Genomic DNA, 72,089 nt, shown 5'->3' with positions numbered 1-72,089 from the left:
TAACATATAATTTATATCTAATATCTAACATATATGTTCATATATAGGTGAAACATTAAACACTTACTAGTTCTATTAATTCAACTAAATAAACTAGTTCTATTAATTCAACTAAGCATTTACTAAAAATAAACTAGTTCTATTAATTTCTTACTAAAATAAAGTAGGTAGTTCTATATAGTAATATTTTGATTAGATCATCAAATCTCATATACCTAAATTTTCTTACTAAAAATAAACTTGTTCTATTAATTTTCATACTAAAAATAAACTAGTTATATTCATTCAACTAGTTCAAATCTCATATATATACCTAATTAATATCTTGCTATACTAATTCAACTAGTTCAACTTGTTCTAACATTCTAACATTATTATCAACTAATTTATCTAAATTAATCTAAACAACAGAAAATAGAATAAGTAAAAACAATGTGTGTGTATGTGTGTGTGTGTGGTGTGTGTGTGTGTCTCTCTGTGTGTGTGCGGTGTGTGTGTGTGTACGACCGGGGGGCGGCGGCGTACGGGCGGCGGCGAGCGACGATGGGGGGACGGGCACGGTGGGCGAGAGGTGGCTGCGACATACAAGCGCGGCGGGGGCGACGGCGGTGACGGCGACGACGGGTGGCGGGGCCGACAGCGACGACGGGCGGCGGGGGCGGCGAGGGCGGCGCGTGATGGGGCGACGGGCGCGGCGAGAAGTTTGGATCAAGAAGAACTACTGGTGGGCGAAACTGATTTTTTCGTAGGTTCCATATATATAGGAGGGGTCTTTAGTGCCGGTTGGAGCCACCAACCGGTACTAAAGGCCTATTTTCGCTAGGCCAAGGGGCGGGAAACGGCCCCTTTAGTACCGGTTCGTGCCACGAACCGCTACTAAAGACCCCCCTTTAGTACCGGTTGGAGCCACCAACCGGTACTAAAGGTTGTGCGCTGCCACCGGCGGTGCACAATGTTTAGTCCCACCTTGCCGAGCCAAGGGCAGCCGCACAGGTTTATAAACCCAGTCGCGGCTGCTCCTTCGAGCTTCTCTATATAGCAGGCTTCTGGGCCTAATTAACTAGGGCGCGCTGCCCTGTGAGCCTGCTGGCCCTTCTGAGCCTGCATTTGCACACCCTAGGTCTGGCAGGCCCACTGGGCAGGGCGCTAACAAATTTTTTATATAGTTTTTTCTTTTCTACATTATTTATTTTCTTCTATTTATTTTTGAGTAGTTTTTTATATAGTTTTTTCTTTTCTGCATTATTTATTTTCTTCTATTTATTTTTTGAGTAATTTTTTGTATAGTTGTGTTATTTTCTGCATTATTTCTTTTCTTCTATTTATTATCTTCTGGAAATTGAATGCTGCATACTGAACACAAAAGAAGTCCGGAGTTCAAATAAGTTTGAAAAACATTGAAGTGGCCGTGTAACAGATGAGTTCTTGTCCGAAACCCTGATACTCCGAAAGAGTTTGTCCAGTTTGTACACGAAGTGTGTCCAGTTCTTGCCGTGACCCTCTCTACTGTTTCGCGCATGCTATGCGGGTGATATGATGATACCATGCCAAGTTTCAATATTTTCAGGATTCATTTTCTAGTGATTTTAATTTCACGGTCATTTAGCTCTCTAAACAATTAGGTAAATGACCGAAAAACAACAAATGACGTCAGAACATGTTGGAAATTGATGACGTCGCTTTGAATGCTGCATACTGAAAACAAAAGAAGTCCGGAGTTCAAATAAGTTTAAAAAACATTGAAGTGGCCGTGTAACAGATGAGTTCTCACCCGAAACCCTGATACTCCGAAAGAGTTTGTCCAATTTGTACACGAAGTGCGTCCAATTTTTGCAGTGACCCTCTCTACTCTTTCGCGCATGCTATGCGGGTGATATGATGATACCATGCCAAGTTTCAATATTTTCAGGATTCATTTTGTAGTGATTTTCAATTTCACGGTCATTTAGCTCTCTAAACAATTAGGTAAATGACCGAAAAACAACAAATGATGTCAAAACATGTTGGAAATTGATGACATCGCTTTGAATGCTGCATACTGAACACAAAAGAAGTCTGGAGTTCAAATAAGTTATTAAAAATAAAAAAGAGGTGCAATGCTGGTTAATTTGCTTTAAGCCATTCGGAATAGCGTAGACTGCACTGCACATAGCTCAGTGCAATCTATGCTATTCCGCAAGGCTTGAAGCTAATCAACATGCAGGTGAGCATTGCAACTCTTCATCATTGTCTGTGCACTCACGGCTTATAAACCGCTCATATTCCCTCTCTCTTGGCGAGGTGGGACTAAAAATCAGCTTACAGAGAAACTCTAGTACCGGTTCATGGCATGAACCGGTACTAAAGGTCTTCGTGGGGCCCCAGCCTGACCATAGCCTGACACAACCTCATTAGTACCGGTTCGTGGCATGAACCGGTACTAAAGGTTGCCCACGAACTGGTACTAATGATGCCCGCCCGCCTAGCCGTTGGAACCAGCACTAATGGTCACATTAGTGCCGGCTCAAATTCAAACCGGCACTAATGTGCTTCACATTTGACCCTTTTTCTACTAGTGCCCCTGCAGGGATTTGATCTTTCGAAAGTCGTGCCCACGGTTATTGGAAGATGGGAATTTGTTAATGTCCGGTTGTAGAAAACCTGAAACTTATCTTAATTCAAATGCATGAACCACGTGTGTAACCGTGATGGTCTCTTCTCGGCGGAGTCCGGGAAGTGAACACGGTGTTGGAGTTATGCTTGACGTAGGTTGTTCTATGATCACTTCTTGATCATAGTTTCTCGACCGTGCTTTGACTCTTCTTCTCGCTCTCATTTGCGTTTGTTAGCCACCATATATGCTAGTCGCTTGCTGCAGCTCCACCTCATACCTTTTCCCTTCCTATAAGCTTAAATAGTCTTGACCGCGAGGGTGTGAGATTGTTGAGTCCCCGTGACTCACAGATACTTCCAAAACCAGCTTGCAGGTGCCGATGATGCCGTGCAGGTGACGCAACCGAACTCAAGGAGGAGCTCGATGAAGATCGTGTTCGTTATGTTGCTTCGTTTCCAGTTGATCAGTAGTGGAGCCCAGTTGGGACGATCGGGGATCTGTGTAGCATTTGGGGTAGTCTTCTTTATTTTGGTTCCGTAGTCGGACCTTGTGTGTATCTGGATGATGTAATGCTTTATTCATGTATTTGTGTGACGTGGCGAGTGTAAGCCAACTATGGATCTCTTTCCCTTTATGTATCACATGGGTTGTTGTGAAGATTACCTCACTTGCGACATTGCTTTCAATGCGGTTATGCCTCTAAGTCGTGCTTCGACACGTGGGAGATATAGCCGCATCGAGGGCGTTACAAAACCGTTATGTGATGAAGTCGGAGCATGATTTATTTATTGATTGTCTTCCTTATGAGTGGCGGTCGGGGACGAGCGATGGTCATTTCCTACCAATCTATCCCCCTAGGAGCATGCGTGTAATACTTTGCTTTGATAACTTGTAGATTTTTGCAATAAGTATGTGAATTCTTTATGACTAATGTTGAGTCCATGGATTATACGCACTCTCACCCTTCCACCATTGCTAGCCTCTCTATTATCGCGCAACTTTCACCGGTACCATAAACCCACCATATACCTTCCTCAAAACAGCCACCATACCTACCTATTATGGCATTTCCATAGCCATTCCGAGATATATTGCCATGCAAATTTCCATCGTTCCGTTATTATGACACGCTTCATCATTGTCATATTGCTTGCATGATCATGTAGTTGACATTGTATTTGTGGCAAAGCCACCGTTCATAATTTTCAGAAATGTCACTCATGCATCATTGCACATCCCGGTACACCGCCGGAGGCATTCACATAGAGTCATATTTTGTTCTAAGTATCGAGTTGTAATTTTTGAGTTGTAAGTAAATAAAGTGTGATGATCATCATTATTAGAGCATTGTCCCAGTGAGGAAAGGATGATGGAGACTATGATTCCCCCACAAGTTGGGATGAGACTCCGGAGGAAAAAAAGAAAAAAAAAGAGAAGAGGCCAAAAATAAAAAAAGGGATCTTCATGATAGAGAGTCTCGTATGATATCACTTTCATATACTAGTGGGAATTTTTCATTATAGAACTTGGCTTGTATATTCCAATGATGGGCTTCCTCAAATTGCCCTAGGTCTTCATGAGCAAGCAAGTTGGATGCACACCCACTTAGTTTCTTTTGTTGAGCTTTCATATACTTATAGCTCTAGTGCATCCATTGCATGGCAATCCCTACTCACTCACATCGATATCTATTGATGGGCATCTCCATAGCCCGTTGATACAGCTAGTTGATGTGAGACTATCTTCTCCTTTTGAGAACATCAAACGTATGAAACAATTGCTTGGCTTGTCATCGGGGTTGTGCATGATTTAAATATTTTGTGTGGTGAAGATAGAGCATAGAGCATAGCCAGACTATATGATTTTGTAGGGATAACTTTCTTTGGCCATGTTATTTTGAGAAGACATGATTGCTTAGTTAGTATGCTTGAAGTATTATTATTTTTATGTCAATATTAAACTTTTGTCTTGAATCTTATGGATCTGAACATTCATGCCACAATAAAGAAAAATTACATTGAGAAATATGTTAGAAAGCATTCCACATCAAAAATTCTTCTTTTATCATTTACCTACTCGAGAACGAGCAGGAATTAAGCTTGGGTATGCTTGATACGTCTCCAACGTATCTATAATTTTTGATTGCTCCATGCTATTATATTATCTATTTTGGATGTCAATGGGATTTGTTTTACACTTTTATATCATTTTTGGGACTAACCTACTAATCGGAGGCCCAACCCAAATTGCTTTTTTTTTGCCTATTTTAGGGTTTCGAAGAAAAGGAATATCAAATAGAGTCCAAATGGAATGAAACCTTCGGGAACGTGATTTTCTCAACGAACGTGATCCAGGAGACTTGGAGTGGGCGTCAAGAAACAACGGAGGAAGACACGAGGCAGGGGGCTCACCTACCCCCTTGTGCGCGCCCTCCACCCTTGTGGGCCCTTAGTTGCTCCACCGACGTACTTCTTCCTCCTATATATATCCACGTACCCCCCCAAACATCCAGGAGCACCACAAAAACCTAATCCCACCACCGCAACCTTCTGTACCCGAGAGATCCCATCTTGGGTTCCTTTTTTGGAGCTCCATCGGAGGGGGCATCGATCACGGAGGGCCTCTACTTCGACTCCATGGACTCTCCGATGATGTGTGAGTAGTTTAGTTCAAACCCTCGGGTCCATAGTTATTAGCTAGATGGTTTCTTCTCTCTCTTTGGATCTCAATACAAAGTTCTCCTCGATCTTCTTGGAGATCTATTCGATGTAATCTTCTTTTGCGGTGTGTTTGTCGAGATCCGATGAATTATGGGTTTATGATCCAGATTATCTATGAACAATATTTGATTCTCCACTTAATTCTTTTATCTATGATTGGTTTATCTTTGCAAGTCTCTTTGAATTATCAGTTTGGTTTGGCCTACTAGATTGATCTTTCTTGCAATGGGAGAAGTGCTTAGCTTTGGGTTCAATCTTGCGGTGCTCGATCCCAGTGACAGAAAGGGAACCGACACGTATTGTATTGTTGCCATCGAGGATAAAAAGATGGGGTTTATATCATATTGCATGAGTTTATCCCTCTACATCATGTCATCTTCCTTAAAGAATTACTCTGTTCTTATGAACTAAATACTCTAGATGCATGCTAGATAGCGGTCGATGTGTGGAGTAATAGTAGTAGATGCATAATCGTTTTGGTCTACTTGTCTCGGACGTGATGCCTATATACATGATCATACCTAGATATTCTCATAACTATGCTCAATTCTATCAATTGCTCGACAGTAATTCGTTCACCCACCGTAATACTTATGCTCTTGAGAGAAGCCACTAGCGAAACCTATGGCCCCTGGGTCTAGCTTCTATCATATTAATCTTCCAGTACTTAGTTATTTCTATTTGCCGTTTATTTTACTTTGCATCTTTATTTATCTTTATCATAAAATACCAAAAATATTATCTTATCATATCTATCACATCTCACTCTCGTAAGTGACCGTGAAGGGATTGACAACCCCTTTATCGCGTTGGTTGCCTTATTTGTTTGTGTAGGTGCGTGGGACTTGAGCGTGATCTCCTACTGGATTGATACCTTGGTTCTCAAAAACTGAGGGAAATACTTACGCTACTTTACTGCATCACCCTTTCCTCTTCAAGGGAAAACCAACGCAGTGCTCAAGATGTAGCACCTGTGAAGGTCTCCGCTCGTGACACTCTCACGTAATAATGAGTGGGGCTGTACATGCCCCGGAGTCTCAAGAGTGCCACCCTCGGGCTTCGGGGGCTCCCTCCCACTTCCTAGTGGCATCACTTAGCTCTACGCTAGTGAGAAGACTAGACTAGGTGCCGGACGTGGCTTTTCATTTGCTTTCCATAGTTGGCTTGCCCCTCTTTAATGAAAATTTGCTTTCTGGTGTTCCTTGCCGGCTTGGTTCCATCGCCTTTTGCCTCCGTTTCTGCCCCCGGTTCCTTGTTTTGACCCATGCTCTCGCTCGCATGCCTCGCGAGAGGGCTAGACAGGTTCCCTCGTGAGCATTTTTCCTGTTCTTCGTGAGGCACCCTCACTCGAGCTCGCAAGCTGGCGCACCTCTCTCAATCCGTGCCCCTCGGGTACCGCGATGCAAAGCGTTGGGTCGTGGCCGGCTGCACCTGCAACCAGGGCTCAGAAGAATAAGAGTTTCCTAACGAATTTTTGCAGTTCCTAGACGCCTCCCGAGCCAAGGAGGCCTCGCCAGGCACCGGGAAATGCACGCCTCACGACGCGGAAACTACTTCGAGCGCGCCAAGCTAAGTTATTTCTACGCGCCTACATAAAACGCGGATGCTGCAATGTGACATAGGAACGATAAACATAGCATAGCAACTTGGAAATCATGGTTCGTTGCACGCCCCTGCGGGGCCCATACTTGTCTCTCTCTTAATGCAGGAAGAAAAGGAAGAACGAAATAAAAGTGGTGCGTGCCCCTGGAGCAGTTCACGAGGATGGGCCCATAGCGCTCTCCTGGGCTCAGCTAGACCCCTCCTCGCGCTTCACTGGAGCGTGGAGACGAGACAACTCGCTGCCACCCTCGAAACAGGCGCGGCGGCATAGCGGCTGGTCATAGCCGCCGCTGCTGGAGCCGTCGTCGGAAGAAGAGCTGCCATAGCTGGACGAGCCATGGCCGGCGCCAAGGACAAGCCCTCCTTCACCCTCGTCGTGGCTGTCGCCGAGCTGAGCACCTCACCGTCGTCGTTTTCCTCAGGGCAGCACCCGACGCGGCGACCATCTTCCCCGAACACCCTCACATAGAGGGTCGCGTTGCCATCCTACTTGAAGCGGAGGGTGCACCGCCGGCCCAGGCCGCGCGCGCGGGCAAATGTCTGCCAGGCGCGGGGCAGGGCTGCGTTGCCCACAGTGGAGACCTCGAGTATGACCCATGAAGCCTTGCTGCAGCAGCCGTCCGCCTGCAGCCAGAGATTGCCTGGACCCATGGCTGGCAGCTCGCCGGCAAAGAAGCGCGGAAGTTGAAGCCAAGTGTCAGCCGGGTTCTATGACCACACGGTGAACTCCGATATCACCTCCGCCGAGTGAAAGCACGGCCGGGGAGGCCGCGCGACCATGGCGCTCCTCCCTTCATCAACGGGGCTGCCACGACCTGGGCGACTCCCACCGCATGAAGAGGCACCGCCGCGGCCTCGAGGGGCCACGACAGGGGTCGCGGTGTGCTTGCGGGGACGGCCGTGCCCCCTCTTAGGTGGCGGTGAGCCGGGCCCCTCCTGGCGGGCCTTCCCATTTTCTGTGGCCAAGAACCTCTTTGCAGGCGCCATGGGTGTCACTGCTAGCGATGAAGCAAGGGAGAAGAAGCGAGCGGAGAAGGAAGGGATGAGCGACGGGGGCTCCGCCCCCTCCTCATTTATAGCAGGAGAGGGACAACCGGCGATCCCCACGATCATATGTAATGATGATTTTACTCTGCATGCAGCAGGGACTCGTCAAAGTCGGTCTGCCAAGGCAGCGTGGGGAAGCGGAGTCGCCCACGTCCCATCAATCAGCACGCGTCAACCGAGGCCACAGGCTGTTGGGGCCCGTGGCGCTCCGCACTTGCCCCTTGGCTTCGCCTCGAAGCCTAGTACGAGCGCGCCTTGGGCCCGGGGGCTACTGTTGGAGTCCTGGGAATGGGGGTCCCAAGACTTGTCTGCCTGCGGACCACGACATGGCTCCGCCAGCGGCCCTGTACGGCCCATATTCATCAGCAAACACTCAAGACCCTCGCAAGGCGGACGATGCAAGACCTCCTCTGGGGTGGCCTCACAAGGTGCCTTACGAGGGGTGGAGAGATCAAGGCGAGGGGCACCTCGCGAGGTTCCTGTGACGTAAGCCATGACGACCGGGGCCAGGCGGGCACGAGGCTAGCTCCAGCGTGCACAGTGTCCTCGTTTACTCTTTGGTACTAAAGAGGCAAGCGCAGGCGAGGAGTCCTGAGGCATTGGGCAAAGGTTTCCATATCAGTGCAACTAGACCAAGACCAGTAGGATGAGAGGACGGATGTCACCGTGGAGCCCAGGACGGTGTCACCACCAGAGCCTTTGGCAGGCGAAGACCACCTTTAGTCCGGATAACTTGTACTAATTGTCTCCCTTCAAATTTGGCCATTGTGGCATCCCTTCCCGCCAGCATTTGGGAAGAGGACCAGGGCCTCTATAAATAGGACTAGCCACCACAGTAGGAGGCAACTGATCCGAGGCCATTCAGATCATCCTCATCCGCACAAACTCACCAAGCACAAGAGCACCTCTCCTCAGGAGGTTGTTCTTCCCTTGTAACTGTTCATCCTTAGCCCAAGAGGCAATCCACCACACCACACTAGAGTAGGGTATTACACCACATTGGTGGCCCGAACTAGTATAAATCTTGTGTCCCTTTGTTCTGCGAGTTCGACGCGCTGAGCCTTGAGATCACGGTCAGAGAGAGTGCAAGGGGGAGGAGAGATGTTCGTGCGCACCCCAGTGTTCGAATCTCAAGGGTTTTGCCGGAACCCAAAATCCGACAGACGCAGAGCACTTAGGATAGTGTGAAAGGGGGGAGCTAGCATGGACACAACCTGGCAGCATCGCCATCAGCGGCGCATGAGTCGGGCGCCACGTAGGGAATCGAGCCAGGATCCCTAAGATAAGTCATGTATCCAAGGCAGCCCAGCTTGTGACTTAGGATTTTCGGCTCCTGTAGCCTTGCTCCGGCAATGTCGCCATCCTTTTCTACCTTTAGGGAGCTGCTTGCACGCCAAGGGGGGGCTCTTGAGCATCACGCCTAAGGAGCTCTTACCGGACCTCGGGCCGCTCACCTCCTGGCCTTGACCACGGCACCGTGACCTGGCATACCAGCGATGGCTGAAGCCTACCTTGGGACTGGGACCTATCGGCATAGAGCAGTAAGCTGTTGTGAGGGCGAAAAGGGGGAACAATGCTGGAGCAAGACGTGCAATCATGAATTTCATAGTAGGAATAACATTGCTACAAAAGTACTACAGATTCTTTACACACCCCCACGGGGTTCATCTCGATTCCTCGCAGGGAACAAAAGAAGAAGATTTCCAGGAGCCATATCTACAGGTGTCACCGCCAACGCCATCATCAATAGTGGGCCACGAGGGGTCGGCGGCAACCCCATCTAGATCAGCGACGACGACGGGCTGACGCTGTTGCTGCGATCCGGGCACGATGAGAGCTCGGGGGCACGTAGCTGTCATCGCTCATCTCTGGAGTCTCGTCAGGCTCGGGAGAGTCGCTAGACTCCCAGGAGCCGTCACTGCTGCTGGAGGAGCTGTCAGCAGGTCTAAGGACTGGCCCAGCACCGGCCGTCGCACCGTCCTGGCGGCCCCCTCTAGGGCAACACTCCAGGCGGCGGCCTTCCTCGTCGAAGACCTTGAAGAACAGCGTGGAGGCGCCATCGTACTTGAAATGGATGGTGAGGGCCCCCTCCGTGTGATAGACGCGGGCAACCTCGCCCCATCCACGAGTGATGAAGATCTTGCCCGGGGAAACGGCCTCGACCTCCGCTCCAGTTGTCGGGGTGCTTCACTCGGCGTGTTGCAGCCACAGCTGGAGCGGCCCCCTTGGTGCCATCTCATCGGCAAGGAACTATGGGAACTTGATCCAGGTGCGCGGCGACATCGCCGCCCAAACCACGAGCTCGCGCGAGGAGCCCTCGGTGTGAGTTCGCCGGGCGGCAGCACGTGCCACCACGGCTTGGCTACCGTGGCCGTGCCGCGAGCAATGCGAGGCGCTGCCTCCTCCTCCGAAGCCTTGCACTTGGGCGTACAAGGGCAATGGGTAACCGGGGGAGGCCTCTTGTACCATGGCCTCTTCACCTCCTGCCTCGCGATGATGTCGCGTGGTTGGGAAAACCTCTTCTTCGGCGGAAGATATCCCTGCTCCTCGCAGGGGGCCTTCCCTTTCTCGACGGCGGAAAACCTCCTTATCGGCGCCATGGGTGTCACAGCAAGACGGTGGAGCAAGGAAGAAGAAGAAGCAAGCGAACTGGAGAAAGAGATGAGCGACGGGGGCTCTGACCCCTCCTCATTTATAGCCTAAGGAGGCCAACCGTCGGCCTCCATGATCTAAGGTAATGATGGTTTTCTTCTGCATGCAGCAGGGTCTCATCAAGTCAAAGGGATCTCAAGGCAGCATGGGGAAGCAAAGGCGCCCATGTCCCATTAATCACCACGCGGCGACCAAGGCCGCAGGCGGTTGGGGCCCGTGGCACTCTGCACTTGCCCTTTGGCTTCGCCTCGAAGCCAAGTTCGAGCACGCCTTAGGACCGGGGGCTACTGTCGGCGTCCTAGGAACGGGGGTACCCAGACTTGCCTACCTGCGGCTCACGGCGTGGCTCCGCCAGCGGCCTGGTACGGCCCATCGTCTGCAACAACAACTCAAGACCCTCGCGAGGGGCCAAGCCTCGCGAGGCAGACAACGCCAAGACCTCCCTGGGGGTAGCCTACTAGGCTGTCTCCTGAGGAGCAGAGATATCGATGCAAGGGGCACCTCGCGAGGTCCACATGACGTGAGCCATGACGACCAAGGGCAGGCGGGCGCCAGCGGGCGCAGTGTACCAGTTTCCTCTTTGGTGCTAAAGAGGCAAGCGCAGGCGAGGAGTCCCGAGGCATCAGGCAAAGGTTTCCTTATTGGTGCAACAAGACCAAGGCCAGCAGGATGGCAGGACGAAGGTTACCGCGGAGCCCACAGTAGCGTCACCACCAGAGTCTTTGGCAGGCGAATACCACCTTTTGTCAGGATAGCTTGTACTAGTCGCCCCCCTTCAAACTTGGTCGTTGTTGGATCCCTTCCTGCCTAACATTTGGGAAGAGGACCAGGGCCTCTATAAATAGGGCTAGCCACCACCATAGCCAGGGGAGAGCATTCGGACCATCGGCGCACACACCAGCTCATCAAGCTCAAGAACACCTCCCCTCAGGAGGCAGTTCATCCCTAGCCCTCGAGGAAATCCACCACCACCACACTATAGTAGGGTATTAGACCAGAACGATGGCCCAAACCAGTGTAAACCTCTATGTCATGTGTTCCTTGGGTTCATGGAGCTAGGCCTTGAGATCGTCGTGCGAGCGAGCGAGCTAGAGAGAGAGAGAGAGAGAGAGAGAGAGAGAGAGAGAGAGAGAGAGAGAGAGAGAGTTCTTCATGCGCACCCCGGTGTCCGAACCTTAAGGGTTTGCCGGAACCCAGAATTTGATAAGGGTAATCTACGCATAGGGGTTGATGCATGTTTTTATTATCTTTTCTCCGATAGAAACTTTGGGGTCTCCTTGTAGTTCTTTGTGTGGATTGAATATTATGATCATGATGTTGTTTGATGCATATCATAGAATTTTCTCATGGATACTTGTGGTGACATTAGAGTATCTAGGTGACATTAGAGTTGGTTGATGTGTGTCATATGATGTTATTTTAGTACAAACTCTTGATAGATCGATCAGAAAGAATAGCTTTGTATTATTTTAGTACGAACTCTAGGATAGATTGATCGGAAAGAATAGCTTTGGGGTGGTTCCATACCCTACAAACAATTTCTATCTTTTGTTCTCCACTATAGGAACTCGGGAGTGATTCTTTATTGCACTTTGAGGGATAATCATATGATCCAACTATGTTAGCATTGTTCAGAGATTGCAGTAGTGAAAGTATGCGCCCTGGGCCTCATTTTCAAGCATTGCAATACCGTTTTTGTGCCCGTTTACTATTTGCTGCCTTGCTGTTTTTATTTATTCAGATTATAAAAATATATGTCTACCATCCATATTACACATTTATCACCATCTCTTCGCTGAACTAGTGCACCTATACAATTTGCCATTATATTGGGTGTGTTGGGGACACAAGAGATTTCTTTTATTTGATTGCAGGATCGTTTGAGAGGGGCCATCTTCATCCTACACCTCTCACGGATTGGTAAACCTTAGGTCATCCACTTGAGGGAAAATTGCTACTGTCCTACAAAACTCTGTGCTTGGAGGTCCAACACGTCTCTACAAGAATAAAGTTGCATAGTAGACATAAGTTTTCAACCGAGAGGTCTTGGGTTCGAGTCCCAGGAACTCTCAATTTTGTCCTCCTTGCTTCCTCGCAAAAAAAGAAAGAAACTCAAAGACTTGAGAAGGCGTACAGAATAAGCTAGTGTGCCATTAAAGAGACATTGCTGAGTTATAGAAAAAAGAGAGACGTGCTCCTGTAGCTGGTTTGAATCCAAACCTAGACTACGATTATATATGCTGCAAGTAATGAAACTAACATATCCAATGTTTGCTTCTCCTCTTCTCTACTTACTCGGCCTAGCATCAGAAGCTCTAGCCCCAGCAACCATGTCCGCTGGCTGCTCGTCCACCTGCTCTTCAGCAGGCAACAACCAAATATGTGCCAAGTCGCCACCCGTACCATCGCCTGTGGGTCTCATCACACCCCCGTTGGCACACGCACCGCCACCGGTTGCTCCTCTCAACCCACTGTCGTTGGTGTGGTGCCACTGCTGCAAATCACGCAGAGTTATCTATCGCGTCTCAACCACAATCCTCAACCCTGGCCAAGTCTTCTACAAATGCCCGAATCATGGGGTAATAATATGTTTAAATGTTGTTCCGCTGCTTCTAGTTGTTGATTTTTTAATAGTTTGGTTGACAATCTTCCAATTTGATTCGTGCAGAAAAAGGAAGATTTGTGTGATTTGTATTTCTGGGAAGTTGCTGATGTGGGGGAATGCAACTACGCTGATTATTTGGTTAGCCGAGGAATCCCAATACTAGCAGGTTGGGTGTTGGACAAGTACCTGAAGGAACGGCACAAGAGAAAGATGCAGAGCAAAAGGTTAAAGATGTAGTTCCTCTGATCATGGCCAAGCAACAACTGCTGAACGACCTTGACATCAATGAGGAGATGAAAGAGCTTGTGAAGATAATGGGAAAAATTGATGTGCTCTGTAGGATGATTGTCTCTTTATTTGGAGTGCATGTAATACTCGTGATGTATTCAGTGGCTATGGCAGGAGCACTTTGTTGAAACTAGTAATGAATGAAACATGTTAGCAGGCTGGGCATAGTGTTGTGAACATCTAATGATTTCTATTAATGGAAATTGGGGGTATCCCATTTTGCTCACAAAGAAATAAATAGCAGAGGACCTTTTGCTAATAAATAAATAAATTAGCATAGGCCCTGTCGGGTCAGCTTTGTTCCCATTCGAAGACGTCGAGTAAATTGCAATCCAACAGCAAACTATGTCATCAAATACATGTTTCACGACCAAATATGAGTACAACAAAACAACAATGTCATCATGTTTTAGTCATCATACAATCACCAAACACAAATCTACATACATAATAAGTGATGTTCTTAGAGAAAAATACTAAACAACAAGTTCATCAGGTTTCAGTTGTCATAGCAAACACAATTTCACATATTAGATAAAAAACATCTTCTGACGGGAAAATACAACAAAAGCAATCTAATCATCATCCGCAACAGCAGCATCAACATGTTCGCCATGTGTATCAGTCTGAATCGTAACTCCCTAGTGTCGTCTTGTTCTTCATTCTTAATGTCCTCGAACGTTGGTGTCTTATTAATCAACTCTCGTATGTCCACAAGCCGACAGGAAATCTTTTTTCCAGCGTCATTGACGTGATGGTTCTCAAACATATTAGGAACATCTGTGGAAACTTCTACATCAGGAGCAGTGTAAGCATCATCTTGTTGTGAAACTTCATTACGCAAATTCCTCTGCTCAAACCTTTGCAATACTCTCCAGTTATTGCTACATTCAAATGTGTCTTCCAAGAAAAATATATGTGTTGCTTGATTTTCCAAAATAAAAGGCTCGTAGGTCTGGTACGCCGCCTTGACATTGATGGATTTTAAATAATCATCAGCTCTGGGTTTTGCGATCCTGGAAAACAGGTTATACCAATGACAACACAACAGAACCACACACCGATGAACCTCAAAACTGGAGATACACTGCAAGTGAACAATGTCTGTTATGTTAGCATACCTTTCAGTTGTCTCTTCGTCGTACTTATCCATGCTCATGATGGCACTGTTTTGTGTCTTCCTACCTTCATCGCGTGTAAGGGTGTTGTAGCGCACATCTCCAACAACGCAAGATTCACAATGTCTTACCTGAGTATCAAGACCCATTGCTAGTGCGTAAAGGTCATCATTAACTTCCTGCCCATCCTCCTGCATCTTCTTAACCTATGGTTAGAAAATAGACAAGCTAATGATCTTATGTACTCAATATATTAAAAAAAAGTGACAGTGCAATTCAAAAGCTTACATGGCTCTTGAGCCATTTTGCAAATCTTTCCATAACCAGTTTGTTAATGTTTCTTAGATTTTGCGGCAATAACTCCTTTTTGTAGACGCTCCATAACATAGTGATCGCGTCAAACATCTAAATATATAAGAATGTGCTGCAAGTTTAGTAGATTACGATGTATAAGCTGTAGTACTTAGCACTTACTCGATATAAGGTAGAATCTCAGAATTGTTATTCCACACAAACCAAACCATTTTGTCCAAATCTTTAGGTTTGTCATCTTGTCGACTCTTCCTTGTAACTCAAACAGAACAATCGAAAACATTGAGCCCGTGATTGTCTTCACCCACCTCTTTCCTAAGCTGATTAGTTGTTTCAATGTCAACACTTCTGTAGCGATGTAGGCCTCTCCAATGGAACCCTAGGGTCTAGCTCTGTTCCTAACAGAGCCCTTGAAAGTACCTAGCCGCCTTTCAATAGGGTACATCTAGCCATACTGCACTGGACCTCTAAGTAGTGCCTCATCAGGTAGATGAACAGCCAAATGCACCATCACATCAAAGAAGGCTGGAGGGTATATCTTCTCAAGGTCGCATAGGATAGTTGGTATCTTGTCTCTAAGACTCTCCAGAGCATCTATCATGATATTTCTACTGCAGAGTTCCCTGAAGAATTGTCCCAACTCTGTAACTGCTTTGTATAAGTCAGGGCGGCCCAATCCTCTAAGGATAACATGTAAAACCCTTTGAAGTAGGACGTGACAGTCATGAGTTTTCAACCCGTGTACCTTGTTTCCATCTGCACTGACTCTCCTTACAGCGTTGGAAGCAAATCCATGTGGGAATCTCACACATGACAAGACCTCGCATAATTCTTTCTTTTTACCTTGTCCAAGACATACACATCTGGTGCCATATCCCACGGTTTACCTTCATCTTCCACCTGTAAATCCTTTCTTATACCCAGGTGTGTCAAATCAATCCTAGATTTTAAGGTATCTTTCATCTTGCCTTCAATATTAAGTAGTGTGTAGATAATGATGTCACATATATTTTTATCGATGTGCATCACATCAAGATTATGCCGCAGATCCAAATCTTGCAATACTCCAAGTCCCAAAAAGGGGATCTGCGGGTAAAGAATAATTTCTCTTCTGCCCAGCCACGCTTCCTTTTCCCACCACCATTATCAGGATGGTTTCCTGGTGTAATATGCCCGACCTTCTCTAATTCCACTTGCAACTCATCGCCGGTGATCCTCTTTGGCACATCACGGTTTTCATGCTTTGCATTGAACACATATCTTTGGTATTTTGTAGGACAGCCTTGTCCTTTGCAAGGAAACAGCGGTGTCAATTGTAACAGATCTTGCTAAGTATTGCGTATGACAATGGATTCCTGTCATAGCGAACAAATGCATTGTAACCATGTGTCGTTCGCCCTGACATAGTGCCCAAATCCAGATAATCATGGATGCACCAAATCATAACAGCACGCAAAAATAAATCAGCTGGTGGGCTGCTATATAGGTCTCGAGTGAGAACACCCCTCCATAGTTGTTGAAGTTCCTCCACAAGAGGCTCCATGAATATATCAAAATCCTTTCCAGGACTTTTTGGACCTGGGATGAGCAAGCCCATCATGTAGTTTGATTCTTTGGTGCAGACATTTGGAGGCATGTTGTAAGGGATAACAAGCACTGGCCACATGCTATATGTGGCGCTCTGGTGGCCAAATGGGTTAAATCCATCTGAAGCTAATCCAAGTCTAATGTTTCTTGGGTCAGCAACAAACTTTTTGTGTTTTTGATTGAAGCTTTCCCAGTCAATACCATGAGTCGGATGGCTCATTACATTCTGACCTCTATACTCCTGGTTCCTAGAATGCCATAGTACATCCTCTCTTGTTTCAACATCATGAAACAATCTCTGCAATCTTGGTATAATTGGAAAATGTCTCATAACATTATAGGAATCCTCTTCACAACATCGCCATCTTTCATTAACGATTTGCATTTTCGGCATTCACTTAAGTTGGCATAATTCTTCCGGAATAGAACAAAATTATTCTTACAAAAATGGATCATATCATATCCAATTCCAATTGCAGAAAGGAAATTCTTCATTTTACTATAGGTGTGTGGTAGCTCAAACGCATCTGGGAAAGATTTGTAGAAAGCAGCCAACATCGCATCGAATGATTTGTTGGTCATCCGCTCAGATGTCTTCACCTGAAGAAAGGTCACCATAGCTGAGAACACTAACAACTTATTTCCTGGGGTGACAACCACGTTGCATTGTCCCAACATGCGGGCTCATTGTTTTTATTCTGCAGGTGAAAGTTCACGAAATGCGCGAGCATTTCGTAGCATTGTTTCAATGTTGGTCAAACTCACTGGCTCCGCCACCACTACCACCTCCTCCTCCTCTTCCACCTGAGCATGAGGCAGAACAAGATGGTGATCTGCTGCTTCCACATAGTCAGTAATATTAACGTTCACAGCTTCACCGTGATGAACCCACCTAGTATATGTGACTGACATCCCATACAAGTGTAGATGATCTTGCACAGTTGACTAGGGTCTTTGAAAGTGCGTTATATCGACTAGAGGGGGGTGAATAGGCGATTTTTATGAATTCTTCACTGAGGAATTTCAGGGTGAGGAAATTCCTGAGTGAAGAACTACTTTCAGCGGAATAAGTACTCAGAAGTAAACATTACAGAACATGAACATGGTCTTTATGATGAAATGAAAAACAAGCACAGAGTACAGAAAGCGTAAACATGGGATAACACAGGATGAAGACAAACAGACTGGAGAAATTGAACTAAGGAAGTAGAGAAAGTCTTCAGTCAAAGTCTTCGAACAGATATGAACAAGCTCACAACACAGAAATGAGGAAATGAAAGGGTTGAGGAAATGGAACCAGGTAGCTTGGTGAAGACAATGATTTGGTAGACCAGTTCCAACTGCTGTGACAGTTGTACGTCTGGTTAGAGCGGCTAGGTATTTAAACCTAAGGACACACAGTCTCGTACACCCAGTTCTGAACACGCAGTCCAGAACACTCAGTCCTAACCATATTCCCCTTGAGCTCAAATCACACAAACCTCGCTGAATCACTCGTGGTAAGTCTTTAGGTGACTTCCAAACCTTCACAGACTTGGTCACTCGGCGATCCACAATTTCCTCTTGGATGCTCTAGACCCTGACGCCTAACCGTCTGGAAGATGCACAGTCTTCAAAGGTAACAAGCATCGGATCCATGCAGAATCAATCTCTTCAGTGATGCTCAATCACTTGGGGTTTGTAGGTGTTTGGGTTTGGGTTTTCCTCACTTGATGATGTTCACTCAAAGTCCTCGGAGGATGGGATGCTCTCAAATGACAAGTGTCAGTTTCTCTCGGAGCAGCCAACCAGCTAGTGGTTGTAGGGAGCGGCTATTTATAGCCTAGGGAGCATCCCGACATGATAAGATATAAATGCCCTTCAATGATATGACCGTTAGGTGGGTAGATATTTTGGGACAGTTGGCACATAGCACAGCAACGGTCGGATATTTGAGTATCAAAATTGTAGCGACCCGACCTCAAACGGTCAAGTCTCTGTGCTTCAGTGTAATCCCTGGATCGGTAATGCTGACACACACAGTACTTCGTAGGATTTATAACAGAGTAGCTATCACACACTTAATGCATCGAATGTCTCAAAAGAGAACTTATTACAATAAATATGGCTTAAGGCCATCTAATACGATAATAGCAAAAGGCTTGGAAGATAAAGTGAGTCCATCAACTCCAACGGCATAGCTGAGCTACACGGCAACGACCTAGCGAACCTTACTCCTCGTCTGAAAAGTCTGCAACATGATATGTTGCAGCCCGAAATGGGTCAGCACATGGAGTATGCTGGCAATGTAACACAGTAGAGAAATGAACAGAAATAATGCTAACACTATATGCATATTTTGGCTGGTGGAGGCTGTATGGTTATAAGGTTTTTGCGAAAAGCCAATTTTTCCCTACAACAAAGGAATAAGTTTTATTTTAACTATCATGGTGGTTGAAACATCATTGAGAAGGTTCCTCCAACTCAATCCCAATTAAAGTAGTTCATTAACCCAACAAATTAATTTAGAGTGATGAGATACCATAGGATAATCCAAGTACTAGATACTCAAGATGTCCATATCCGGGGACACGGCTAACCATGATTAGACTATACACTCTGCAGAGGTTTGCGCACTTTTATCCACAAGACTCGATCTCCTCTATTGGATTTCTCGCAGGTGTTTGAGAAACGGATGACCGAGACATAGTCTTTTAGAAGCATTTACTCTTTACTCTGGGTGGACAGTTACACCTACTTTCCCTCTACATCTGCTAGCCCACCACTGAAATAGGTCACACAACTTACTCATACTATGCTAGAGCCCATAACGGCTTGTGGCTGCACACAGAAGTTTCTAGCATGAATAATCTTAAGATCCCTTTGAGCCTGGGTGGCGGACCGTAGGATGATCACACGGGTACTCCGGGATATCCTAGGACAACACTGGATTCTCCAGGTGCCCAAACAAGCAATCCACCCATATGTGTATTAAAGTTGCCACCTTAAGTTGAACCATCAATTAACAATCTCACATCTGTCATGGATACACTCAAACCCAATCCACGTCTACGAGTATAGCATGGCAATATAAGCAACGTAGGGGTAACTCCCGAAGGTTTGATAATAAAACAAGTAATAGGTTCTACCTCATCATCTACTTCCCAAACCCACGAATTAATCACATCCTAATCATGCAGTGTTTGAGGGTTGGAACTAATGCATACAAACTGGGTAATAAAGGGTATGATCAAAGTGTTACTTGCCTTGCTGATGATCCGTGAAACCTAGAGACTCGTAGAAGCACGCTTCGCACTCCGGGTCTTCTATCACACAGAAACAATAGCATACATAAGCAACCAAGCAAAGATGCACGGGTAAAACACGAATAACAAGAACTAACCAGAAAGTTCAACTTAAGAACTCTGGTTTGCAAAAAGAATCAAATCAAACAGAGCAACGAAACACAAACTGTGAAAGAAACAAGATCCAATTACTAATCTGGACTAAAGTCAAATTTTAGAGTACCAAAATCTTGTTCAAGTTGGTTAAACGGAAAGAGGGCTTCGAGACGAAGATCTAGGCGCTTGAATCGCCTGATTCCGATAAACGAGCGAAAAGATAAACTAAAACGAAAATTGGATCAGAAATCACGATCGAAAATAATCATGAAAAATCCGGGAAAAAGAAAAATTGACGAACAGGCTAACGAACGAACATTCGTTGTCTGCGACTAACGGGGGAAAACCAAAAACCGAAACTAGGGTTTACGGAACAAAACCGATCGGTTTTCTAAAAAACCGGTGGCTACCTCGAGTCCAGCGGGCAGCGGCGCCGCTCCGGCGAGTTGGCGGCAGCGACGGTGAGTAGATCCGGCGGCGGGGCAGCGGATTGGGGCGGCGGCGGTTCTAGCGGGGCGGCGGCACGGCAGGGTGGCACGAGCGGTGAGGCGAGGCGGCGGCTGCGCGGCGGCGGCGGCGGCGCTCGGGGCGGCGGGGCTAGGGTTGTGGGAGGCGGGCGGCTGGGCTGGGGTCTCGGGCCCTGGCTTATAAGGGCCGGCCGGGCCAGGAGCCCTAGACGGACATGGCCCGGTTAGGTCGGTGCACTGTTTTTTTTTAAATATTCCGCTGCAGGGAAAAAAAGAAAAGAAATACTAAACGGACTCCAAAAATCCCGAATTGAATTTTCCCCATCCTCTAAAAATATGCCGGACAAGGTGAACATTTATTTGGGCCTAAAATGCAATTTTGAAAAACATGCATTTTTCCTATGCAAATAAAATAGCAATAAAAATTCGAATAAAAACAAAAGTTTGATTTTAATATTTTTCCTCCAATATTTCATTTATTTTGGAGAAGTCATATTAGGTCATCTCATATATTTTAATAAGAAATATTTTCGGGGAGAAAAATAATAAAACAACTGATCCTCGTTTCGATATTTGATAAAATTCAAATATGAAAACCGTGAAATCCCCAACTCTCTCCGAGGGTCCTTGAGTTTCTTAGAATTTTCGAGGATCGCGAAACGAAAAGCAATAAAATATGATATGCATGAATGACCTATGTATAACATTCCAAATTGAAAATAGGTGTGGGTGGTCTTTGCGAAGATCATCTTCTCGTTCCCATGTGGCTTCATCTCGGTATGGTGGCTCCACTGAACTTTGCAAAATTTGATAACCTTGCTGCGAGTAACTCGGCTGGCAAACTCTAAAATCTTGACACGCTTCTCCTCATATGTTAAATCACTATCCAGTTGAATTGCTTCCAGGGGCACTATATCCCTCAGAGGAATCTTGTCCATCTCTGCATGACATTTCTTCAACTAGGAAACATGAAACACATCATGAACTCTTGACAGTCCTTCGGGTAACTCCAACTTGTAGGCAACTTCTCCTATGCGTTCCAAAACACGGAACAGTCCCACAAATCTCGGGGCTAATTTCCCCTTAACTCCAAAATGTTTAACACCTCAAAGAGGTGACACTCGCAGATACGCTCTGTCTCCAATTTCATAGACTACCTCCTTGCGTTTTGAATCTGCATAACTCTTCTATCGGGACTGAGCTACCTTCAGTTTATCTCGAATTAGTTTAACCTTCTCTTCTGATTCCTTAATCAAATCCGGTCCAAACAACTAGCGGTCTCCAACTTCATCCCACATCAACGGTGTTCAACATCTTCTCCCATACAGTGCTTCGAATGGTGCCATCTTCAAACTGGTCTGGTAATTGTTGTTGTATGAGAACTCTGCGTAGGGCAGGTTGTCATTCCAACTAGATCCATAATCTAGCGCACCAGCTCTCAACATGTCCTCCAGAATCTGATTGACTCTCTCGGTCTGTCCATCTGTCTGCGGTGAAAAGCTGTACTAAACTCCAGTCTGGTACCCAAGGTCTGGTGCAGCTGGTGCCAAAACTTTGAGGTAAACTGTGTTCCTCTATCTGATATGATGGTCCTCCGAACTCCATGCAAACATATGATCCTGGTCATGTATATCTTGGCTAACTTCGCACTTGTATACATGGTTTTTACGGGGATAAAGTGAGCCACTTTGGTCAAGCGATCAACTACTACCCATATGGAATCATATCCCGATTTGGTCATGGGCAATCCGGTGATAAAATCCATGCCAAGCTTATCCCACTTCCATTTGGGTATCGGCATAGGCTGTAGCAATCCTGCTGGATTTTGATGTTCTTCCTTCACTCTTTGACATACATCACATACGGCTACATACTCGGCAATATCCTTCTTCATACCAGTCCACCAGAAACGCTCCTTCCAATCCAAATACATCTTAGTGTTTCGGGGTGTATCGAGTATGGCGAGTCATGGCTTCCTGTAGTATCAACTTCCTGATCTCTGCATTATTGGGCACATATATACGGTCCTCAAACCATAAGGTGTCGTGGTCATCCTCACGAAAACCTTTGGCTTTGCCTTCACCTATTTTCTCCTTTATCTCAACGATCTCTTTGTCATCTTTTTGAGCTTCTCGAATCTTTTCCAATAGTGTTGCTTTAACCTCCAATGTTGCCAAAAACCCTTGAGGAATTATTTCCAATCGAGGTTCCCTAAGATCCTCGGCTAACTCCTTTGGCATCCCTCCACTTACGAGGGTATTAACATAACTCTTACAGATCAAAGCGTCTGCTACGACATTGGCCTTTCTTGGATGATAATGCAACTTCATATCATAATCCTTTATAAGCTCCAACCATCTCCTTTGCCTGAGGTTAAGCTCCTTCCATGCGAAGATGTACTTCAAACTCTTGTGATCCGTATATACATCGTAACGGTTTCCGACGAGAAAATGTCTCCAAGTCTTCAACGCATGCACCACGGCAGCCAACTCCAAATCATGCGTGGCATAATTTAACTCATGCAGTTTCAGTTGTCATGAGGCATACGAAACTACTCTTCCGTCCTGCATCAGTACTCCTCCAAGTCCTAGGGGAGAAGCATCACAATGCACTTGGAAGTCCTTGCGTATATCCGGCAGAATCAGCACTGGGGCTATAGTCAAATGTTTCTTCAGCTCCTAGAAACTTGCTTCACATTCTTCAGTCCAATGGAATTTGAAAGTGCGTTATATCGACTAGAGGGGGGTGAATAGGCGATTTTTATGAAATTCTTCACTGAGGAATTTGCTGGTGAGGAAATTCCTTAGCGAAGAACTACTAGCAGCGGAATAAGTACTCAAAAGTAAACACAACAGAATACAAGCATAGTCATCATGATGAAATGAAGACAGGCACAGAGTACAGGAAGCGTAATCACAGGATAACACAAGATGAAGACAAACAGACTGAAGAAATTGAACTGAGGAAATTGAGAAAGTCTTCAGTCAAAGTCTTCAAACACAGATATGAACAAACATACAACACAGTTATGAGGAAATGAAAGAGTTGAGGAAATAGAACCAGTAAGCTCGGTGAAGACAATGATTTGGTAGACCAGTTCCAACTGCTGTCTCAGTTGTACGTCTGGTTGGAGCGGCTGAGTATTTAAACTCGAGGACACATAGTCCCGGACACCCAGTAAAGGACACTTAGTCCAAGACACCCAGTCCTCACCGTATTCTCCTTGAACTAAGGTCACATAGACCTCGTCCAATCACTCGTGGTAAGTCTTCAGGCGACTTCCAAACCTTCACAAACTTGGTCACTCGGTGATCCACAATTCCTCTTGGATGCTCTAGACCATGACGCCTAACCGTCTGGAAGAAGCACAGTCTTCAAAGGTAACAAGCGTCGGATCCACTCAGGATCAATCTCTTCAGTGATGCTCAATCACTTGGGGTTTGTAGGTGTTTGGGTTTTGGGTTTTTGGTTTTTCCTCACTTGATGATTTTCGCTCAAAGTCCTTAGAGGATGGGTTGCTCTCAAATGACAAGTGTCAGTTTCTCTCGGAGCAGCCAACCAGCTAGTGGTTGTAGGGGGCGGCTATTTATAGCCTAGGGAGCAGCCCGACATGATAAGACATAAATGCCCTTCAATGATATGACCGTTAGGTGGATAGATATTTTGGGACAGCTGGCGCATAGCACAGCAACGGTCGGAATTTTGAGTAGCAAAATCCTCAGGGCTATCATGTTCCTCACTATGTAGGCAATCCGCACTGGCGAATTCCTAACTCCTCAGTCAGGACAAATTCCTCAGAGACCAGAAGAACTTCGTCTCTGTCACTGAAGAAATTGACTGAACTGTATGAGATTTCCAATGGCTTCACTCGAAGGGATTGGTAGGTGTAGGATTTTGAGTTGAGCATCACATGGAAATTTTTCCTTAGTATTTCCTCGACCCCCTTTAACAGTACGGTGTTTCCTATGACTCAAGAAAGAGAAAAACAAAACTATGAACACGAAAGTCTTCAAGCTTCATATTTCTCGCATGAATATCAAGTCTTCACGGACACACCAATTTCTTCACTTTCAAAGTCTTCATGAAAGTCTTCAGAAATACCAAAATCTTCAGTCGAAGATATTCATTTTTAGGGGTCGACTTTTCCTGTAAATATCAAACTCCTCATAGACTTATAGACCTGTGTACACTCACACACGCATTAGTCCCTTAACCTATAAGTCTTCAATACACCAAAATCACTAAGGGGCACTAGATGCACTTACAATCTCCCCCTTTTTGGTGATTGATGACAATATAGGTTAAGTTTTCAACGGGGATAAACATATGAAGTTTAATACTGATATTGAGGAATTTGATTACAAGATATAGAAGAACTCCCCCTGAAGATGTGCATAGTGAGGAATTTGCTTTTGAAGCAATGCACACTTGAAGAGTTGAATCATGGAGATCTCCCCCTATATCTTGTAATTCATACACGTATTTAACATATAATATGAAGAATTTGAAATGCATGATGAAATATGGTGCCTGATGAAATTCAGCATGCGTGCAATAATATTAACGAGGAATAAGCATGCAGAATAGTGCATCAAGAGTATCAGAGCACAGTGCATCAAAAGTATCAGAGCACCATCGGGTTTAAGATTACAACTCGATCCAATAAAGTTTCAGAAGAACGACAGTTGTAACTTAGCAAAAAAACGCCCATATAGTAGACCCACTTGAAGACTAACTCATATTTCTCCCCCTTTGTCATCGAATGACCAAAAGGATCGAAAATGAGGACTAACGCCCCTGAAGATAATCATGTTGATGAAGGAGCGCCAGCGTTGTTGGGGTCGTTGGTTGATGTAGGGCCTGCCGCAGTGTCGTCCAAATCTTCATGTTCATCAGTGTCGCGTGATGAAGAAAATGAGCTGGCCACCAGAGAAGGAACTTGGACCTTCTTGAATTTCTTCGGTGGAGGTGCAGACCAGTCAAAATCTTCTTTGAGACCCATGTTCTTCAGATCGTCTTCACCATATAGATGTGACAGGGTTGCCCAGGTGCGACCGAAGACTTGATGGAGGTAGTAGTGGTTTTTCTTCACTTCATTGTGTGTGGCAGTCATGTTGTGAAGAAGTGAACCAAACTGACGCTTATCCCATTTGTGATTTCGATCCACCTTCTGGTGAAGACTAAGAAGAAGTTCACGGTCAGTCATCACGCGCGGAGCAGTGGCTTAAGGAGTGGACTTAGGTGCATTGGCAGAGTCATGTGTGGCAGAGTCATCATTGGTGGAATAAGATGCAGCTTTGCGAAACTGACCATCCAATGGACGAATGCCTTCATCAATTATAGCTGGTGCCTTGCCCTTTCCATCAACTGAGGAATATGTCTGCTTGAGGACTTCAATTGGGGGCAAGTAGCTGAGATGATTCTAGAAATCAGCTTTGTAGTTGAGTGAAGACCTTGTCCTGAGGAATCTCATGATCCAAGGTGCATAAGGCTTCAGCTCAAACGGAGACAGTGCAACATTGGCCATAGTCCTCATGAAGAAATCGTGATAATTGACAGGAATGCCATGAACGATGTTGAATACCAGATTCTTCATGATGCCAACAAATTCCTCATCAGATGAGTCGTGGCCTTTGATAGGACTGATTGTCCTTGTAAGAATATGATAGACAGTTCTGGGCACGTACAACAATTTCTTCACGAGGAATTTGGTTCTTGGTGCTTGACCTGGCTTCAAAGGTTTCATCAGCACCTGCATGTAATGATGTGTGAGCTCAGGTTCACTGTAGATGCAGCGAGCTTCTTCAATGGGAGGACTGAGTGTTAGAGTACGAAGCAATTCAGAGGCTGGTGCAGTGTAGTGAGTGTTTTCAGACATCCAGTCCAGCACCCATGAATTCACATCTTCAGCATCTTCGGTGATGTGCAGCGTTGCATAGAATTGAAGAATCAGTTCTCATTCCAATCGCAGATGTCAGAGCAAAAGTTGAGCAGCCCAGCGTCGTGAAGAACACTGAGGACTGGTGCGAAGCACGGCAGAGATTCCATATCCACGTGAGGAATATGCTCATGGTAGAAAATCTTCTCCTTGTTGAACAACACTGAGGAATAGAAATTGGCTTGACTAGCAGTCCAGAAACGCCTCTTCCTAATGCGAGCAGAGTCATATGGGTTGTAATCTTCGAAGAATACGTGCTCGCCGAAGAAATCATCAGCCTTGAACTTTTGCTTGCTTGAGAATGGATCCTTTGGCTTCGGCAGAGGAGTGTCTGTGAGTTGCATCACGGCCTCAGGAATCTCAATCGCAGGTTCTTCAGACTGAGGAATTTCTAGTTTCTCCTCAGTGGCAGTCTGCGTAGTTGGTTGTTCAACAGCAGCAGTTTCATCAGCGCTAGTGGCTAGAATTTCCTCATGGATAGATGCAGTGGGACGAGTTTCTTCAGAGCCCATGTGAATAGTTTGTGTGGGGGACTGAGGAATTTGCTGTAGAGGAGTGAACATTGGAGAGTTTGGATGCTGACTTTCCTAGAATTCATCACTAATTACGGGTGTGGAGCAGCCAATGTCCACATCATCATCTTCCATTTCTTCAATGCCAGCCTCTTTAGCTGTGAACTGAGGCATAGGAGAGGAGATGATAGGTGTTGAAGGGATCGCATCCACTTCAATTTCTTCATCCAACGGTTCAGACGAAGCAGCAGAATAAGTTGCTTCATCAGATCCGCTGGGGATCACATATTCTTCATCAAAAGGAACAAGGTCCTTTGATGGCCTGGTTGAGATGGGAACAACATCAATCGGATGTGCAAATGAACTTGTCATAGGCTTCATTTTCTTCGGAGCTGAAGAATCTGAAGCAGCTGATGCTTTCCTTTTCTTCACTGCAGCATGCTCTGCAGCCTTGGTCTTCTTCACATCCGATGCAAATGGAAGGATTGGAGTTGAAGTTGGTGCAGGAGCAGCTGAGGAATCTGGTTGATTTTCTTTAGGCACAACTGATGCAGTTGCCCTGAGTTCTTCAGTTTCTTCAGGCACACCACTAGTGGGTGCCCTGGCAATTTCTTCAGCGGCTGGAATGCAGTCATTAGCCCTGGAACTCACATTATCTTCAGCAGCCTGATTGTCATCAGCGGTGCTGGCATTTTCTTCAGTAGGCTGAGCAGATGCTTCAGCCTTAGGAATTTCCTGTTGCGTTGGGGCTACAACATTGGAAGTGAAGTTATCCGCAAGTTTCACAAAACGAACCTTGTCTCCAAGCCAATCAGCGCGATATGCTTCAAAGTCATCACTGAGTTTCTTAATCTCAGTCTGAGTGGTGACAAGTTCTTCAGTTGTCATAGAGACAACGTTTTTCTTCATATAGCGCTCTTTCTTGTACTACGCTTTCTTGATCTGCCTGGCCTTCTCAAATTTCCACTTTTCTTCTTGAATGAAGTGGGTCAGCATGTGACTTTGGCCAGGAGTCAGCTTGAAGTCAGGCAAGGGAGTGTTGGGGTCCTTGTGCCAATCATCAATGTAGTCGAGGATCAGCTTGGGATCTGTCACAGCCCTAGAGTTTGATTGCACTTAGTTTCATAAGCATTCATGTCATCATGTTTAATTTAATAAATTTGAAATGGGGATTGATAAACCCTAGCACAAATGCAATTCAAATAGGTTCAACCAAAATATTTTCAATGACCTCAAAATATCCTTTTAAAAATGTTCATGATTTATGGAAAAAGGTGAAAGCCTCTACCAGAGATGATGCATATTTTTCCAGGACATTTTGGTCATTGAATTAAATCATTATGGTATTTGAGTTGGACTTTAAAAGTTACCATTAAATATTGGTTGCTCCAAATATTCTGAAATTTATTGTGTGGTTTGAAAATAATTCAAATATTCCTCACAAAAATTTACAGAATTAACCAAAGTGTTTTCGTTGGTATTTTATTTGCAAACATAAAGTAGAAAAATAGAAAACATAATAAAATTAGAAAGGACAGAGAGAGAGAAGCCCAGCCACTTACCTGGAGCTGGCCCAGTTGGCCCAGCCCACCAACCCCTGCCAGTCGTCTCCTAGCTTCTGCCAGGAGGACGACGCCGTGTCAACGCGCGCGCAACCGAGCTCCACCTCCTGCTTCCACCTCCTGCTCCCCCTTCGCCCTGTCCTCGCGATGCCACGGAGATGCCAGAGACCCCTGTCCTCTCTCTCCCTCGCCCGCAACCTCTTCCTCCCCTCTGCTCTCTCTCCCATGGCCGACCGAACGAGCCAGAGCGCATTGACGCCGTTCGCCGTGGCTGCAGCCACTCCGTCGCTCCCTCTCCGCGTCCCCGAGCTCCGCCACGACCCCGTGGAGCAACACACCGACGCACGCGACCAGAAGAGGCCCCAGTCGACCAAGCATCGTCGTCTTCACCTCCGGTGCCTAGAGATCGACTCCATCGATTCGCCTCGTCCAGAGCGTCCCCGAGCCGCTGAGCTTGTCTACGTGACCGCTATGAGCTCACCGTCTTCTCCCCCTCGTTATCTTCGTCGTTTGCGACCTCCAGTGTCCGTAACCGCCGTGGCTGAGCTTCCCCTACTGTCGGCCATGTCGCCGTCGTCGTTGCAACCACTGCAGCTCGAGCCTGAGAGCGTCACCATGCTCAGCGTGTCTGCAGGAGCACGAAGCACCCCCACCGCTCAAACCGCCGTGCACTACAACGCTGATTCCGAGCTTGACCGAACCACAGCCGCTGCAAACCTCGGCGTCGGCATTGATTCCGGCGAGCCCCGCACCCAACTCCGCCTCCTCTTGATGCGGGCGAGCAAGGGCTGTGCCCTGGTGCCCTCAGCACACTAACCCGATGCCTCTAGCGCAAATCCAGCGCGCCCCGCCGTGTTCTGTGGTCGCCGCCGGTTGAACTCCGGTGAGATGACGTGGCCCATCATTAGTAGCTAACAGCCCCACTAATTAACCCTCCAGTGACACCGGCATATGGGCCCCACGCCCTTAATTAACCATAGTTTAGTTTCTGAGTAGTTTTAACTAATAATCATGGCCCCACCAGTCAGAGTTGACCCTGCTGACATGGCCGTTGACCGGACCCACCTGTCCGTGACACTGATGACCCCGGGTCACTGACCAGTGGACCCCACTAGTCAGGTTTGACCTGGACCGGCCTGTTGACCCTGCTGACATCACCCAGACGCAATGCTAATGCAGTAATTGATTTTCTGGATTTAAAATAATTAGAAAATTCCAGAAAATGCCCAAAACTTCTAAAAATCATAGAAAATTATCTATAACTCCAAATAAGATAAATTATATATGAAAAATTATTAGAAAAATCCAATCTATCCATTTATGCTAGTTTCATGCATGTTAGAACACTTTAACCTTGCTGTTTAGGTGAAACAAGTTAATGCACTTATATGACTTCATAAAATGGGTTTGCATTTGAATCCTTGGTTCAAATGGACTCATTTCAATATGTTCTAGCTTGCATTAGCCCAAAACACATTCATATTGCCATGTCATAGCATGCATCATATTGTTGCATATCGTCATGTGTTGATTGAGTTCTTTCTCAGTTGCCGGTGTTTGTCCCCCCCTCAGTAGACGTTGATCCAGCGATGAATTCGATGACACCGATGAAGAACTATACTATCTTCAGAAGTTCCAGGCAAGCAAAACCCCCCTTGTTCATTCTAATATGATCCCACTCTCTCATTCCTGCTCTCTTTTACTGCATTAGGACAACAATGTTTCAACTGTTACATGCTGTGGTAGCTGAACCCCTTTCCTCTGCATGACCTGTCATTGCCACAATAAATAGATGAAACCCACTAGCATGAGTAGGAGCTGTTTGAGCCCTGATGTGCCTACTCATTAATGCTTGTTTGTCATGCCTGCTACTGCTTAGAGTTGAGTCAGGTCTGGTTCATCGGAGATGAATTGGAAGGGTGATGAACATGTCCTACTGTGTGAGAGCTAAGTGTGTGAACACAATTTGGTAAAGGTAGCGGTGAGAGGCCATGTAGGAGTACATGGTGGGTTGTCTCATTGCAGCCGTTCTCAGGAACTAAGTTCTGTGTTTGTGATCCATGAACAGTTACTACCACACATTGGGTTCCGGTAACTCGGCCCCTCTCGGCTTATTAATCAACTCGATCTCTGTCCAGGAGTTGCAACTAGTTTCTGGTGTTTGTAGGTAGTGTTAGTAGTCTACCAAGTGGCACACGGTACAGGTGGGCTTGGGACAGACTAGGCACAGTGGCACGGTGTACCAAGTGGCACCCGGATGGTGGGCTTAGGAACCCTGCACACATCGTTTGGGGCCGTGAGCGACACCCCGGCCGGATCTCCTTGCGGATGGAACCCGAATAGGCGATAAACCTGGACTAGAGACTTGTTGGTTAGTCAGGTCGTGGCCGACTCCCTTGCCTGGCTTCCGCTTGAAGGTTGCCGAGGTACATGACGTGTACAGGGCGATAAGTGGCGAGAGCATGTGTGAAGAAGTACACCCCTGCAGGGTTATCATTATCTATTCGAATAGCCGGATTCCTCGGATATGGAAACTTGGACCCCTTGCATAGTTCATAGACAAGCAAAAGTGGATACTTTAAAATGCGCAAGATAAGGTGAGTGCTATGGATGGCGTTCTCGCAGGGAGACGGGAGCGGATCCATAGTGGTGTATTGGTATGGTGAATTTGTGGACTCGTGTGCGCCAGCTCAAAGAGTTACTTGCAGTCGTAGTTCAGGATAGCCACCGAGTCATAGCTGGCCTGCTGTAGTTAAACTCCACCACCCCCTTTGTTGATACCGATGCATATGTAGTTAGTTCTGATGTAAGTCTTGTTGGGTACATTTGTACTCACGTTTGCTTATTTTATGTTTTGCAGAGAGACTTCAATCTCGCTAGTAGTTCCATGTGGGCTTCGACGTTTAGCTTGTTACCTCAGCTACGATCTTGTACCCTTGGGAGGGTCTGGTAGATAGTCAGGCTCCTCAGCCTTCTTCATTTTTAGTTGTCTGTACTCAGACAAGTTAAGCTTCCGCATGTGTTTTGACTTGTATGCTCTGAATGTTGGGTCATGAGACCCATGTTTGTAATATCTCACTCCTCGGAGCCTAATGAATAATTACTTGAGTCGTAAAGTTATGTTGTGATGCCATGTTGTATTTACACATGTCGAGCATATTGTGTGTATGACTGAAATGCTTGGTATGTGTGGGATCCGACAACCTAGTTATTTATCCTTGGTAGCCTCTCTTATGGGGAAATGTAGTCTTGTGCTTCCATGAGCCATAGTAGTCCGCTACAGCCCGGTTCACCGGATTCCTGTTAGCCCAGCACTACTGCTCAGGACACTTGACTGGCCGGCATGTGTTTCACTTTGTTCCTGTGTCTGTCCCTTCGGGGAAATGTCACGCGGTGACATCCAGAGTCCTGCCTAACCTGCTACAGCCCGGGTTCCCGGAGTCCTGTTAGCCCAGTGCTACAGCCCGGATTCACACGCTGCTGACCGACATGCTCGATGTGATTCATGTATGCCTGTCCCCATAGGTTGGTGCCGCTTTGGGTTCACGACTAGTCATGTCGGCCCGGGTTCTCTGTCATATGGATGCTAGCGACACTATCATATACGTGAGCCAAAAGGCGCAAACGGTCCCAGGCCATGGAAAGGCGACACCCGTGGGAATACCGTGCGTGAGGACGCAAAGTGATATGAGGTGTTATGGGCTAGATCGGTGTGACTTAGAATCGGGGTCCTGACAGGATCCAAAAGCAGTGGCACCTCTGATCCTTTGGCTCTAGCGGCCCTGACTTGCCTGTCTCTGGTGATTTCGGCAAGTTCATCATCATCAGCTTCGTCTTCATTAGACGGCACTTGGAAATCGACTTGCTTCTTTTGAGGACTTGGGCATGGACCTCGTCCAGCAGTGGCCTTTGTCTTGACCAGTGAGGGGCCAGCTGAGGAACTTGGTGCAGCTGAGGAACTAGCTGAGACACCTGAGGCAATGGAGATGCTGGCAGTCCTTTGGCATGAAGTGAGATGCACAGGTGCTGAGGATTTGGTCGGAATAGCTGAAGGCTTTGGCGGAGGAGCTGAGGACTTTGGAGGAATAGGAGCAGCATGAGGAATTGGCCATGAGGGCTTTGAGGATTCTGGCTGTGAGGGCATTGCTGAGGAACTTGACCTTGAGGGCATTGTTGGTGAAGCACTTGGCTTGCGCGCAGGCTTCTTTGACATAGCCTTCTTTGGCTTGATAGCAAGGGCCTCAGCAGAAGCAGCATCAGCAGCAGCAGAGTCTTCATTAAATTTCCTCACTGCTTCTCTGGCTTGCTTAGCCAGCTTGGCTTGGCGCTTGGCCCATTCATTAGGATAGTCCTCACCGCGCTTGAGGCTGGTGGGATCAGCGATTTGGCCAGGTGCCAATGGAGCTCTTGGGCATGGAGGATTGAGTGCGAATTTCTTCATGTACTTAGGAGTGACATATCTGTACTCCCTCCATTCTCTTGCCCATCTCCTCTCCATCTTCTGAGTGCGTACTTTGCGCTCATTCTTGGTTTCCTCAGTAGGTGTGCAGTACCCAGCATATATGTCATCAGGGATTTCAAATGTTGTATTTACCTCAGGCCTCTTTCCTCCCTTCTGTGGCCTTTTACCATCAGCCATTTTCTTCAGTTGAGGAATTTGAACAATTGAATTCTCTGAAGAAGTGTGCAACTTTTCTTTGAGGAACGCTGCAAATGAGTTAAGTTGATGAGAACCTAGTGATTCAGCAGCTGACATGTGTACCTGTGAACAGAATATAGTTGCGAGGAATCTGGAGAGGTCATATGCGTTCTCAGAAGGTTTTTCAAAATGAATAGGTTTGAGGAATTTGACCAGATGAGTCTTGAAGATTTTCACTAAGTGTTCTTTGTCTTAGGTTCCAGAGTTGTATAGATCGAAGATCCACACAGTTGAGGAATCTTGAAGAAAAATGATGCTTAGAGAAACGAATCAAGAACAGATGACTTTGTGAGTTGTTCAGTGTGTGAAAATATGAAGAAAAACACTTTTGAAGATTTTGTAGATAATCATTCGAATCAACGAGGGCAGTAAAAGTAACTTTTATTTACCCTGGACGAAGAACATGACGAACTGGAGTGACGAGATGTGAAGTTCGTCTGTGCAGATCTTCCACATCCTAACTTGCGGAGGAAGACGGCTATGGCGGCGGCGGAGTGAAGATGTCCGCGGTCGGCGTGAGGACATCGGCGACGAGGTCGAGGCAGTGAAGCTCTTCCTCACCGGCGGCGATGAAGTAGCGGCGGCGCTAGGGTTTGAGAAGCTCGAGCTGGAGAGAGAGGTCGAGCAGAGTAAAATAAGTGAGGAAGGGAAGGAGGGGTATTTATAGCCACGGTGAAAAACTGCTCGCCTGAAGAAATTGGACGAACGTGCCCCTGACCCTTCTCATTCGCATGACATGTGTCACCCACGTAGTGAGAGGTGGAGATCGTGTTAGATCATGGGTGAGTGGATAAGTGTATCGAGGGATGCGAAACGGTTTGAGCGGCAAAACCGAAAATTTCGATAAGATAGGTTTTAAAGTTCCGTTCGCAATTTCTTCAGCTGACAAGGACACAGTGAAGATTTTGAACGAGTTTCAAATAGAACGCACATGAATAATTTGTGAACAGATTGGGTTGAGTATAGCATAGAGGGGAAGGGTCCGATCACATTCACTTAGCAGAAAACCAACTTGAAGAAATAGCAATAAGTGAATGTTGTAGAGGACATAAACTCATATATATATATATATAGCCAATGAAGAAAAATGACGGAACCAGTGAAGACTATGCAAAGTTGAAGAATATGAATAATTTGAGGAATTTCAACTTTTGGTGGTGGCATGACCCACCGTATAAGAATGATGATTTCAGACACCGCGTACAATTATCGTAGGGTTCTGAGAATCAAATTCTTCGTTAATTTCTTCACACTAAGAGTGTTATTCTTCATTGATTGAAGTAAAACGTTTCTTCATGTGTTGCACATCTAAGTCATCCATTTTGCATAAGTGTTAGGATGAGTGTCCTTTTCACAGAACATTCGAAGATTCTAGGATATTTAGCTCACAACACAACTTGCTAAATCTCTTCTCATCCAAGGGCTTTGTGAAGATATCGGCTAGCTGTTCTTCAGTCTTCACATGCTCAATAGAAATGTCGCCCTTCAACACATGATCACGAAGAAAATGATGACGAATCTGAATGTGCTTTGTCTTCGAGTGCTGAACTGGGTTGTGAGCAATCTTGATGGCACTCCCATTGTCACAGAAGAGAGGTACATTCTTCCTGTTGACGCCGTAGTCCTTGAGAGTTTGCTTCATCCATAGCAATTGGGCACAGCAAGAACCAGCGGCAATGTACTCAGCTTCAGCAGTAGACAGTGATATGCAGTTCTGTTTCTTTGAGGACCAACAGACCAAAGATCGTCCGAGGAAATGGCATGTGCCTGATGTCGACTTGTGATCCACACGATCACCAACATAGTCAGAGTCTGAAAATCCAATGAGATCAAAAGCCGAGCCCTTGGGGTACCATAATCCAAGTGTTGGTGTGTGAGCTAGATATCGAAGAATGTGCTTCACAGCCTTATGGTGTGATTCCTTCGGTGTAGCTTGAAATCGGGCACACATGCAAACACTAAGCACAATATCTGGCCATAAGAAAGTAATATGCGAATAGCCTCAAGTCTAGCAACAGGTGCAAAAGTTTCATCGAAATCAATTCCTTCAACCTATGTGTAGCCTTGAGCTACAAGCCGTGCCTTATTCCTCACCACAAGGCCATTTTTATCTTGCTTGTTACGGTAGATCCACTTTGTGCCGATGATATTGTGCTTGCGAGGATCTGGACGTTTGACCAGTTCCCAGACGTTGTTGAGCTCGAATTGATGTAATTCCTCTTGCATAGCTTGAATCCACTCAGGCTCCAGAAATGCTTCATCTACCTTAGTGGGCTCTGTGATAGAGACGAAAGCAAAGTGCCCACAAAAGTTAGATAAATGTGAAGCTCTTGAGCGTGTGAGAGGACCTAGAATGTTGATGTCACTGATGATTTTCTCAATTTGCACTTCATTTGCGACGCGAGGATGAGCGGGTTGACGTTGAGGAATTTGATCAGCATTTTCTTCAGCACCATTTTCCTCAGGTGCATTCGCATGACTTTCTTCATGTTCTGGAATGACTTCTTCAGCAGGTTCTTCAGTGGGAATGACATCCTCAGTAGCCTTGAACTTAATAGATTCCTCAGGAGGTATTTCATCTGTCATAGGAGGTAGGTGATCTCTTTGCGAGCCATTAGTCTCATCGAACCGCACATCTACAGTTTCAACAACCTTGTGATGACAGGTGTTGAAGACTCTGTAGGTGTGCGAGTCCTTACCATAACCGAGCATAAAACCTTCATGTGCTTTCGGTGCAAATTTAGAACTGTGATGAGGATCTCTAATCCAACATTTAGCACCGAAGACTTTGAAATAACTCACATTGGGTTTCTTGTCAGTGAGAAGTTTGTATGCTGTCTTCTTGAAGAATTTGTGAAGATATACTATGCTGATGATGTGGCACGCAGTATCAATTGCCACACGCCAGAAGCGAGGAGGCGTCTTGTACTCATCAAGCACAGTGCGGGCCATCTCAACAAGAGTCATGTTCTTGCGCTCCATGACGCCACTTTGCTGAGGAGTATAAGGAGCGGATAACTCATGAGTAATACCAAGTTCATCAAGATAGTCATCAAGGCCAGTGTTCTTGAACTCGGTTCCATTATCACTCCTGATGTGCTTGATCTTCACACCAAAGTTAGTTGAAGCCCTCGAGGAAAATCATTTGAAGACTTCCTGCACTTCAGTTTTGTAAGTGATAATATGGACCCATGTATATCGAGAGTAATCATCAACAATGACAAAGGCATATAAAGATGCAGCATTGGTAAATGTGGTATAGTGAGTAGGGCCAAAGAGATCCATGTGAAGCAATTCAAATGGTCGAGTAGTAGTCATGATAGTCTTTGCTGGATGCTTGGCCTTGGTTATCTTTCCAGCTTCAGAAGCTCCGCATAAGTGATCCTTGAGGAATTTGACATTTTCAATGCCAATGACATGCTTTTTCTTCACAAGCGTGTGCAGATTCCTCATGCCAGCATGACCAAGTCGTCGATGCCACAACCAGCCTTCTGAAGCTTTTGCATGTAGACATGTAGCAGGTTGTGGTCCTGTAGAGAAATCAACAATATACAAATCTCCTCTTCTAAAGCCTTCGAAGACTTTGGAATTGTCAGTTTCCATGATCACAACACAACGATACTTGCTAAAGACAACTGAAAGGATCGATATGGTTGACTAGAGGGGGGGGTGAATAGGCAACTACCAATTTTTAACTTTTCTTTACCAAATTAAACTTTGCATCAAAGTAGGTTGTCTAGATGTGCAACTAGGTGAGCAACCTATATGATGCAATAACAACAAGCATACAAGCAACCAAGAGAAGTAACACTAAAGAGCTTGCACAAGTAAAGGTAAGAGATAACCAAGAGTGGATCCGGTGAAGACGAGGATGTGTTACCGAAGTTCCTTCCTTTTGAGGGGAAGTACGTCTCCGTTAGAGCGGTGTGGAGGCACAATGCTCCCCAAGAAGCCACTAGGGCCACCGTATTCTCCTCACGCCCTCACACAATGCGAGATGCCGTGATTCCACTATTGGTGCCCTTGAAGGCGACAACCGAACCTTTACAAACAAGGTTGGGGCAATCTCCACAACTTAATCGGAGGCTCCCAACAATACCACGAAGCTTCACCACAATGGACTATGGCTCCGTGGTGACCTCAACCATCTAGGGTGCTCAAACACCCAAGAGTAACAAGATCCGCTAGGCATGAGTGGGGGAATCGAAAATCCCTTGGTGGAAGTGTAGATCGGGGCCTTCTCAACCACTCCCGAGCAAAGCAACAAGTTTGATTGGCTAGAGAGATAGATTAGGCGAAAATGGAGCTTGGAGCATTAATGGAGCTTGAGCATTAAATGGAGCTTGAGGGGGGAAGAGGTAAGTCAAAGGAGAAGAAGGGGACCCCCTTTTATAGTGGGGGAAACAATCCAACCGTTGCCCCACCAACCAACCCCGCATAGGGCGGTAGTATCGCTAAAGCGGGGCGGTACTACCGCTGAGCCAGTGGTACTGCCGCTCCAGCTAGCGGTACTGCCGCACAGAGAAGAGCAGCAGAGATCTGGACCCAGCGCGGTACTACCACGGTGGTAAGGGCGGTACTATCGCTTCGAAATGGTACTACCGCCTCTACTGCCGCAACTAGTGCCGCAAAACCCGACACAAGAAAAAGAGCCCTCCAGTTGAGGCGGTAGGAGCCAGACAGCCCAGCGGTAGTACAGCTGCAGGGTCACTGGCGGTACTACCGCTGCGGAGCGATACTACCGCTTGTGACCCTTTGACGGTACTACCGCTGGTAGTGCGGTACTACTGCTGGGACACAGAAGAGAGAGAGAGAAGATCTCTCCATCGAGGCTGAGGACGAGGTGGTGGTGCCAGGTAGGCCAGCGGTAGTACTGCTGTGGAGTCACCGGCGGTACTACCACTGCGGAGCGGTACTGCCGCTTGTGACTCCTCAACGGTACTACCGCTGGGTTGCGCGGTACTACCGCTGGAACCCAGACAACACACAGAAAGAGAAGAGATCTCTCCAATGAAGTGGAAGAGCTCTGAGGGTGAGAAGCTGATGTGTACGTGTTGATTCCACCCAAGCAATACCCCAGCGGACCCCCTCTTGATAGTACGGTGCCCTCTATGCAACTAGTCCACCGAAAGAGAAAAGAAAGAGCTACACCGTCTTGAATGACACTCCGAAGGGAAGAAATGTCTCGTGCCAAGGATGAATCTGTGAACTACTCAAAGCACATGATTAGTCCGTAAACATGTTGTCATCAATCACCAAAACTACCTCGAGAGAGATATGCCACAACAATCTCCCCCTTTTTGGTGGATTGATGAAAACTAGGGATTTGCACAAGGAAAAGATATAAAAGTAAGAAAACTAAGAACTACAAAATATAGACGGGCTCCCCCTGAATGTGTGCACCTAGTTAGAGGAGCATTAGGAAAGCAAGACACACACATCCAGATCAACACTCCCCCTATATTTTATAGTCCAACAATTCTAAGCACATGATATATGAGAGAAGAGTATAAAACAGGACAAGCATGCAACTCATAATATACTATAGTACTGAATAGACATAAGTAATAAGGTAGTGATAGGGAGCATATGTCTCACACCATATGTCTAGAACTTAGGTCTCAGAGGCACCAAACCAAACCAAACAAAGACACCGAGAGAACACACAAGAAAACACAAGACGACACAAAGACACACTCGAAGCACGGCAACAACACAAATCCCTACACTCTCTCCCCCTTTGGCAGCGAGACACCAAAAAGGGCAAAGAGAGACGCTACGACTCCAGGTGATGGCAAGCTCAGGATCTCGAACATCACATCTCAGCGTGATCGTCTGCATCTCCATTGTTGGTCGAAAACTGCTCGGTGTCGGAGTCGGTCCAAGGGCAATGCTGATGAATCCATTCCTCCTCTTCAGTGATCTGTCCCTCAGAACCACTGGCAGCTGTCGCTCCCAGGTGACGCATGAGCTCCTTGTGGCGCACCCTGGCATGCTTCTCCGCCACATGAGTCATGTACTGACCATGAGACTCCATGCAGAAAAGCTTCTTCATCTTGCGTTTAAGCTTCTTCGCCCATGAAGGTTCTGCACTAGAGGGCCCAAAGTCCTCCTCGTGATCATCAATGGCAACCCCACCCTCGGTCTCCATGGCAGCAGCAGCAGCAGCAGACGGACCCCCGGGTTGAGGCGCTGGGGTGACCCAATTGTCCTTCTTCCTCAGACGCTTGATCTCATGGGAAACCAAGTCTCCAGTTTCCAGCATCACTCTGGGATAGATCTGTGCCCAGGCCCTCTCAATGAGCCTCATGATGAATGGACCATATATCGGGTACTTGCGCTCAGACATGGCAGAGAGAAGTTCAGACCACATAACATGAGAAATATCCAAGCTCTCTCCAGTGTTTGCTTCCTTCTCATGCTGACAGAAAAGAAGCATGTCCATGAGATAAGAGTGGACCATATCTAGATTCCCGATGCGAGGGAAGAGAGTCTCACGGAAGATACGATGAAGAATGTCCAGATACGGAGACAGCTCATAGGTTTTCTTCTTAGTCACTGGGTGAACTTTCACAGTGCAGTAGGGCCAAAGGGCTTGCTTGTGAGTGGACGTAGCATTGTGGTGAGGGCGGAAACCTATTGAAGTCTCAAGCCCGTGATCCTCCACATCAAGTAACTCCATGAAGGCCTTCCACTTGACGGAAAGCAACTTGCCATTGGTCATCCAAGTCAGAGTCCTGTCAGCATCCGTTCCAAGATGAACGGTAGGAAAGAATTGAGCCACCAAATCTGCATCGAAATCCTTGTTGAACTGCATGACCCTGAGAATGTTCAGCTGAGTGCACATCTAAAGGGCTTCGCCAAAGTACTCAGGGACCTTCTCCATGCCATCAGTGTCAATGGAGTGAACGTCAACATAGAGATTCTTCTTGGCCTTGATCACATCAAAATAGATGGCAAACTGAAATCGGTTCCAGAATGGGCGGTTGACCAAAGTGGGATCTTGGTCCACCTCATAGGGATTGCGGCGACGCCTTTCCCAAAACTCCTTGGCAGTCATCTTAGTCACAGTCTTTCCTTTTGGCTTGTTGGCGGATCTCTTCGACTGCTGAGGAGGTGGAGGAACACTTGCGGATGCACCTGCTGGTGGCGGTTGGGTGCTAGAGGAACCACCGGCTGGCTCAGAGGTGCGGTAGCGTTTTGACGTTGCACGCCCGGGGTTGATACGGCGAGCTTGATGGTCAGGATGTTCATCACCTGGAGCCAAACACAAGAACACGCAAAACAACCAGAAAGAACGAGCATAAGCCAACAAACACAACAAAAGGATCAAGGTAAGGCTGGAACATGATGGAACTTGGCAGGCAACGGTAGTACCGTGACATGCCCTTGGCAGTACCGCCCAAGCGGTAGTACCGCTCTAAAGAGAGTGGTAGTACCGCTCGAGGTCAAGCGGTAGTACCGCTCCAACGAGAGTGGTAGTACCGCTCGAGTCGGGGAAACAGCGGTTTCCTACTACCGTGGTCAGATCCGGCACTACCGGCCTACCAAATTCAAAAATATTCCTACCAAACTCTAATCTAGATAGTCTAGTTGCCTTCTCCAACCTACTCAAGCCTAGATTTAGCCAAAAATCTAGAGATGCAACCACCATTCCCCCTAAGAAGCAAGATCTAAAAACAAGACAAAGGGAGAGAAGGAACGGGGGCAATACCGGCATCCATCGCAAGAGAACGAGGTGGGGATCGACTCCACCGAAGGAAATGGAGAGGGATGCCCCGGAGACGAAGATCCGCCGGAGCCCTCCCGCAGCATGGTGAGGCTGGAGAGAGAGTAAGAGGAACGAGGGGGCAAAGTGAATGGGTATGGGGGAGAAGAAACCTCCCCTTGCCCCGATATAACCCCTTGGTCCCGTCCCTCAGCGGTAGTACCGCGCTAGGGGCGGTAGTACCACTTATAAGCGGTAGTACCGCGCACCACCAGCGGTAGTACCGCCCAGCACGCCACGGCAACCAAACAACAAGGCCTAGCTCAAAAAAACAAAAAGGAAAGAAGAGAGAGCACACCAACAAACGGCCAAGACACACCTCTTCAAGAGAGGGCGGTGGCCGAGGCCACCTATGTTTGAGTCAAGAGGTACGGCGCCGCGATGATTTGAACCTTGGGCCCATGACCAAAACTCGTCTTTGAAACACAAGTACCATCAACAATGGCTAAAGTGAAAGACTTGATCAATTTATGCATAGTGGGGGGAGGAAGAGTTCATTTAGAGAACAACACTCCCCCTATGTCCATGCCTACACCTAAACTAGACAACAAATTGAGCGTGGTGGGGTGTGCAAGGGTTCAAGCCACATTGCTCAAATCAATGATATTTAGCTCATGCCTTAACTCGCGAAATCTTGCTTCATCCAAGGGCTTCGTGAAAATATCTGCAAGGTTATCATGAGTGTTGACATAGTTGAGCTCGATCTCTCCTCGCCTAATGTGATCCCGGATGAAGTGATACCGAATCTCAATATGCTTCGTCTTGAAGTGTTGCACCGGGTTGAGAGAGATCTTGATGGCACTTTTATTGTCACACCAAAGAGGCACTTTGTCACAAGTGACACCGTAATCCTTTAAAGTTTGCCTCATCCATAGGAGTTGTGCACAAAAACTACCGGCTGCTACATACTCCACCTCGGTGGACGAGAGAGACACACAACTTTGCTTTTTGGAAGACCAACTTACCAAAGAGCAACCAAGGAATTGGCACCCTCCGGAAGTGGACTTCCTATCCACTTTGTCTCCCGCCCAATCGGAATCCGAGTACCCTACAAGCTTGAAGTTTGATCCTCTTGGGTACCATAAGCCAAAGTTTGGGGTATGAGCCAAATATCGAAAGATTCGTTTGACCGCCACATAGTGACTTTCCTTAGGTGCGGCTTGAAACCGTGCACAAATTCCCACACTCAACATGATATCCGGTCTAGATGCACAAAGGTAAAGCAAGGATCCAATCATGGAGCGATATACCTTTTGATCCACCACTTTACCATTGGGATCTATGTCAAGTTGGCACTTGGTGGGCATTGGAGTGGAAGCCGGCTTGACGTCACTTAGCTTGAATCTCTTGAGCATGTCTTGAGTGTATTTGGATTGGTTGATGAAGGTTCCTTCTCTTCTTTGCTTCACTTCGAACCCTAGAAAGAACTTCAACTCTCCCATGGAAGACATCTCGAACTTTGAGGTCATGAGAGCGGCAAATTCCTCATTGAAAGCTTTGTTAGGTGAACCAAAGATAATATCATCAACATATAATTGGCACACAAACAACTCCCCTTTGACCTTCTTAGTAAAAAGAGTGGGGTCGATTAGCCCAACTTCAAAACCACGGTCTTGTAACAACTCGGTAAGGTGGTCATACCACGCACGTGGGGCTTGTTTAAGGCCATAGAGTGCCTTATCGAGTTGATACACATGATCGGGAAAGTAGGGATCCTCGAACCCGGGGGGTTGCTTGACGTAAACCAATTCATTAATAGGACCATTAAGAAAAGCACTCTTCACATCCATTTGTTGTAACTTAAAGTTATGATGAGAAGCATATGCAATCAACATGCGAATGGATTCAAGACGAGCAACGGGAGCAAAGGTTTCACCGTAGTCGATACCCTCGACTTGGGAGTAGCCTTGTGCTACTAAACGAGCCTTGTTGCGAATGATAATCCCATGGGCATCTTGCTTGTTCTTAAATATCCACTTGGTTCCAATGACATTGTGGTTCCCCGTCGGTCTTGGCACCAATCTCCACACTTTGTTGCGCTCGAAGTTGTTGAGTTCTTCATGCATGGCATTGAGCCAATCCGGATCTTCTAGCGCCTCATAGACCTTGTGGGGTTCGACACAAGAGACAAACGCGTGATGCTCACAATAGTTTGCTAATTGTCTACGAGTGCTTACCCCCTTTCTTAAGCTTCCAAGCACATTCGTCATGAGATGATCCTTGGTGGAGAGCTTGGAAGCAACCTTGGCGGCACGATGCTCCAAATCCTCCTCGGGAGTGAGATGAGGAGTGATCACTTGATTATCTTGAGCGTCGTCTTGAGCTTGTTCTTGTTCTTGAACTTGCTCGGAGGAGAGAACTTGACCTTGGGCATCACTTGATGTGTCAACACTGTCTTGAGCATGATCTTGCCCTTGGTCATGTTCTTGAGGACGAGGGCCTTCATGTTGTTCTTCGGAAGCGTGTGGGCCTTGGGTTGGTGATGGCTCCACTTGAGTGGAGCATTGTCCTTCTCCTTCGGCCACAAGGGGTTCCTCAATGGGTAGGATAAAACCAACACCCATTCTTCTTATGGCTTGAGGAGGAATTTCATCACCTACATCACAAGTGCCACTTTGCTCCACTTGGGAGCCATTATTCTCATCAAACTCCACGTTACATGTCTCCTCAATAAGTCCCGTGGATTTATTGAGGACACGGTAAGCATTAGAGTTTGTAGCATAACCAACAAATATGCCCTCATAAGCTCTAGCCTCAAATTTAGACAACCGAACACCTTTCTTGAGAATGAAACACTTACACCCGAACACCCGAAAGTACTTGAGGTTGGGCTTGTTACCGGTGAGTATCTCATATGGAGTTTTGTTCAAGCCCTTGCGGAGGTAGAGCCGATTGGATGCATGACACGCGGTGTTGATGGCTTCGGCCCAAAAGTTGTACAGAGACTTGAACTCCGCCATCATGGTCCTTGCCGCATCCATCAACGTCCGGTTCTTCCTCTCTGCAACACCGTTTTGTTGAGGGGTGTAAGGTGCGGAATATTGATGCTTGATCCCCTCATCACTAAGAAACTCATCCAAGGTGTAGTTCTTGAACTCGGTGCCGTTGTCACTTCTTATTGTCAAGATCTTTGCATTGTGTTGACATTGTGCTTCATTTGCAAAGTCAATGACGGTTTGTTGAGTCTCGCTCTTCCTCTTGAAGAAATACACCCACATGTATCTTGAGTAGTCATCCACAATCACCAAGCAATACTTCCTACCTCCAAGACTATCGAAGGATGGAGGCCCAAAGAGATCCATGTGAAGGAGCTCCAAAGGCCTCTTTGAATAAATGATAGTCGTGGGAGGGTGAGCCTTCTCATGTAGCTTTCCTTCGATACAAGCACTGCAAGCACGATCTTTAGCAAAACTAACATTCGTTAGTCCACGGGCATGGTCCCCCTTGAGAAGACTTTGCAAAGATCTCATATTGACATGGGCTAGACGGCGATGCCAAAGCCATCCCACATCAACTTTAGCCATTAGGCATGTCGCGGTCTTAGTGGGTCGCTCCGAAAAGTTAATCACATATAGACCGTTCTCGACATGCCCAACAAAGGCTACTTTAAGAGTCTTGCTCCACAAGAGGGCCACGGTATCGATATCAAAGAAAGTGGCAAAGCCCATGATTGCAAGTTGACGAACGGAAAGTAAATTGTATGCAAGGGACTCAACAAGCATGACCTTCTCGATCGTGAGATCATGAGAGATGACCACCTTGCCAAGTCCCAATACCTTAGAGGATGAGGCGTCACCCCACTCGACATTGGTGGGCATAGATGGAATCTTGTGCACATCCACCACCAAGTCCTTGCTTCCGGTCATATGATTTGTAGCTCCGCTATCGAGCAACCATGATCCCCCACCGGAAGCAAACACCTACAAGAGATTAATGCTTGGTTTTAGGTACCCATTTTGTAATGGGTCCTTTGATGTTAGTAACAAGGGTCTTTGGAACCCAAATAGACCATTCAATGTATTCATGAGGAGAACCAATGAATTTGGCATAGACATGCCCATCACTAGCACGGCATAACACATATGAAGGATTAAAGTCGCCGGCTTTGATGCGAGGAGTGGAATTGCCCTTTTTGACAATGCCACCCTTCTCATTGTTCTTCTTCTTCTCCTCGGAGGCACTCTCTCCCTCCTTCACAAATGTTTGCATGAGAGGAGGAGGTCGTTTGGTCTTGTCATTCTTCTTCTTGTTCTTGGAGTCGGGCACGTACCCAACCCCTTCCTTGGCCACAACTCCCTTTTGGTTGATCAAGAGATCGTTGAGGTTCTTCTTGCCTTGTATGCAAGTCGCAAGACCTCTCTCAAGTTGCCCCTTTAGCTTAGCGTTCTCCTCAACGAGATGCACATGCTCACAACACGGGTTAGTAGCATTTGCATTATCAATTAACATCATACGAGGAAAAGTGGCTTTTTCCTTGGTTAGATTTACTTGAAGTTGATCATGAGACTCTTTGAGGCTAGCATGAGAACCCTTCAAGACCTTGTGAGCCTTGTCAAGTAGATCAAACTCCTCTTTGAGTCTAGCAAGATCAACCTCAAGTTCAGCCTTCTCGGAGTTTAGCACATGAGAAACAATGAGGACATGATCATAATCTTTCTTTAACTTAGCATGATCAACGTTGTGTGACTCCTCAAGAGCCAAACGAAGACCATGCTCTTCCGCAAGAGCATTGGAAAGATCTGAAATCTCATCGGCATAGTCACGACTATGCTCTTCCATCTTAGTGATGGTGTCTTCGTGAGCCTCGATCATGTCATTGGCTTCACCAAGTTGTTCCAAGAGAGTAACAAAGTGCTTCTTAGATTTTCCCTTAAGTTTGCCCATAAAGGCCTCAAACTCATTTGTCTCCACATTCGCTCCCTCAAGTTCATTAATGCTATCCGTCGGAGAAGGATGATTAATGATGGTAGTTTTGATGTTGGGGGTTACCTTGTTGGTGGCTTTAGCCATGAGGCATTTGGCGGTGATGCTCTCATTGAGTGAGTCAAAGAGGGACACCCGTGGAGTCGTCGCAATGGCAATGGAGGCCATGGCAACTGACTCATCACCTTCATCATCGTCATCATCCTCATTGTACTCTTCTTGTAGCACCAATACCTTGGGAGGAGTCTTCTTGGTGAAGTTGCTCTTGTTGGGGAACGACTTGGCCTTGTCCTTTCGAATGAGCTTGCCACCATTGTCTTCCTCTTCTCATATGGGCACTCCGCAACAAAATGACTCACGTTGCCACAATTGTAGCAAGTCCTTACATGTTGCTTGCTCTTCATGCCACTTGAGTTGTTCTTGTTAAAGTTTGGCCTTGAGTTTTTCTTGCTCCAAAATTGCCTTGAAGCGAGTGCCATGTGTTCATGATATGCATACTTCGTATCCTCGAGGTTGCTCTCCTCTTCTTCCTCTTCTTCTTCTTCAACGGAGAGCTTGGCCTTCAATGCAAGGTTGGGCTTCTTTGCCCTTTGAGAACGAACACCGCATTGTCGGCGGTCTTGTCCAAAATATTCATGGCCACAAACTCATCCAACACTTCGCTTGAGGTCAAAGTGTGGAAGTCCGGTCTTTGACGAATGACGGAGGACATGGCCTTGTGGTAGGGCATCATTGCCTTGAGGAATTTGCGCTTGATCCAATTGTCATCTGTGTCCTTGCTCCCGTGATCTCGGAGTGAGACCGCGAGTTTGTTACCCTCCGATAAAGCTCACGAGGTTCTTCATCTTCTTTCATTGCAAACTCATCGGCCTCATCTTGCACCACTTCATAGTTGGAGCGTTGAATGCTTGCGCTTCCCCGGTAGAGGGAGACAACACAAATCCATGCGTCTTTGGCCAAGGCGAAGGGCCGAAGATGAGGTAGGTCTTCGGGTGGGATTGCATCTTGAATGATGAAGAGAGCATTCTCATTGAATTGATTATCCGCGGCTTCTCGAGGAGTGAAGTTGCTTGATCATGCGGATAGAAACCTTCTTCAATGATTCTCCAAAGGTTAGTGTTCACATGATTTAAATGACGTTTAAAGCGGTAAACCCAAGAATCAAAGTCCTCATTTTTCACAATCTTAGGGGGAGGACCGGCATGATTCAAATGAGTAGAAGGAACCGGTCCACCATAAACAAGTGGTGGTTCCACATGAGCAAAGATGCCGGTGCCATTTTTACCACTAGAAGAAGGAGCCTTTTCACTACTAGCTTCCCCCTTGTCGGGGATAGAATCCATCACCTTGTCGGTGGGGTCACCCACTTTCAACGGTGCGATGGATAGTTTAAGCCCCTCAAGAAATTTAGTAAATATGCTTTCAACCTCGGTCGTCATGGAGGTTTTCAATGTCTCCAAGGCCACATTGAACTCCTCACGAGAGACCGAGGTTCCCCCATCGCCCGTAGACGAGGTCGGATTCACACCGGAGTGTTCCTCCACACCGTCTACGGTATCAACCATACTCTTTGGACGGTAAAGTCCTTAAAAAAGAGACGAGGCTCTGATACCAATTGAAAGGATCGATATGGTTGACTAGAGGGGGGGTGAATAGGCAACTACCAATTTTTAACTTTTCTTTACCAAATTAAACTTTGCATCAAAGTAGGTTGTCTAGATGTGCAACTAGGTGAGCAACCTATATGATGCAATAACAACAAGCATACAAGCAACCAAGAGAAGTAACACTAAAGAGCTTGCACAAGTAAAGGTAAGAGATAACCAAGAGTGGATTCGGTGAAGACGAGGATGTGTTACCGAAGTTCCTTCCTTTTGAGGGGAAGTACGTCTCCGTTAGAGCGGTGTGGAGGCACAATGCTCCCCAAGAAGCCACTACGGCCACCATATTCTCCTCACGCCCTCACACAATGTGAGATGTCATGATTCCACTATTGGTGCCCTTGAAGGCGGCAACCGGACCTTTACAAACAAGGTTGGGGCAATCTCCACAACTTAATCGGAGGCTTCCAACAATACCACAAAGCTTCACCACAATGGACTATGGCTCCGTGGTGACCTCAACCATCTAGGGTGCTCAAACACCCAAGAGTAACAAGATCCTCTAGGGATGAGTGGGGGAATCAAAAATCCCTTGGTGGAAGTTTAGATCAGGGCCTTCTCAACCACTCCCGAGCAAATCAACAAGTTTGATTGGCTAGAGAGATAGATCGGGTGAAAATGGAGCTTGGAGCATTAATGGAGCTTGAGCATTAATGGAGCTTGAGGGCGAATAGGTAAGTCAAAGGAGAAGAAGGGGACCCCCTTTTATAGTGGGGGCAACAATCCAACAATTGCCCCACCAACCAGCCCCGCACAGGGCGGTAGTACCGCTAAAGGGGGCGGTACTACCGCTGAGCCAGCGGTACTGCCGCTCCAGCTAGCGGTACTACCGCGCAGAGAAGAGCAGCAGAGATCTGGACCCAGCGCGGTACTACCGCGGTGGTAAGGGCGGTACTACCGCTCCGAAACGGTACTACCGCTCAGAAATGGTACTACTACCTCTACTTCCGCAACTAGTGCCGCAAAACCCGACACGAGAAAAAGAGCCCTCGAGTCGAGGCGGTAGGAGCCAGACAGCCCAGCAGTAGTACAGCTGCGGGGTACCCGGCGGTACTACCGCTGCGGAGCGGTACTACCGCTTGTGACCCTTCGGCGGTAATACCGCTGGTAGTGCAGTACTACCGCTGGGACACGGAAGAGAGAGAGAAGATCTCTCCATCGAGGCTGAGGACGAGGTGGTGGTGCCAGGCAGGCCAGCGGTAGTACCGCTATGGAGTCACCGGCGGTACTACCGCTGCGGAGCGGTACTGCCGCTTGTGACTCCTCAACGGTAATACCGCTGGGTTGCGCAGTACTACCGCTGGAACCCAGACAAGACACAGAAAGAGAAGAGATCTCTCCCATGAAGTGGAAGAGCACTGAGGGTGAGAAGCTGATGTGTACGTGTTGATTCCACCCAAGCAATACCCCAGTGGACCCCCTCTTGATAGTATGGTGTCTGACGGTGTCCTGGACTAGGGGGTACTCATCACGTCATCTCCCGATCTATTACATTGGGACGAGGACCCTATGGAGCTCGGGGGCTCAACGTCAACATTGCCCTCAAGCGACCGTGCTGTTTTTCTAGACAGCGAACTCGTATCTGCCACCACCACCTCCTCGAGTGTCGTCTTAATGATTGCTTCGGTGGAATTGTGCGGAATTGGGTCTACAACAACCCTGGAAAATTTTGTCGAGTTCCGATGGAGGAATCTCTGGCAATCCGCGATATACCGGAGCCTTGTAAAATCTGGACGGGAATTTGGACGAGTTTAGGGCGTGGTGTCCAGCTTCTAGCTCGGACATCCTTTGGAAGATCCATCCGTTGATCGACTGTGGAATTCCTATATCTACCAGCCCTCCAAATTTCAGCTCGATCCGACCGTCCAAACTCCGGGAACCTTCCGATTAGTGCATCACTCTTCGGATCTGTTTTCTGCGTGAAAACGAATCCGACCCGAGTTCGTCTTTTTTATGAACGGGATTTCGGACATCCTTTTTGAAGGAAGTTTTGTATGGGGTATTTTGTTTTGTTCCCGAACACATCCCACTAAATATCTTTTGAACATGATCTTCAACATCATGCTGGTGTCAAACCAGTCTGGCAATATTGCTCCACGGCTGCCAACCTGCGCTAGACACGTCGTCACTTTGTTGAGCCGAGCTCAACTTCTTCGGATCATCACCTCGGCAAGCTGAACAATAGTCCGGCATCGCAAAGAATAAATCATCACCAACATCACCGCCCCACGGGTTACACGGAGCGGGCACACCGACATCGCCGCACGGTCACTTCATCAAGCCGGCATTGACCACATCACGACCTGCATTGGCAGGGCCGCACTATTGCTCCTCTGAGCCGGTGTCCATCACGTCGACCTACTTCAACATCTCGGCTGGACCGGGGGCTTCATCATCTCTTCATCAACCTACTTCGGTAACGGGTGTGCGGATCGAGTGCCAATTTTGGGAATCACCTTCCTTCGGATTGCTATAATAAATAAACCAGGTGCTATTAATCCTAGTATTTTTTGCTTGTTTGGGTTCAATTTTTCCCAAGGAATTATTACTCTGGTTTGTCCATCATATGCGCACAGGTCTATCAAATGGTGGCCGCATTAACAACGGTCGCATGGTGGTCCGGTCAGTCTATGTACATAGTCCGGCGAATGCTGCATCCGGAACTCGGACTGACCTGTGAATTCAGGCTTTGCCACGCCCTTACCGCATCACGCCGACGCCCTGCATCGACATTGACTTCGGCGCCAGGCCATATTTCTTTTATTACTCACTTTGCATAAATTATTTATTATGCAACGTTTTTTTAATTATCATTATTACTATTATCTCCGGTTGGCACTATTTTTTGTGCACAGGAAAATGATTTGGGGACTTCGGCGTCACTCCGTCGGTCTGCATTGACCGTGCTATGTCACCACTTCGGCATGTCGAGCTCTTCGCTCCGCCACCTCGGGACCAGCTTGGGGGATAGAACCTTGTCCCGCATCAAGCTCAGACCACGTCATCAATACCGAACACATTAACCAGCTAAGTTGCCTTCATGCTCAGAGTTTTAAATTTTTAACTTGTGTTCGGTTCGACCAAGCGTTATACTTTTTTGGAAAAAAAAAGTTGCTTCTAAAAAATTTCCTTGTCCAAACTTTGTTCGTGACGCATAAATTCAAATACCCCGTTTACTTGGGGGCTTCCTTTATGAAGCTTTTCCTGTTGCATATAATTATACTTGTACGGCTTTGTTCCTTGTTCGTGTATTACGCCACAATATGCACCACATTGACTTAAGCGATTTGCAAGCTGGGTTGCCTCGCTCCTGTGTTTACCCCTACATTCCCGATTGTTCGGCTAGGGAGTAAAGGGAGCACCTTTGCGATTGTCACGATCGGGTCACCCGAGCCGGACCTCAGACTAGGTGAAGCCGAAAGCTAGCGCTCTTATAGTTATTCAATGATGGTCGGCACACAACGGAACTCATGCGTACAAAAAATCTATTGCACAAGTCTCATAATAACAATGAGCACCGAAGAAAGGTATCGGTGGGGGTACTATTTTCTTCAAAGATGCTTCTTACTCTTTGCAGTAATATAGCATAAGTTCCCTGAGCGTGTTTTGTCTGTTACAGCGTTGTGGCCTGATTGCCTGGTTATTGGAAACACCATCATATTCTCGATCGATGGAGTACATAACACTTTTCGGTCCTTGACCGAAGAGGGAGAAGCTGACGGTCGGTTAAGACGCATTTAAAGTTCGGTTGAACATAGATATGATATAAGTACTTCGGTACATGCAATCATTCTTCTATCCAAGTCACTTGGGGGCTCTAAAGTTTATTTGAGCTGTTTTATAATAAGTGTTCTTCTTCTTAGTCGTTGCAAAGTTTTATTATTATTTATCACTCCTTTTTCGGCACGAGTGTGCAGTCACTAGCCGGGGAGCCTAATTTCTCTCTCAAAGCCGCTAGAGTTTAGTTTGCTAAACTGGCCTGATGAGAAGTACTCCGCCCTCGAGATAGGAGGTTGAAGCCGTAGGCTGACCCGCTCGAAGTCTTGAGATAGGATGTGTCATGTTAAAGGACGACAAAAGCACTTCTTTTTTCTAAGACCAATTTTCGGATTGGCAAAACACTTGATCTTGTTCGGACGTCTGTTTTCACTGACGTTTCTTGGTTTTCCAAGCTTTTTGGCACTTTTAAACTATTTGACCTTTTCCAGCATTAGTCTCGCAGTGCAACGCCGGACACCTTTAGGGATTTGGCAAAAACATTCTCAGATATTGCCATATATGCATCGGTTTCAAATTGTGTCTTCGGTCAATAGTTGGGTTGCCCGGCTCCTGCACTTGCTTCCTACGATCCGTTTTGTTCGGCTAGGCGTGCAAAGGGAGAACCACTGCGATTGTGCTTCTAGCTCACATGGTTAAGCACCTTAGTGGAGAAAGCCGAAAACTGACTGTCACAATAAGCGTAAACTGGTCAGCGATCCGATGACTATGACGGGCCATTCATAACATTGGCCGAAGTGTTTACGGCTTGACCTCGACTGTCGCCGAACACTACCGGGGGCTATTAACTGGCCTCCCAAACTAAATCCTCGATATTTTGCTCTTACATTCGAGCTAAGGTTTCATGATCATGCTTAGCATGACAACCCAAAGAAAGGAACCTATAGCGGGACTATTTTCTTTGGAATACATTTCTTCTGTTAAACAGTAATATAACATATCTCTCTGCGTACCTTTGTTTACAAAACCGTGTGGCCAGATTGCCTTGTTTGTCGTAAATCTTTGCCCTCATAAAGGCTTTATAAAGTAGGACAAACACTCCTCGGCTACTGGCCAAGGAGGTGGAAGCCGATGGTCGGTCAACAAAGTTTTGTACAATGCAGATCCGAGCATTAATGACGTAAAGTACTTGGATACATAGAGTCATTACACATAATTTGTGATTTTACTATGGATATTGATCCTTAATTCGGCCACCCGTGCCCGCATTAAGGCTCGGGGGCTACTGGGCTTCAGGCTTATTATTTACAAATATTAAAGGGGCACACCGATCCCCTGATCTGGTGTTGCCACCCGACCAGTGTCTCAGGGGCTACTGCATTGCTTGTCCAATGCAGAAAGTTTTATGTGCAATATAGTTTCCGAGGAGATTTTGATCCTCAGGTTGGTCGGCCGCACCCAACCTGAGTCTTGAGGATTGAGCACGCCGCTTTTGTGTCTCGAAGTATTCTGCCGAGCTAGGACTTGATCCTCAGGCCGATTTTGCAAATCAACCTGAGTCTCAACGGCTACTGGGATCAGCGGTCTTATGTCATCCTCCATGTGCATCTCGGGTTTTAGACCGATACACACCTTGACGGCTACTGGCTATATATCTCGGCAGAGAATAAATTGCACCAATAAAAAATATTGACAAAAAATCGGCCCATAGTCGGGGTGGTGCACCACCTCGGAAGCAGTCCGGCATAAAGCTCGGGCGCTAGTGGTTGGCTCCATAGAGGGCATTTCCGGCATTAAGCTCGGCTAAACTCCTTCAACTTTTTTGAACCAAGGTGATATGACACCTCGGATGTAGTCCGGCATTGGAGCCTGGACACAGTCCGGCGTTGGAGCTCGGATATATTTCGGCGTTGGAGCTCGGATATACAGTCCGGCGTTAGAGCTCGGATACATAGTCCGGCATTGGAGCTCGGATACATTCCGGCGCTAGAGCTGGGAAGCGGTCCGGCGTTGGTGCTCGACTGCAAAAGATACCTTAAATGCAGTCCGGCGTTGGAGCTCGGACGCAAGAGGACACTGCCTCCTGGGAACAACTTCAAACCCGAGGTGTGGCATAAAAATAAACAAGGCATTGATAAAGGCCGGAAACTTAAAGGGGCTCCTCGGATACCCGACGTGTAAACTCGTTGAATGCATTTTGGCGATCCTTAAGATCGAAGATAAAGAAGATTTGTTGAACCAGTTTTCAAGACCGGCAACCGAAGATGAAGAACAGTTCGGAAGAATCGAGGAGCGTCCCTAACTTGAAGACCGGTTCAGGGCGCTACTAACGGTGTCCTAGACTAGGGGGTACTCACCACGTCGTCTCCCGATCTATTAGATTGGGCCGAGGACCCCCGTGGCCGTATACTCATGGGCCAGTTCAGACGGCTACCGCATACAAGGAAGATTCCACAAGACTTGGCGATCAAGACAAGGACTTCTCCCCACCGTTGTATTCGGCTAGGACTCGTGTTATCCTAGGCCTCCGGTGCATTATATAAACCGAGGCCAGGCTAGTCGATACAAGATACAATATATATACACAACAATCATACCATAGGCTAGCTTCTAGGGTTTAGCCTCTCTGATCTCGTGGTAGATCTACTCTTGTACTACCCATATCATCAATATTAATCAAGCAGGAGTAGGGTTTTACCTCCATCGAGAGGGCCCGAACCTGGGTAAAAACATCGTGTCCCCTGTCTCCTGTTAACCATCGATCCTAGACGCACAGTTCGGGACCCCCTACCCGAGATCCGCCGGTTTTGACACCGACAGTGCCCTCTACGCAACTAGTCCACGAAAGAGAAATGAAAGAGCTACACTATCTTGAATGACACTCCGAAGGGAAGAAAAGGTCTTGTGCCAAGGATGAATCTGTGAACTACTCAAAGCACATGATTAGTCCGCAAACATGTTGTCATCAATCACCAAAACTACCTCGAGAGAGATATGCCACAACAACAACAACCATATCAAGATCACAAAGCATTGAGACAGACATGAGGTTGAACCCTAAGGACTCGAGATTGCAACCTTACCTAGACCCAATACCTTGCTTTTGCCTTTGTCAGCGTAGGTGATATGCTTCATAGGTGATGGAGATAAAGCAGATTCCATCAATAAGCTCCTGTCACCAGTCATGTGATTTGTACATCCACTATCGAGGTCCCACTTAGTGGCTTTGGGTTGATCATCCTGTCGATGAATTAGTACAACTTACAAACTCATATACTTCAGCAGTGAAGAATATGGTATCAATTTCATCAAGCAATAAGATAGGTAAAGCAGTATGAGGACGTGAGAAATGAAAATTCATTTCTTCATGATTAGCTTGTGTCCTTTCAAGCATATTCAGGTCTCCAGCAAATTCTTTAGACGATTAAGTTTGCCTGGAGACCTGACCTTGCATAAGAGATTAGTTCTTTTTCTTCACCACCCACATCTGAAGGGGTGGCAAAGAGTTCATCATTCTGCGAGCTCCATAAGAGAAAGGTGGCATAGACGCCAATCCACTTCGTTTCACATAAGAGGGGTTAGGATAAGCATAAGAGTAAGCAGAGAAATTCTTCGAGGACTTATGGACATAATGATTTGAAGAATAATGCACATATCCATAATCCTTAGATCTTCCTTGCGAAACAGACGGGTTAGCACGATGATGTTCATATGAGGACTTTGATACTTTTGAGGAATTTGATCCATGAGAGGAGTTTGGTCTGTATGATGACTTGGATCCATATGAAGAATTTGGTCCATATGAAGAACTTGATCTGGGGTTCCTATTCTTCGCAGGTGGTGTCATGATGACATTCACTTGAAGATTTTCAAGGCACCTTTTGGGAACCCAAATTTTCTTCATAGGAGGACCATTCCTGCAGCTAGTGCCAACATATCTAGCAAATACTTCACCATTATGATTTTGAACAGTTTATAGTTAGAGTCAATTGACTCATCATAAGAATATGAAGATTCACATGTAAAGCCAGATAAAGTAGATGGATCCACTGGAGGTCCTTTTGCAGCAACCCATGAGGTTTTCGGATACTGCTCAGGTTTCCAGTAGGTCCCATCAGCATTGATTTTCCTCTCAAAAGCAATACCCTCTTTCCTAGGGTTCCAGTTGAGGATCTGCTTTTTAAGCACGTCACAAAGAGCCTGATGTCCTTTGAGGCTTTTGTAGATGCCTGTCATATACAATTCCTTCAATACTGCATCATCAGTGATACTAGCAATGTCCTCAGATGAGGAATTAGTGATAGCAGATGCAGTTGAAGAATTTGCAGTAATGGAAGTATTTGAGCATTCAGGTGAAGAATTAGCAGTTTCGCGTTTAATGCACTTCAAACATGGAGGAACAAATTCATCCTGAGTAGCGCTGATCTGTTGAGCAAGTAATGAATCACGCTCCTTCTGAAGATCTTCATAACTCACTCTTAGCTTCTCAAGATCTTGCTTTCTTTGAAGAAATTCATAAGAAAGCTTCTCATGATCAGATAAGAGAGTGTTATGCTTGAAGATTGTCAAACTTGGACTGAAGTCTCTAAAGATTTTCAGTAAAGATTTTAGTGCGATCCATTTCTTCGCCCAACATATCATCGCTTTTATCTAGCATATTTTGGACCTTTTCAAGAGCCTTTTGCAGTTTCACGGCAAGTTTAGAATAGCTGGGTTTGAGGTTTTCATAATATTCATCCTCACTAGATTTAGATGAAGGATATTTGAGTACCTTTGAGCCTTTTGCCATGAAGCAAAAGGTGGGAGCGTAGTCCTCATCGCCGTCATCAGTAGAGTTAGGGAGGTCCTTTTCTTCAGAGTTGAAGATGGACTTGCTGACGAATGCGGTAGCGAGGGCTAGGCTCGCCACACCAGAGTCTGACTCCTCAGATTCCTCCTCTTGCTCATTTTCCTCAGATTCAGCCTCAGAATCCATTTTCTTGCCAATGAATGCTTGAGCCTTCTTGGAGCTGCTCTTCTTGTGAGATGAGGACCTTGAGGGTCTTGATGACGAGGACTTTGAATATTTCTTCTTGTTCTTTGAATCATCAGGACTGTAATCCTTGTACTTATTCTTCTTCGATTCCTTTTCCCACTGAGGACAATCTTGAATGTAGTGTCTAGGTTTTTTGCATTTATGGCAGAGTCTCTTCTTGTAATCGTGGGATGAGGAATCTGATCTCAAGTCACCACCTCTTGAGGATTTACCAAAATGACCACGTCTTGAAAACTTTTGGAACTTCCTCACGAGCATTGCTAGCTCCTGGCTCAGTTCTTCAGGGTCACTAAGGGTGTTGTCAGAATCTTCACCATCAGATTCGGATACTACCTTGGCCTTTAGAGCCCGTGATCTACCATAACTTGGTCCATAGACATCTCTCTTCTCAGCAAGCTGGAGCTCATGAGTGTTTAGTCTCTCGAGGATATCAGCGGGATCAAGTGAATTGTAGTCTCCACGTTCTTGTATCATCAATGCCAAGGTATCAAATGAGGAATCAAGCGATCTCAGCAATTTCTTCACCACCTCATGGTCGGTGATATCAGCGGCACCAAGTGCTTGAAGCTTATTTGAGATGTCAGTGAGGTGATCGAAGGTTTGCTTAACATTTTCATTGTTGAGTCTTTTGAAGTGGTTGAAGAGATTCCAAAGAACGTCAACTCGAGAGTCACGCTGTGTTGAGACTCCCTCATTGACCTTGGACAGCTTGTCCCAGATAAGCTTAGCTGTCTCCAAAGCACTCACTCTCCCATACTGCCCTTTGCTCAGATGGCCACATATGATATTCTTCGCTTGAGAGTTGAGTTGCTTGAATCTCTTCACATCAGCAGCGTTGATGGTTGGAGTGACAGAGGGAACACCATTCTCCACAACGTACCAGAGATCGTTGTCAATTGCCTCAAGATGCATGCACATCTTATTCTTCCAGTAGGGGTAGTCCGTCCCATCGAAGGTAGGACACCCAGCAGAAACCTTGATCATACCCGCGGTCGACATAACTAAAACTCTAGGCGGTTAAACCAAAATCACACAGAACAAAGGAGTACCTTGCTCTGATACCAATTGAAAGTGCGTTATATCGACTAGAGGGGGGTGAATAGGCGATTTTTATGAATTCTTCAGTGAGGAATTTCAGGGTGAGGAAATTCCTGAGTGAAGAACTACATGCAGTGGAATAAGTACTCAGAAGTAAACATAATAGAACATGAACATGGTCTTTATGATGAAATGAAAAACAAGCATAGAGTACGGAAAGCGTAAACACAGGATAACACAGGATGAAGACAAACAGATTGAAGAAATTGAACTAAGGAAGTAGAGAAAGTCTTCAGTCAATGTCTTCGAACAGATATGAACAAGCTCACAACGCAGAAATGAGGAAATGAAAGTGTTGAGCAAATGGAACCAGGTAGCTTGGTGAAGACAATGATTTGGTAGACCAGTTCCAATTGTTGTGACAGTTGTACGTTCGGTTAGGGCGGCTAGGTATTTAAACCTGAGGACACACAGTCCCAGACACCCAGTTCTGAACACGCAGTCCAGAACACTCAGTCCTCACCGTATTCCCCTTGAGCTAAGATCACACAGACCTCGCCCAATCACTCGTGGTAAGTCTTCAGGTGACTTCCAAACCTTCACAGACTTGGTCACTTGGCGATCCATAGTTTCCTCTTGGATGCTCTAGACCATGACGCCTAACCATCTGGAAGATGCACAGCCTTCAAAGGTAACAAGCATCGGATCCACGCAGAATCAATCTCTTCAGTGATGCTCAATCACTTGGGGTTTGTAGTTGTTTGGGTTTGGGTATTCCTCACTTGATGATTTTCACTCAAAGTCCTCGGAGGATGGGATGCTCTCAAATGACAAGTGTCAGTTTCTCTCGGATCAGCCAACCAGCTAGTGGTTGTAGGGGGCGGCTAGTTATAGCCTAGGGAGTAGCCCGACATGATAAGACATAAATGCCCTTCAATGATATGACCGTTAGGTGGGTAGATATTTTGGGACAGCTGGCGTAGCACAACAATGGGCCGATATTTGAGTATCAAAATCCTCAGGGCTATCATGATCCTCACTGTGTAGGCAATCCGCACTAGCGAATTCCTAACTCCTCAGTCAGAACAAATTCCTCAGAGACCAGAAGAACTTCGTCTCTGTCACTGAAGAAATTCGACTGAATTGTATGAGATTTCCAATGGCTTCACTCGAAGAGATTGGTAGGTGTAGGATTTGAGTTGAGCATCACATGCAAATTTTTCCTTAGTATTTCCTCGACCCCCTTTAACAGTACGGTGTTTCCTATGACTCAAGAAAGAGAAAATGAAACTATGAAAACAAAAGTCTTCATGCTTCATGTTCCTCGAATGAATACCAAGTCTTCAGGATTGCACCAATTTCTTCACTTTCAAAGTCTTCAGAAAGTCTTCAGAAATCCAAGGTCTTCAGTCGAAGAACTTCATTTTTTGGGGTCGACTTTCTCTGTAAATATCAAACTCCTCATAGACTTATAGACCTGTGTACACTCATGAACACATTAGTCCCTTAACCTATAAGTCTTCAATACACCAAAATCACTAAGGGGCACTAGATGCACTTACAGTCTTGTAACTGAATTCATACACCTATTACACGGGTAGAGCACATCTGATTTCGGACCACCGTACTCAACTTTGATAAAGTTCATGAAGTTTTCAACCCCCTCGACATATGCAGCAGAGAATCTTCAAGCCAAAGTTATCCAAGTCATGTCCATCTGTTAGACATACAAAATAGTTCTTCTACTAGATATTACAGGAAAAATATATACTTTTTTTTAAGTCCATAAAAAATACCCAGGTCGATGTCTAAAGCTATGGCAAGATATTTGGACAAGCAGATCTAAGTAACGAAATATATGTAAAGCTAATTCAGCAAACAAATTTGAGTGCTAAACTATGGAAGGCTGTTTCAGCAGTCAATGAGGCCCACACATCCATCGAAGGCCATCTCAGCAACAAAGATCGAGTATAAAACGGTGTAGAGCTATTTCACTTAACAGATTGGCTACTAGACCATGGCAATCTATGTCACAATAAATATATGGCAGAATATTTTAGCAACTAATCGGGCGTGGCATGCCATCTCAGCTAAGCAGATTGAGTGCAGAACAGGACAAGGAAGCATCTTGAGCAGAGCATATTGACTGTAAACTACTTTGGCAAACTGTGGGATTAACAACGTCTATCAGCTAACATTCAGCGCTACTCCGACATGCACTGGGCCTTAGTCTAGAATATACATGTGGGAGAAGCTGACCGCCGTGCGTCTCCATAAGAACGTCGCCAGCAGTGGCGGCGCGGCTAGAGGACGGCAGTCTACGGGAGCATACTATGGGAGCAAGAGAATCACCGTGCGTCCCCTTGACGAACCACGCCGCCAATGTATTGGCGTGGCGGGGAGGGCGGCTTTGGTGAAGCGAATAGAGTAGAGGGGGCCGGGGGGTGGGTTTAGGGAATATTATTGGCTAGTTGGCCGAAGGGCGGTTGAATTTGGGATTTGGGGGAATTTTTGCGCGGTGGGCGGGGAGTTTGGCGCATGGTCAGTTTCTCGAAGTGCAGTCCCATGTGCCTGTGAAGAGGCAAGCCGAAGAGTGTTCTATTTGCATGAGCCGTGTGCAGGACTGACCGTGTGAGGGGTGCAATGCGACCGCGACAGGTGTGTTATGAGTGTACCGCCTTTTTCCCTTTAAACTTGATGCTTCACCCGTCAAAAAAAAACTTGGTGCTTCGCGCGATCCATCGATACTACTACTAGTAATCTGGTAATCCCAACTAAAACGGCGTTGCCGAGTCTTTTCCCGCGTGATATGCTGGGAGGTTGGCTTAGTTGATTTTTTATGATGAGTAATGCTACACCTACATAATCCCAGTTATGTAATTAAGATAATGTGAAAAGTGTGGGTTGTTGATTGGAGATTGGGGGAGGGGCCCACCACCATGAAAATTAGGCGGGAGAGAGAGAGGCAATTTACATTAACCCTTTCATAGGTTCCAGTAGACGTAGAAAGATGTGAAATGTGTGAATGTGTAGTGGATGTACTATTGGAGTGCCTAAGATAAATTGTGTATGTAGACCCTATGTGTTTATTTACTTCGCATGTTAGCTTTGTCTTGGGTCAAACCTTCTAAGTTTATACACACAAAGACGAATCATCATTCCATATATTTTCATACTCCTACAATATATCCTACTATTATTGTGAAAGTTCATATACACCGGATGAGATTCATGCAAACATGACAGATTTTCATTACATTTCAAACTTTTATAGGACAGAAAAATAAAAGAAACCCAACCCTAAACCTATTCTACGGCGGTGACCGACATCCTCCATTTGCGATCTCCATGTACGGGGGCGGGGTTCAAGACCCATGAATTGAAGGTGCGGTCTCCGACGAGGAAGAGTAGAACACGGGAGAAAGACCGGCCAGTTGGGACACCATGCCATGCCGTCTCCCATGCCCTACTCATCCTCGGAGGAGTCCCCGGCCTCGGTGGTACCGGTGGACGTGAGGTCGATGATGATGGACGTGGACGGTCCATCGCTTCACCTGCCACATGCACCACCGAATGTTGGACGGCGCCAAGTAGGACGCGTGGCTGAGGTGCTCCTGTCGTCGGTCGCAAGCATGGCCACTGCTTATGCGGTCGCGTCTGTGTCCGGCTACACCGCTATTGCGTTGTGAGTGACGAGTTGAGCAAGGGATGCGACTTGAGCGAGGGCGGCAACCTCGAGCTTCAACCCCGAAGACAAGCTCTATCGCAGAGCGTTCGCGCTCGCGGTCATGGCGGATGTGGTGCCAGGTAGCAGGATGATGCGCTATGGTGTGGAGTTTAGTTGGGTGTTGCCGCTTTAAGTAGCGCATTCCGGTGAGACCAAGCGTCCGGGTACATCATTAAGTCACTGGAGTTGGTTCCTCGGGCACCGAGCCTCTTAATGATGGCATACAGATGGACAACATGAATGCGGGCAGCTGGCGTCGGATGGGAATGCATAGCGCGACGGCTCGAAAGACGAGGGTTTTTGGTGTGCGAGGGTAGTCAGCTATGGTCGTGGCAACGTTGGAGATGCCCTTTTCTCACATGCGATCCCCACATGTCATTGAAAAAGCAAGACAACCCGGCATGGTCTCAGGTCCTGGGGATGCAGTCGGCCGCGCTAGAACACTTCGCGGACGCGGCGCGGCGCGCATGCACTTTGGAGCCCCATGCATCCTCGACGGGCCGGGTGATGATCTGATGGTCGTGCCACAATGCTAACGCCACCCTCGGCACCCTGAAGCCGACCGTGTCCAGTGATAATGAGCGTGTCGCTCATCGTGGTCGCCGTGTCCAGAGGCGGTGCGGGAGCTGCGCCACGTTGCGGGCCACCACGACCCACATGAATGGTTGCCGGTGGCCAGGAGGTCGTGGGCTAGCTCCTCCATTGGACTAGTCTGCGCCAGATTGTCCCGACAGGTGTGCCCCACATGTCGGTTTCCTTGTTTTCCAAATTCAAGCGTAGGTGCTCCGCGTTGCACATTAGGCGTAGAACAGGTGGTTTATGTGCCCTGGTTCACATGTGGTACAGTACCAAGTTGTTACCCTATCCCCAAGTGTGGTGGTTTTGGGTACGGTACCACCCTTTTCCTTTTCAACTAGTGAAGCGTAACACTAGATTAAGTAGCCGGATGGTGTGCTAATGTAGGTGTCCAACTATTCGAAGGAATAATTGAGGTGTGCCCGGTCCATGCCCACATTTAGGGGTCCAACTTACCATGTTCCGGCAGTAGTAACTATACTAGTCCCTGCGTACTCCCTTTGTTTTTATTTACTCCGCATTTTAGCTTTGCTCAAAGACAAACTTTGTAAACTTCGACAAAGTTTATACACATAAATAATAACATATACAATAACAAATCAATACCATTAGATTCATTATTGAATATACTTTACCATCATATAGATCTGCTATTGTAAATGTTCATATTTTTACTATAAATTTGGTCAAATTTTATGAAGTTTGACTTCATCAAACCTAATATGCAGAGTAAATAAAAATGGAGGGAGTATCTTACTCCGTGACCAAGACAGAAGGGAAAACGAGAAAACTTATTGTTTATTTGAGTTGTTCGAGTATAATCATGTGGAATTGCTTATTTCTCATTGCTCTCCAACCCTCTTCTCCATCGATCATGCCGCCCTCCGGTTGAGTCCATCCTCCCAAATGCCTCATTTGAACATTCTGCCAAGTATCATTCGCGTGTGGGCCTAGACCATGCTTGTTGGATTCAGGGCTCCGTAGACCCAAGGAAGGTTCGAACTCTGGGGCATGTGCGAAGAACTCAACCTCCCCAGCCAACCGATCCGCTGCACTCATGACCTAGCTCAATGAACAGGAAGGAAATGGACACGATAGTTTACCCAGGTTCAGGCCACCCTGTGGTATAAAACCCTACTACTTCTTTGTGGTGGATTTGCCTCACGAGGGGCTGAGGATGAACTAGTATAGGGGATGAACAACCTTGCGAGGCTCGGAGGTGAAAATGAGTCGCCCCCTCTATGGTGGTGGCTAACCAATACTTATAGTGGCCTTGGTCCTCTTCCCCCAAAACTTAGGCAGGAGGGGATCCCATAGTGGCCAATTTTGAAAGGGGACAAGTAGTACATCTTATCCTGATGAAAGGTGGTCTTTGCCTCCAAAGCTTCTGGTTGTGATGTCATGGTGGGCTCGATGATGACATGTGTCCTGTCATCCCACTGGTCTTGGTCTCGTTGCACGGAAATGGAAACCTTTGGTGGATTCCTCGGGACTCTACGCATGCACTTGCCTCCTTAGCACCAAAGAGGAAACCTGCTCCTCTGCGCACGCTGGCGCACGCCTGGCCTTGGTCATCATGGCTTGTGTCACCTCCGCCTCGCTATCTGAGGGCTTGCATATGAATCTCCGCTCCTCAGGAGGCTGCTAAGGGAGGCAGCCCCTTCCGGAGGTCTTGGTGTCGTCCACCTCACGAGGCTTGGCCCCTTGCGAGGGTCTTATCCTATCGATGCTGAAGATGGGCCATACCAGGCCATCGATGGAGCCACGTCGCGGGCCGCAGGCAGGCAATTCTAGGTACCCTGGTTCCTAGAACACCGACAGTAGCCCCCGGGCCCAAGGCGCGCTCGCACTTGGCTTCGAGGCGAAGCCAGAGGGCAAGTGCAAAGCGCCACGGGCCCCAATCGCCTGTGGACTGGGTCGACGCATTGCGCTTGACTGGACGTGGGCGTCTCCACTTCCCCACGCTGCCTCGGCAAGCGCCTGACTTGAGAACTACATGCTGCATGCAAAGAAGACCATCATTACTCGGAATCATGGGAGGCCGGCGATTGGCCTCCCTTTGGCTATAAATGAGGAAGGGGGGCGAAGCCCCCTTGCTTATCCTTCTTCTCGCTCCTCCGCCTCGCCGGAGCACCCACGTCGCCGATGAGGAAGTTCTCCGCCGTGGAGAAAGGGAAGGCCCCCGAGGTAGAGCCCGAGCTGCTCACGCTGAAGAAGCAGCTCGATCAGTCCCGGGGCGCCATCGCGGAGTCCATGATGACGCGGCGTTGGAACGAACAGGCTCCACCTAGCTTCCCGGTCCCCTTATACACCCGTGCGCAGGGCCCTACACATGGGGATATCAATTGGCGCGGTGAGGAGCGATGCTGCAGAGGAAGACAGGCGGCGGCCATGGCGATGCCCCACTCGTGATCCCATGATGAGGGCATGACCCACGAGATCATGGTGTGGGCGGCAATGCCGCCGCAGACTTGGATTCGGCTCCTGAGGCCCTTCGCGAGGAAGATACCATCGCGGGGGCTTGTCGAACTATGGCTTCAGCACGATGGGTGCTGCAGCCAGGCTTCAGAGGCGAAGGTCGAAGTCGTCAACTCTGACATCTTCATGACTCGAGGGTGGGGCGCGATCGCCCGCGTCTATTGCCCGGAAGGAGGCCATGGCTTCTACTTCGAGTATGGTGGGGCATCGACGCTCTTCCTCAAGGTCTTTGATGAGGATGGTCGACGCCTGGAGTGCTGCCCCGGGGGAGGCGATCGCAGTTGCAGGGCCACCGACTATGAACTTGCCCTTGGCCTCGTCGACGACTCCTCCGAGCAGCAGCAGCGCCTCCTCCGAGCACGACACAAGCGACAACGAGAGGAACGAGCCACCGCGCCCCGCACCTCGCCTACCGCATCAACCCGGCGTCGCCGATGATGTCGCCGAGGCCTTGGCCTCCTTAGGAGTCTTTCTTTTGCTTTGTTCTTGCATGAGATCATGGCGCACCCCTCGGGGGCATGTAAAGACGGCGGTGTTTGTGTTTTAGACGTAATTGCTCATAATCGAGGCCATGTTGTTCATTTCCCGCTGTGGCACGGTCCCTCCTTTCATTCTCCTAGTAGCTTAGTGCTCTATGTCGGCGGGACCCAGTCCCCAGGTAGGCTTAAGTCGTCGCTGGTATGCCAGATCGTGATGCCGTAGTCAAGGCCCGGAGGTGAGCGACTCAAGGTCCGAAAAGAGCCCCTGAGGCAGGATGCTCAAGGGGTCCCCATTGATGCGCGAGTGGCTTCCGGAAGGATGAAAGGAAAGCGCCCTTGCCCAAGCAGAATCGCGTGCGGTGAAATGCTGGTTGCAAAGCCCTTAATAAATGATGTGCTTCTGTTCCTCGCTATGGCACGGTCCCCCTTTCATTCTCACGATAGCTCGGTGCCCTACGTCGGTAGGACCTAATCCCTGATGTCGCTTGAAGCTACGTCCATATTTCCCCAAAGAGGAAGCAATGATGCAGCACAGCGGCGGTAGGTATTTCCATTAGATATGAAACCAAGGTTATCGAACTAGTAGGAGAACCGAGCAACACAACGTAAACAACACCTGCACACATATAACAAATCCTCGCACCCCGACGTGTTAAAGGGGTTGTCAATCCCTTTCGTGGTACGATGCCACAAGATAGGCAAACGGACGTTAGATAAATTTGTAGTAGATTGATAGATCGAACGCCAAGTAAATAAATAAGAATAAATTGCAGCAAGGTATTTTTGTGTTTTTGGTTTAGTAGATCTGAAAATTAAAGCAAATAAAAATATATCGCAAAGGCAAATATATGAGGAAGAAGACCCGGGGGCCGTAGGTTTCATTAGTGGCTTCTCTCGAGAAAAATAGCAAACGGTGGGTGAACAAATTACTGTTGGGCAATTGATAGAACCTCAAATAATTATGATGATATCTAGGCAATGATCATTATATAGGCATCACATCCAAGATTAGTAGACCAACTCCTGCCTACATCTACTACTATTACTCCACACATCGACCGCTATCCAGCATGCATCTAGTGTATTAAGTTTATGGAGAAACGGAGTAATGCAATAAGAATGATGACATGATGTAGACAGGATCTATCTCTGTAGAGATAGACCCCATCGTTTTATCCTTAGTAGCAATGATACATACGTGTCGTTTCCATTTCTGTCACTGGGATCAAGCACCGTAAGATCGAACCCACTACAAAGCACCTCTTCCCATTGCAAGATAAATAGATCAAGTTGGCCAAACAAAACCCAAATATCGGAGAAGAAATACGAGGCTATAAGAAATCATGCATATAAGAGAACAAAGAAACTCAAATAACTTTCATGGATATAAAATGATAGATCTGATCATAAACTCAAAGTTCATCGATCCCAACAAACACACCGCAAAAGAGTTACATCATATGGATCTCCAAGAGACCATTGTATTGAGAATCAAGAGAGAGAGAGAGAGAGAGAGAGAGAGATGAAGCCATCTAGCTACTAACTACGGACCTGAAGGTCAACAAAGAACTACTCACGCATAATCGGAGAGGCACCAATGGAGGTGGTGAACCCCATCCGAGATGGTGTCTAGATTGGATATGGTGATTCTGAACTCTGTGGTGCCTGGATGAATATTTCGTTGAATCACCTAGGGTTCTAGGATTTTAGGTGTATTTATAGAGCAAAGAGGCGGTCCGGGGGGCACCCGAGGTGGGCACAACCCACCAGGGCACGCATGGGCCTCCTGGCGCGCCCTGGTGGGTTGTGCCCCCCTCAGGGCACCCCCCCAGGCGCAGCCATGGCCCATTGTGTTCCTTTTGGCACATAAAAATTCTCCATAAAGTTTCGTGGCATTTGGACTCCGTCTGATATTGATTTTCTGTGATGTAAAAAACACGAAAAAAACAGGAACTGGCACTTGGCACTATGTCAATAGGTTAGTACCAAAAAATGATATAAAATGATTATAAAACATCCAAGATTGATAATATAACAACATGGAACAATCCAAAATTATAGATACTTTGGAGACGTATCAGCATCCCCAAGCATAACTCCTACTCGTCCTAGAGTAGGTAAGTGATAATAACAGAATTTTTGATGTGGAATGCTGCCTATCATGTCATATCATATTCTTTTCTTTATAGCATGGACAATTGGACTTTTAGTTGTTCAAAGCAATAGTCTAGTTTTGACATGATAATTTAAATAATCAAGCATATCAACAAGCAACCATGTCTTTCAAAATATCAACACTAAGATAAGTTATCCCTAGCCCATCATACTCAAACATTGATCCATTCATGAAACACACTCGAATATTAGTTACACCCAATACTTAAGTATGATCATATTTCCTCCTAGTTGGTGCTTTTATAAGGGAAGATGGAGACTCAAAATAAAAATTGCATAAATTAAAGGAAGGCCCTTCGCATAGGGAAGTAGGGATTTGTAGAGGTGCCAGAGCTCAAAGCAAAAAACTTAGAGATAAAAACATTTTGAGAGGTGTATCCATCCCACCAATAAAAATGACTTAGAGTTCCCAATACTTTCCATGCATAGACATATCATAGGTGGTTCCCAAACAGAAAATAAAGTTTATTCCTTTTTTCACCATACTTTCACTTTCCATGGCTATCCGCATCCACGGTTGCCCTCCATACCAACACTTTCCAAGGAATTTATTATTTGACAACATAAAGTAAATTCATTTTTTTTGCATTTCGGGACTGGGCATCCCTAATAGCTTTGCCTTACTCTCGTGCAATGACAAGTGAATAAACACTCATCTTGAGAATAACACATCTAGCATGGAAAATATAGCCACCCCTCACCGCTCCGTGAGGGAAACAAACACACAAAAGAGAAGTTTATTTTGAAAATTAGAGATGGCACATGCAAATTTGCTTAGAACGGAAAAAGAATACCGCATATAGGTAGATATAGTGGACTCATGTGGCAAAACTGGGTGAAAGGTTTTTGGATGCACAAGTACTGATCATACTTAGTGCAAAATGAAGGCTAGCAAAAGATTGGGAAGCGACCAACTAAGAAACAGATAATCTCATAAGAAAGCTTTAAGCAAAAATAACAATGAATAATGCACCACAAGTAGGATGTAATTTCATTGATGACTATTGACTTTCGTACTTGCATAGGGAATCACAAACCTTAACACCAATATTTTTACTAAATCATAATTACTCATCAAGATGACTCACATATCACATCATCATATCTCAAAACTATTACTAAGAATCAAGTTTATTTTGTCCAATGATCTTCATGAAAGTTTTTATTATATCCTTCTTGGATATCTATCAATTTGAGACTAATTTTCATGTATTTCTTTTGACAAGCTCCAATAAATATAAGTGAAGATCATGATCATAATAAAATTTTCTTTCTCTCAAATTAATTTAAGTGAAGCAATTCTAACAAGTCATCACATAATTTTGGCTCTCTCAAATAGGTGTGTCTAGAAAGGATTGATGACTTAAAACACAAAATAAAACAAGCAAAGATTCATATCATAAAAGATGCCCCAAGAAAAACACATATCATGTGACGAATAAAAATATAGTTTCAAGTAAAATGCCGATGATCGTTGGAAGAAAGTGGGGATGCCACTTGGGGGGCATCCCTAAGTTTAATTGGTTGCTCATTTTTGGACAATAGCTTGGGATGCCGGGGCATCTCCAATCTTAGGCTCTTCCATCCTTCCTTCATCCATCCAAAGATAGCCCAAAACTTGAAAACTTCAATCACACAAAACTCAACAAAACCTTCGTGACATCTGTTAGTATAAGAATAATAAATCACTACTATAAGTACTATATCAAACCAATTCATATTTTGTTTTTGTATTATATCTATTATATTCCAACTTTTCTATGGCAAAAACTCATCAAAGAAAACCATAGAGCCATCAAAATAAGCACACAACACAAAGAAAACAGAATCTGTCAAAACAAAATAGTCTGTAGCAATCTATCTATTTAGAATACTTCTGTAACTCCAAAAATTCTTAAAAATTAGGACGACCTGAGAAATTTGTATATTGATCTACTGCAAGTGTAATGGGTAATTTATCGTTCCCTGGTAAAAAATGGAAATTAATTTTGTGAGCGTAAAAGTTTCTGTTTTTTCAGCAAGATTAAACAACTATCACCCAAGAAGATCCTAAAGGCTTTACTTGGCACAAACACTAATTAAAACATAAAAAAACAATCATAACAGTAGCATAATTGTGCTAACACACAAAAAGGAAGCGAAAAGCAAAAATAAAATTCATTCATTGCGTTGCCTCCCAACAAGCACTATAGTTTTACGCCCTTAGCTAGGCATAAAGCAAGGATCTAAGTTTTGTCATCTTTCTTCTTAACTTTCTTAGAGGTATTTTCATCATGAGGCTTTTTAAACACAATGAATAAATTTACTTAGTATAGGATCTGTTTCTTAGTATAGGAGCATCATGATGAAAATACAGCGCGTGTTGGTACGAATAAATTTACTTTCAAGTTTCAGAACTAGTGCTGAAATAGCATCCGCATAAGATCTAGTAGTTTTAAGTATAGAAGCATCATCAAGACTCAAATTTCCCACACAATTGAAAAATTCTTGGATACGCTATTTTCCCATAATGTTCCCTTGCCCCAAGATAAAAGCTTTAGCATCCAGATTGCCCATACGTCCTATCTTAGGAGTTAGGCCATCATCTGTTGGTGCCATACCAAAATCACTCATGATTGCAAGCAAAAGATAGATCTTACAAGAAAATGGCGAACGGAAAAAGAGAGGCGAATAAAACGGCAAATTTTTACGAAGCGGGGGAGAATAAAATGAGAGGCAAATGGCAAATAATGTAAATTGCCAGGAGATGAGATTTGTGATTAGGAACCTGGTATATGTTGAAGATCCTCCCTGGCAACAGCGCCAGAAATTCCTTTCGATGTCGCTTGAAGCTACATCGATATTTCCCCAAAGAGGAAGGGATGATGCAGCACAGCGGTGGTAGGTATTTCCCTCAGATATGAAACCAAGGTTATCAAACCAGTAGGAGAACCAAGCAACACAACGTAAACAGCACCTGCACACAGATAACAAATCCTCACAACCCGACGTGTTAAACGGGTCGTCAATCCCTTTCGGGGTACGGCGCCTCAAGATAGGCAAACGGATGTTAGATAAATTTGTAGTAGATTGATAGACCGAACACCAAATAAATAAATAAGAATAAATTGCAGCAAGGTATTTTGGGGTTTTTTGTTTAGTAAATATGAAAATTAAAGCAAATAAAAATATATCGCAAAGGCAAATATATGAGGAAGAAGACCCGGGGGCCGTAGGTTTCACTAGTGGCTTCTCTCGAGAAAAATAGCAAACGGTGGGTAGACAAATTACTGTTAGGCAATTGATAGAACCTCAAATAATTATGACGATATCCAGGAAATGATCATTATATAGGCATCAGGTCCAAGATTAGTAGACTGACTCCTGCCTACATCTACTACTATTACTCCACGCATCGACCGCTATCCAGCATGCATCTAGTATTAAGTTCATGGAGAAACGGAGTAAATGCAAAAAGAATGATGACATGATGTAGACGAGATTTATCTATGTAGAGATAGACCCCATCATTTTATCCTCAGTAGCAATGATACGTACGTGTCATTTCCCTTTCTGTCACTGGGATCAAGCACCGTAAGATCAAACCCACTACAAAGCACCTCTTCCCATTGCAAGATAAATAGATCAAGTTGGCCAAACAAAACCCAAATATTGGAGAAGAAATATGAGGCTATAAGCAATCATGCACATAAGAGATCAAAAAAACTCAAATAACTTTCGTGGATATAAAAAGATAGATCTGATCATAAACTCAAAGTTCATCGATCCCAACAAACACACCGCTAAAGAGTTGTTGGGGAACGTAGTAATTTCAAAAAAATCTTACGTACACGCAAGATCATGGTGATTCATAGCAATGAGAGGGGAGAGTGTGTCCACGTAACCTCGTAGACCGAAAGCGGAAGCGCTAGCACAACGCGGTTGATGTAGTCGTACGTCTTCACGATCCGACCGATCAAGTACCGAACGCATGGCACGTCCGAGTTCTGCACACATTCAACTCGATGGCGTCCCTCGAACTCATATCCAGCCGAGCTTTGAGGGAGAGTTCCATCAGCACGACGACATGGTGACGATGTTGATGTTCTACCGGCGCAGGGCTTCGCCTAAGCACCGCTACGATATTATCGAGGTGGACTATGGTGGAGTGGGGCACCGCACACGGCTAAAAGATCCAAGAGATCACTTGTTGTGTCTATGGGGTGCCCCCTGGCCATGTATATAAAGGAGTGGAGGAGGGGGAGAGGGCCGACCCCTATGGCGCGCCCTGGAGGAGTCCTACTCCCACCGGGAGTAGGATTCCTCCTCTTCCAACTAGTAGGAGTAGGAGACAAGGAAGGGGAAGAGGGAAGAGAAGGAAGGAGGGGGCGCCGCCCCTCCCCCTAGTCCAATTAGGACTAGTCATTGGGGGGGGGCGGCCTGCCTCTCTCTCCCCTAAATCCCAATAAGGCCCATATACTTCTTCCCCCGTATTCCCGTAACTCCCCGGTACTCCAAAAAATACCCGAACCACTCGGAACCTTTCCGATGTCCGAATATAGTCGTGCAATATGTCGATCTTTACATGTCGACCATTTCGAGACTCCTCGTCATGTCCCCGATCTCATCCAGGACCCCGAACAACCTTCGGTACATCAAAACACATAAACTCATAATATAATCGTCATCAAACTTTAAGCGTGCGGACCCTACGGGTTCGAGAACTATGTAGACATGACCGAGACACGTCTCCTGTCAATAACCAATAGCGTAAGCTGGATGCTCTTATTGGCTCCTACATATTCTACGAAGATCTTTATCGGTCAAATCGCATAACAACATATGTTGTTCCCTTTGTCATCGGTATGTTACTTGCCCGAGATTCGATCGTCGGTATCTCAATACCTAGTTGAATATCGTTACTGGCAAGTCTCTTTACTTGCTCTGTACTACATCATCCCGCAACTAACTCATTAGTTGCAATGCTTGCAAGACTTAAGTGATGTGTATTACCGAGTGGGCCTAGAGATACCTCTCCGACAATCGGAGTGACAAATCCTAATCTTGAAATACGCCAACCCAACAAGTACCTTCGGAGACACCTGTAGAGCACCTTTATAATCACCCAGTTACGTTGCGACATTTAGTAGCACACAAAGTGATCCTCCGGTAAACGGAAGTTTCATAATCTCATAGTCATAGGAACATGTATAAGTCATGAAGAAAGCAATAGCAACAAACTAAACGATCAAGTGATAAGCTAACGGAATGGGTCAAGTCAATCACATCATTCTCCTAATGATGTGATCCCGTTTAATCAAATGACAACTCTTTGTCTATGGCTAGGAAACATAATCATCTTTGATCAACGAGCTAGTCAAGTAGAGGCATACCAGTGAAACTCTGTTTGTCTATGTATTCACACATGTATCATGTTTCCGGTTAATACAA

Source organism: Triticum aestivum, chromosome 2A, assembly GCF_018294505.1.
Source record: "Triticum aestivum cultivar Chinese Spring chromosome 2A, IWGSC CS RefSeq v2.1, whole genome shotgun sequence".
NCBI lineage: Eukaryota > Viridiplantae > Streptophyta > Magnoliopsida > Poales > Poaceae > Triticum > Triticum aestivum.
The sequence above is the reverse complement of the archived record's forward strand: the minus strand, read 5'-3'. Positions refer to the sequence as shown.